Source organism: Stomoxys calcitrans, chromosome 5 (assembly GCF_963082655.1).
Source record: "Stomoxys calcitrans chromosome 5, idStoCalc2.1, whole genome shotgun sequence".
Classification (NCBI taxonomy): Eukaryota; Metazoa; Arthropoda; class Insecta; order Diptera; family Muscidae; genus Stomoxys; species Stomoxys calcitrans.
In genome coordinates, this window is record NC_081556.1 from 148,166,947 (window position 1) to 148,239,035 (window position 72,089).

At 37.0% G+C, this 72,089-nt stretch overlaps 2 protein-coding genes across 5 annotated transcripts in view; one reads left to right on the forward strand and one right to left on the reverse strand.

Annotated features, from left to right (window-relative positions):
- Positions 1-6,125: 6,125 nt before the first annotated feature.
- Positions 6,126-38,392, forward strand: LOC106086505 (nidogen). The gene is made up of 12 exons (XM_013251204.2): positions 6,126-6,766; positions 24,186-24,488; positions 27,681-27,857; positions 27,920-29,317; positions 30,886-31,159; positions 31,232-31,374; positions 31,562-31,971; positions 32,035-32,192; positions 32,585-32,839; positions 32,905-33,079; positions 33,153-33,437; positions 37,847-38,392. Exons 1-12 carry the CDS (start codon positions 6,527-6,529, stop codon positions 38,106-38,108), a joined length of 4,080 nt encoding a protein of 1,359 aa, XP_013106658.1. The 5' UTR covers positions 6,126-6,526; the 3' UTR covers positions 38,109-38,392.
- A 22,641-nt stretch (positions 38,393-61,033) lies between these two features.
- The window catches only part of LOC106086502 (potassium channel subfamily T member 1), a 692,064-nt gene continuing 681,008 nt past the window's right edge, over positions 61,034-72,089 (reverse strand). The window contains exons 25-28 of one of the 4 annotated variants that reach the window (XM_059370099.1): positions 69,632-69,865; positions 69,517-69,562; positions 61,875-62,063; positions 61,034-61,713 (exon numbers count right to left, since the gene is read on the reverse strand). In XM_059370099.1, coding sequence (XP_059226082.1) covers positions 61,453-61,713; positions 61,875-62,063; positions 69,517-69,562; positions 69,632-69,865 — 730 coding nt within the window. In that variant the 3' untranslated portion in view covers positions 61,034-61,452. Of the gene's footprint in view, positions 61,714-61,874; positions 62,064-69,516; positions 69,866-72,089 lie in introns of all 4 variants that reach the window. The other 3 variants (XM_059370101.1, XM_059370100.1, XM_059370098.1) reach the window with 3 other exon arrangements.

The following is a 72,089-nucleotide window of genomic DNA, read 5'->3' on the forward strand; positions in this document are numbered from 1 at the left end:
ACCCCTCAAAATGGATTTATTTACTGGCCATGACAATATGGGGCTCAAATAAAAGGTATTTGGGAGAAGAAAACAAATCTGATATCCAAATGTGGGGCCAAGTATTTGGGGATCGTCCATTCCCCAAAACACACCCAAAAAAGAACAAGTTTACCAACAATGGAAATATGGGGCTCAAATGAAATGTATTTGAGATAAGAAAACGAATTTGATATCCAATATCCAAGTGTGTGGGACGCCTCATCCCATATACTCCCCCCAAAAAACAAATGGCAATAAATGATATATGACAGTAGAGCACGATGCTGATACTTTTTCAGAGCTAAGTGTCTGGGGGATTACCCCACGCCCCAAAACACCACTAAATCGGGCTTACATATTTACCGACCATGGCAATATGCAGTTCAAATGAAAGGTATTTCGTAGTAGAGCAATTAAATATGATCTCAACCAAAAATTTTTTAAAAATTTTATATTCATAGAAAATTTCTCCAAAAATCGAATTTAAATTGGAAATTGGCCTTATTTTACAATACTAGGTATAATTATTTTTTATATACATATAATATATTTTCTAAATTTCTTAACTGTCATTCTATTGCAATGGCATCATGGTGAAATTGATCATGTCATAGTTTTCACACCTCTTAAATGGAAGATCTATTGGAATCTCCATAGCACGGACGTCTCAATAAATATTCGCGCATCTGTTTGATGTGGATGTGGATATGCTCCAAATTCGGTTAATCTTAAACATCTGGTTCGATGTATGGATGGAACACTACATTGGATGGGTCGCTTTGTGTAAAGAAAAAAAAAAAGGAAAGAATCAACCCGACACACTTCCATGTTCTCCATTTTCGTTTTTTCCAAAACAAAAAAATTTCACTTCAAAAAAAAAATTACATCAGATTAAACGATTTGCATGCCGACGGACGGACGGAAGGACAGACAAGTCTAGGCATTTTGATGTAAACAAATGTGTGCCGGAATAAGCCCAATGATATTTTACATCTGTATTTTTTCATTTCCATTTTCGTTTTGTTGGAGAATGGCATGGCGTTGTTGGAATTGTGAAAGTTTGAGGATGTTCTATGTACTAAAGATCAGCTACCATGTCAGAGTGTCTTTTTAGATGCATCGCCAGCAACAGCAGCGGCAGCAGCATTCCCAAGTGTCTGTCAAGTCTGCTGCCACAAAAAGTGATGCGTTTTGTTTCTAAAAACCCTCCAAGTGACAGGAGTATATTTCAAAAATCACTCGAGCAGGGCATGGTGCATGCATGCACTCTAGGCATGGATATCTCCTGGAAGTGACTTCGGTGTGCCTTATTTTGGTCATGATTCATCTGAAATGAGAATAATGGTTAATTATGCCCAGCTGCTGCAATTTTGTATTTTTAGTCTCCGTTTTCATTTTCATTTTCATTTGTGATGCACAAAATTTTGATGGATTCTATGATTTTTTGGGGGTAAGAATGTGTTTACGCTGTAATTTTTCCTCGCTTTCCCCTACCCCGCCCCAACAAAAACATATGTGGGCAACATTTCGTTTGTAGGTGGCGGTGGTGGCATAGCCATAATTATTGTGGTTGGCCATGTCTATTTTTGGACGTTTTTTTCTTGTTTTCTTTTTTGGAAGTAGACACTAATGAATCGCTTTTGGAACATTTATCATCAAAGATGGAAGGAGTGTGAGATAGGTTCATTCTACGACACTATTGCCACGTGCTTAGCAGCAGGAGGGAGAGAGGGGAGACTACAACGCACCACTTATGAATGATCATTGAGATGTCAGGGATGGTGATGTGATCTTGAAGAATTGTGTCAATCATTTTGTATTGCTTATAGACACCAAAATGGACTATAAGTAGATTTCTTTTAACCTTTTACAGATATCCTTATAGGTCAAATAAATTATAGGAATTTTTCTTATTTAAATTGGTATTATACCACAAATTCCATCATTTCAAGAGCATACCTAAGGAAAAAATCATAAAAATTGCTTTGTATGATAAAAAATTCCGCAAAGTCTAAATTCTCAACATCTCCAACCGAGTTCAAATAAAGGGTGATTTTTTAAAAGTTTTTCTGGATAATTATTGTGTCCAAACCTCATCTGCGAAAGCGCAAAGTATTCTGTATACTTTGCCATTTTATCACTGAGATACTCATAACCGAACAACTTCTGCTCTTTCTCTCTCACTCTTCGCCATATGCCCATCGTTTGTCACGAACTTTTCACTGTGTTTAGCGGTAAGGCCCATTTCTGGCTAAATAGATACGTAAAACAAGCTAAACTCGCCTTGAAGAAAAGAACAGCTACATGCCGTACAAGAGTAACCGATGCATCCCAAAACCAATAAGGAAAGGCTAACGTTGGGCGGAGCTAACAATATAATACCCTACACCTACCCTACAATTATTCCTTCGTGTGATAGATATCTATGGGAACTATATTTAAATCTGAACCGACTTTGATGAAAATTGTAGAAAATCTGAACCGACTTTGATGAAAATTGTAGATCGGTAACAGAACTACACATGTCAAACTTCGTACAGGTCGATTGAAAATTGTTGTTACTACGGTCTTATAAGTCAAAGTCGGGCGAGACGAAACATATATATGAGAGCTATATAAAAAGCTGAACCGATTTACCAAAATTAATAAAGTTCGTCCTTGCCCCAAAAAAAGTGGAATGAGCAAAAGTTCGTGATAATTGGACTACAAACACGACCTGTAACTTAATAACAATATGCATGGACTCACAGACGGGCATGGCTAAATTTAATGAGAATGTGATTCTTAGTCGATCGGTATACTTAATACCACAGTGGTGGTGTAGGGTATAATAACTTAAAGCGTGATAAGTTCGGCCGGGCCGAATCTTGGGAACCCACCAATTTTATACAAAACTAGCTGGACCGGGCCCGCCATTGGGTTTGATAGGACTTAACAGGATGAGGCGTCCCTCAACCATATGGCCCCAAAATAGGTTATCATATTCGTTTCTAATCTCAAATAGGGTTGCCCAAAAAGTAATTGCGGATTTTTCATATAGTCGGCGTTAACAAATCTTTTCACAGCTTGTGACTCTGTAATTGCATTCTTTCTTCTGTCAGTTATCAGCTGTTACTTTTAGCTTGCTTTAGAAAAAAAGTGTAAAAAAAAGTATATTTGATTAAAATTCATTCTAAATTTTATTAAAAATGCATTTACTTTCTTTTAAAAAATCGGCAATTACTTTTTGGGCAACCCAATAACTTTCATTTGAGCCACACCATAGGATGGGGGCATGCTAATCTAGTCTGTGCGTTTGTAACACCTCGAAATATTGATCTGTGATCCTAAGTACCGATATCCCGATATGACTTCTTGAGACCAAAATAATTAAAATACAAACTCAGTTAAAAAGGGTAAATTTTTTGGCCCAATCCATGGAGGTGGTTACCCAAGATTCGGCCCGGCCGAACTTAGCACGCTTTTATACCCACTACCATAGGACATGGGGTATATTTATTTAGTTAGTCCGTCCGTCCGTCCCTTTGTCCGTCTGTTGTAATCACTCTTCAGCCTTCAAAAATTGTGATATTGAGCTGAAATTTCTCACAGATACGTCTTTTTGATGCGATTTTGCTGTAATTTGAAACAATGAGTTGCTTTAACCCTTCCGCCATCCGACCTAAATATAGTTCCGATTGGACTATATTTAGATATAGCTGTCATATAGACCCATCGGTTTATATGGTTTATATCAGGTCATTGACCGATTTAAACCGTACTTAATATAGTTGCTGGAAGTCATAACAGAACAATTCATGCAAAATTTAAGGCAAATCAGACAAAAATTGCGGCTTCCAGCGGCTCACGGAGTCAAATATGGAGATCGATTTATATGGGAGCTATATCAGGTTATTGATCGATTTAGACCGTACTTGTCATAGTTGTTGGAAGTCATAACAAAACACTCCGGGCAAAATTTTGGCCAAATCGGACACAAATTACGGATTCCTGAGGCTCTAGTGAAACATACATCATTTATGACGGTAAAACAGATTATACAATATGTATCTAAATATAGTCAGATTTCCACCATATTTGTGAAGGATATATAAGGGTCTAATACAACTAAAAGTACCAATTTTAGCGAAATCCTTTAACAAATTCGGCTTTTATGCGGCCAAGAACATAAATCGGGAGATCGGTATATATGGCAGCTATATCCAACTAATGGCCGATTTGAACCATATAGTGAACGAATGTCGAAAAGCTTAACATAGCTCAGTGTGCCAAATTTCAGTAAAATCTGATAATAATTACACATTTTATCGACCTAATCTAAATATGGACCGATCTGGGCTATATTGAAGACAGTTGTCGAAGAGCCTAACACAGCTCACTTTGCCAAATAAAGGCAATATTTTGTATAATGAGCCCAAGAACTTTAGTCGGGAGATTGGTATAAATGGATGCTATATCCAAATATAGCCCCATCATGACCATACTCGGTACGAATGTCGAGGGGTCTATCATAGCTTACTGTGCCAAATTCTGGTGAAATATGATCATAATGAATTTTTTTCTGCCAAAGAACTTAAATCGGAAGATCGGTATATATAACACATATATTCCTTTATCCACATATATTTCGATCTGAACTACATTCGGAACGGATGTAGAGGGACCTAACCAAACTCACTGTGACAAATTTTAGAAAAATCGTGCAATAACTGTGGCTTTTAGGGACTTAAAACCATTTATCAGGAGATGGGGGTATATGAGCATTATATTAAGCTATAGAACGATCTGGGCAGTATTGAGCACGGATGTCGAGAGGCCTAACACAACTAACCGTCCAAATTTCAGCGAAATCGTATAGTAAATGTGGCTTTAATGGACCTAAGAACCTAACTCGGCAAAATTGGCATTATATAGAATGCTAATATTGGAATTATTTGTTTAAGTACGCAGTTTAGGCAGGCAAAAATATTACTCTAAAATTCACTGATACTCACGTGTTGTTATATGATACTTGACATCACCTACCTAATAGTAAGTATTTTGAGATAATTTGGGATCAGTTCCGAAAAAATACAACTTTGACCCTTAAATGTGTTCTAAAAAGTTTAAGGGACACCGTAGAGCAGAGGTTATCATGTCCGCCTATCATGCGGAATACCTGGGCTCGAATGCTGGCGAAAACATCAGAAAAACATTTCAGCTGCGGTTATCCTCTCCTAATGCTGGGAACATTTGTGAGATACTTTGCCATGTAAAAACTACTCACCAAAGAGGTGAAGCACTGCAGCACGCCGTTCGGACTTGGCTATAAAAATGAGGCCCCTTTTAATTGAATCGGACAGCACTCATTGATATGTGAGAAGTTTGTCCCTGTTCCTGAGTGGAATGAATGATTATGGGGAAATTTGCATTTGTTTGTTGTTTTTGTTGCTGTTTTTTTTAATAGAAAATGCCTTTATTTACAAATTACTGTCTGAGCCCAAGTGTTTCCCCCCTTTTTATGACAATCAGTGATTTTATGTTGCCTTTGTCCTTGGCGCCTCCACACACAATAAATTATTATTGACATTTTTGGAAATTTAAATGCTGCTTCGAACAGTAGACACTTTTGACATTTTTGGCGTATCGTAATGTCTTTAACAACACCCTTTGATGGAAGGGAGGAAATTTTGTATGGAGTGTTCATAGTTTAATATGTCAATAAATGTGACAACCGACCCATAAAAGAGAACATAAAAAGAGAAGACCGCACGCTCACGGCTGCATGAAAGGGCGCGAGCCATCACACCCGCACACCATTACACACACACACACACAACAATGCTTCCCATGTCAATGCTATGCTGTAATGTACCGTTAAGAACCCAGCAAAAGAGGGCTTAATGGCGGATATGTTGGGCCTTCTCATCATTTGTTGGTGAAAGTGTGGAATTATTCTCCTCTCTCAATACACATTGGCGTTGAGTTTGTTGAATTCCGTATACACCGATCCATGCAGCCAAAGTCGTTTCGTCACTGCTGCTGTCGACAATGCTGCTGCCGTTGATGTTCTTTCTTTGATTCGTTTGGTTTGTTGATGAGTTTTTGAGGATCAGAATTTTCAAAAGATCTTTCAGTTGCAAAAGTGTAGCAAGAGCGTGTACAACGCTTTTCGGACTAAACATCCGCCAATATTCGAAACTCTTGGTGTTTAAAGAAGAAAAAAAAGAGAACAAAAAATAGAATACTACCAAGAAAGTGAAGTTATTTATAAAAAAACCACTCGGTTTTCATATAAACAGATACACATAGATATACAATTGCTTTTAGCTTAAACCGAAAAAGGAAAATAAAAATACACACATACTTACAATAGCAAACAGCAACAATTTTGCAAAAAGAAAAAAGAAATTTTAAAGAATAATGCAGTGAATAAGTGAGAAGCATTTTAAAACCGAAAAAATTCTCCAAAAAGAATTTTATCCTTTGTGAAGCGAGTTAATTAAGAAAAAAAGAAGAAACTAAAATGTTGATAACAAAAATGAAAACTGCCACACAATTGTGGTGCGTTTCCGCTTTACTACTTCTAAGTATTTCCTGTACTTCCGGTCACATTTTGGATAGTCTGCACATCAATGAATTGTACACCCCCGATAGTGGCAGCCAGGATTCCGTTTTAACACTGGCCAAGGGAGATGCTGAATTTCTTGTTTGGCATTTGGACAATCCCATCAGCTTTTATAGTGAAAAATATGATCAGTTATATGTAAGTATAGAGACTTTGCCTAAAAAAATTCTTTCTTTCAATGTCCTTTTTTGCCTACCATACATCCGTTGTAACAACACACATGTTTCATCAATGAAAATCTCACTCATGACTCTTTTGTTTCATTGCAAAAGTTCTACAAACTCATTTCTTGAGTCTATTTTTATATGAACCCCTTTTTTATTAAATAAAAAAAATTAACATGAAAATGAATCCATAACTCTTTTTGACACAAACACTTAAAATGTTTTTGGCTTCTGGCCAACATGAATACAAAAGAACGCACACATGTATCTGTCTGTTTTTGTTTGTAGTACCCTACACACAGCACATTATGATGTTTTTAGAGCAAAGGTTTTGCAAAAATATTGAATGTATGCGTTGGACATTTAACAAATAAATGCTTTAATGTGCTAAGTTTTAAAAAATTTGTTGAATTTAAAAAGTTTTAAAAGTTTTTCTTAGGATTATGCGCTAAAATAAAAAAGAAAAATTAAACAAATAAAATTAAATACAAAAAAAAAGTAAAAAAAAAACAAAAAAAAAAAGTAAAAGCGCGTTGAGTTCTGGTGGGCCAAATCTTGTATACCCTCTTTGAATAACTTTTTCAAATATTGGGTTGCCCAAAAAGTAATTGCGGATTTTTTAAAAGAAAGTAAATGCATTTTTAATAAAACTTAGAATGAACTTTAATCAAATATACTTTTTTTACACTTTTTTTCTAAAGCAAGCTAAAAGTAACAGCTGATAACTGACAGAAGAAAAAATGCAATTACAGAGTCACAAGCTGTGAAAAAATTTGTCAACGCCGACTATATGAAAAATCCGCAATTACTTTTTGGGCAACCCAATTTATAGAAGTCACCTCATGCAAAATTTCAGCCTAATCGGATAAGAATTACGCCCTCTAGAGGCTAAAGAATGTGTTGTTATCAACGGTAATGGATAAAAACCCGATGGGTCAGTTCCTGCACGCAATAGCAACCACAATTTTCAAAAAAAAGGTGGGTGGCACCCCCCCAATATAAAATCCTGGCTACGCCCCCGGTCTAGGATATCATATAGTTGACAACTCCCAATTTTTGTCTTTCCTTCCTTGTTGTATGATATGTTTGACATTAATGTAACCACATTCCATTTCTATAAAATCATTGCATAGCAAAAATGTCTATTGTGCTGCCATGATCTTTGCCATAGATGGGCGACGATTATCTTCTCGGATGCCTGCTTTCGCACAGGCATCACATGCCGCCACATTTAATTCACCCCTGGTCATGAACATCGTTTTCTTCCATTCGTCTTTTAGGACAATGCGGGTCTAGTGTTTCTTCCGCTTGCAATTCATCATATTCACCCGTCCTGTGCTGGGGAATTTATTTCAACCACTTTCGCTTTACTTCGAGGTGGACCCTATATCTGGTGATTATCCATTCCATCTTCGTTGTGTCTGCGTCCGCATTCATACTCTACGCCGTTGTATGCAGGGCCATCTTCTTCCTGCGCAGTATATGTTTGGCATATCCCATCACCACCTCCCACTTCTTCTTGTTCTCCAGCAATCCTCTCTAGTACCCCAGGCGAAACGACGCCAATTGTTGTTTCCAGTTCCTGGGGTCTTTCGACCAAGGGCTCGAAGAATGTGTGTTCTACAACCTCTGCAACTTCTGCGAATCTGCCCATGAACATTCCACCAAAGAACAGCGGCAAAACTTCTCACATATCAATGAGAGCTCCCCGGTTCAAATTTAAGCTCAAAGAAAACGGACCTCCTTGGTATCGCCGAATTCGAACGGAGTGCCACATTGCACCAACTCTTTGGGAAGAAGTTTTTACAAGGCTTCTATGCATGGCATAGTACCTCCCAACTATTGCCACCATTAGGAGGGGATAACCATCGCTGAAAATGTTTTCTGATGTTCTTGGCAGGATTCGAACCCAAGCGTTCTGCGTCATAGGTGGACATGGTAACCTTTGCGCTACGGTGGCCTCCAATTGCAACTTCTTGCTCTTCATAAATGCACTTGCTGGAAGAGCATTTGCCCATTCTATGCACGTTTTTCCGGAAGCAACCTTGGCCTGTCAACTTCTGTGTAATGAAGGATTGACGTCGACGTGTTTCCTATCTCTTCACATCCGTGATTACATCCACGTGACATCGATGATAAGTCAAAGCGTCCACCTGGCGCTACTCTAATTCGTCCACCATTGTTCCTCTCGTATGTCTAGAGTCTTTTGAATGTCACCCTTCTATCATACATACGTTGTGTACAGCTTGTCACGTTTCATGGCCTCTATTGGAACCATTTCGGCTACTACAAGGGCTCCGGGCTCCAAATAATGTCCAGAAGGTTTATTTGACCTTAAGAGCCGCCGTCCTCTGTATCGAGAGCAGAGATTTCACTCGGAATCCCATTAAGAGTCTGCACCTGCTCGGAAGAGACCCACCTATGTTTGCCTTCAGTCGAATAAGTTGCGCCGTTATGCTCGCGGCCTTTATCCTAGTTCAGGTTTCTATCCAGTCGGATATTTGGCCCATCTTTTGATCATCACCAGTTGTTGTTGTAGCAGCGTGTTGTACACAGAGGTGGCAGCCCTTGCCGATAAAGGACTCCATCACCAGTATTTTGTCTATGAGCTTATCCACTGCCACAGGGAAATTTTTTCTCGTTAGGTGTAGCAACTCAGTTTTCTGCATCGCAAGTTGTAGGCCATGGGAGTCTAACCAGTTTTTTGCCGTTAGCATCACCTGCCTTCCGCGTCTCTTGCCGTGATGACTGCAGCGATGTCGTCATCATATTCTAGGAGAAAGGTTCCGTCTGACATTTCTATTCGCAATGTACCACCATAACTGGCATTCCAGAGATCCGGCCCAAGTATGGAGCCTTAAGCCGCTCCTGATGTTACCTTATAACACTTCGTTCCCTCCTCCTGAGAGTTATATATAAATACTCTGTTAATGAAGTAGCTTCTCATTATTCTCATCAGATACACCGGGATATTAAAGTCCTTTCTGAGTGCCTGGATCACGTCAGACCATCTGAGGTTATTGAACGTACATCACATCCATTGTGGCCAAGAGGACAATCGGCCTAGAGTAGTGGTTTCTTTGCCTAGCTACCTTTTACTATTTCCACCATATCTCTGAGATCTCTGATCGTGGTCAGTCATGCCCGGAAGCTATGGTGTCGCATTGAGAGTCCAAAGGTTAGTATGTCCGCCTATGACGCCGAATGCCTGGGTTCAAATCCCGGCGTAAATATCAGAAATTTTTCAGCGGTGGTTATCACTTTATCAAACTTTAATCGGACTGCACTCATTGTGATGTGAGAGAAGTATGCCCTGTTTTTTGATGGGAAGTTCATGGGAATCTTAGGTGTAGTAAAATATTATATGTAATTTAGTTCAACTTACTACACCTACTAGCAATATTTCTTCAATATATAGGATATAAACCTCTATATATATAAAAGAGACTCGTGACTGACTGATTTTCGTCCAGCACTAAAGCTAGAATCGTGAAATTTTAAACGAGTATTGATCTTGGGTCATAGGCACGGGATAAGGCTGGATTTGGTGATATTTAAACGTTTAGGTACTTAAAAGTACCAAAAAGTACGAAATGGTACATATTTGCCCAGCGCGAACGGAAAGGGCAAGAATTATGTTCTTCGGCTCATTCTCGAAAAAATATGATTTGATAGAAAAAATTTTGGAAAAGCGTAGCGGAAGTGGGATTAATAGTAAGTTTAGTACCGCAATTGGTACTTTCTTTGTAAATTGAACAAGAGCTCTGAATTTTGGAACTTAGGTAAACTATGGCAACCTTAATATTTTGGTACTAAAAAAAAGTACCAAAAAGGTACGAAATGGTGAACTTTGCACAGGGCAGATGGATAGAGCAAAAGGATGAGGGTGAAAGAAAACAAAATAAAATAGTACTGGTAGAGGGAAAGAAAGTGTACGTTTAGTACCGCAATTGGTACCATTTTGTACTTTTTTTACAGATGAAGTAGGAGGTCTCAAATTTGGCATGCAGGTGAAACTAGGAGATATGTAATGGATGACTAAATGATCTATTCAAAATTCGTAGATTTTGGTACAAAAATTTGTAACATTCGGTACTTTCTTTACATATGAAGCAAGAGGTCTGAAATTTGGCATGCAGGTACAACTACGAAAAATATAATGAGTACCTATGAGCTTTCTAAATTCGTACATTTTGGTACCAAAATTGGTACCATTTGGTACTTTTGTTCAGATAAAGTTTGAGGTCTGAAATTGGGTAGCTACAACTAAGAAACATATGATAGGTGACTAAATGATCTATTAAAAATTTGTACATAGTACCAATTTTGGTACCAAACAATTTGTACCATTTGGTACTTTCTTTACAGATAAAGCAAGAGTTCAAAAATTTGGTATGCAGGTACAACAGGTACAACCAAAATTGGTACCATTTCGTACTTTCTGCGCAAATGGAACTAAAGCTCTGAAATTTGGAATGTAGCCAAAACTTAGAAATATATGATGGGTGACTAAATGATTTTTTCACATTTCGAACATTTTGGCACCAAAATTTTTACTATTTTGTACTTTCTCCATAGATGGAGCTAGAGGTCCGAAATTTGGCATGTAGGTATAACTAAGAATAATATGATGGGTGACTTGATGGTCTATTCAAAATTCGTATATTTAGGTACCAAAATTAGTACCATTTTGTACTTTCTGTTCAGATGAAGTTTGAGGTCTGAAATTTGGTAGGTACAACTAAAAAATATATAATAGGTGACGTTTTGGTACCATTTTGTACTGTACTTTCTGTTCAGATGGAGGTAGAGGTCTGAAATTTGGCATGTAGGTACAACAAATATATGATAGGTGACTAAATAGATTGAGTATTTATGCCATCCACTGGTCTATACGCTCAAATACTCATGCTTTATCACTAGAAGAAGAGACACAAGAGAATAATTATTGGTCAAGGTACACGAATAATCGTTTGTGGCTATCAAAGCACTTTTGCAATTAAGGAGTTCTTGGTTTTACATCGAAAGGAAGGTCCTTTACCATAGACGAAGCTGCCAAAGGGTTAACGATAAACCATTAGTTACGTTCAATAATACTACGTTTATGGCTAACGTTTTATATGTTGAAGTGAAACGTTACACCGTTACAATAAAAACTAAAATTCGTGATAAAAGTATTTTGTTTGTCATAAAAATTTCCCAAACGTTTTATTTCTTTTGGTGCAGGCTTTTGGAAGTCCTACACTAAAAGGGGGGTATCAAAAACGGGGGTGGCGAATCAGACCACCGGGATGCTAGTATAGGATATAAAACATTCACTGTGGTCCAACAATAATATTTAGCACTTGGTCACTTGGTGCGTTGTTGGGCCATGCTGCTAAAAATTATAGTTGTGTTTCTCTTTTCTGTGGTGTGGTACGTGTTACTGTTCTTGATGGCATGGGGCTGCCGCCATAGAAAAGCGACACCTCGCAATTTCCGAAAAACATGTGGGGTGCGAGTAATAATCACGAAAACTATTATGATGATAATGATTATAATGATGATGATTTCTCTTATTCTTGATAGAAATAAAATTTTTGTTTATGATTTGACGCCAAAATGAATATGGCAATAAATCGTCTACGTATTAAATAGAAAAAATGGTGGCGCAAACCATTCGAAAGTAGAATAAGGTAACGAATCAGACCAAAGCGTTTTTTCTCACATGCCGATGACAACGAAATTAAATCGAAACAAAAAAATATGTTCAGTATTTTTGGCTGGTTTAAAATAATTTTTCCGTCATCATCAGCAAAATAAGTTATCAAGCAAGGCGCCCTATTTTGAAATCAAAGGGATTGTCACCATAATAAAAACATGCGTGAATTCTTTTGATTTCTTTAGCCGCTCAACCCCCTTCTGAGATGTGATCACCACCTTTGAAGTTATAAATTTTATAGGTTTCATGAAATGAAAAATCCCATTAATTGTCAAAAAAAAATGCATGGTTTGATCTAAGGGAAATAAATCTCTTTTTGAAAGAGATAAAGAAAATTCCCATAGCAAAACTTACGAAATTCCCTTGAGCTACATATTGAGAAATAAATAAAAACATAATATTGACAACTGTTAAGAGGGCATGAAATATGAGGGGTAAACTTATAAGAAAAAAGTAGAAAAAAACAAGTAAAAAGGCATTAAGTTCGGCCGCGTCGAACTTTGGATACCTACCACCTGGGGTATATATGTTAACCCCCTTTCTTCACAATCCGGTGAAAATTTTATAACTTATGGTCTAATAAATATAAGTCACTGCCGATTTTTTTATTTCAAATTTCAACAAAATCTGGTAATAAATAAAGTTTTTAAGAGCTTCAGACCCTTAATCGGCACATCGGTCTATATGGAAGCTATACATAAATATAGTCCGATATGGACTGTATTAGGGTCAGATGTCGGAAGGCCTAAAACTACTCACTGTTTCAAATTTAAGCGAAATCGGAAGGGAAATAAAGCATTTATTATTCATAAGACCCTTTATCGGCAGATTGTTCTATATATAGCAGCTATATCCAAATATGGTCTGATTTGGCCCGTTTAAGAACTTAATCAGCGTTCATTAAAAAGACGTATCTGTGCCAAATTTCAGCTCAATACCTCAATTTTTGAAGACTGAAGAGTGAGTACAACAGACGGACATCGCTAAATCGTCTTAGAATTTTACGACGATCCGAAATATATATACTTTGTAGGTTCGTGAATTGATATTTCGATTATACCTCCATAGGATGGGGGTATACTAATTTCGCCATTCTGTTTGTTACACTCCGAAATATGCGTCTAAGACCCCATAAAGTATATATATTCTTGATCGTCATGTCATTTTAAGTCGAACTAGTCATGTCCGTCCGCCCGTCCGTCTGTCTGTCGAAAGCACGCTAATTTTCGAAGGAGTTAAGCTAGGGGCTTGAAATTTTGCACAAATACTTTTTATTAGTGTAGGTCGTTTGGAATTGTAAACGGGCCAAATTGGTTCATGTTTTGATATAGCTGCCATATAAACCGATCTTGGGTCTTGACTTCTTGAGCCTTTAGAGAGCACAATTCTTATCCGATTTGGATGTAATTTTGCACCTAGTGTTTTGGCATCCTTCCCACCAACTGTTCTAAGTATGGCTCAAATCGGTCCATGTTTTGATATAGCTGCCATATAAACCGATCTTTGATCTTGACTTCTTAAGCCTCTAGAGGGCACTTCCAATAACTGTGCTAAGTATGGCGCAAATCGGTACATAACCTAATATAGCTGTCATATAAACCGATCTAGGATCTTGATTTTTTGAGCCGCTGAAGGGCTCAATTCTCATCCGATTTGTCTGAAATTTTGCATGAGGTGTTTTGTTATGACTTTCAATAACTGTGCTAGGTATGGCGCAAATCGGTACATAACCTGATATAGCTGCCATATAAACCGATTTTGTATCTTGACTTTTTGAGCCGCTGAAGAGCTCAATTCTCACCCGATTTGTCTGAAATTTTGCATGAGGTGTTGTGTTATGACTTGCAACAGCTGTGCCAAATAAGGTTCAAATCGATGCATAACCTGATATAGCTGCCATATAAACCAATCTTGGATCTTGAATTCATGAGCTGCTGAAGGGCTCAATTCTCAAACGATTTGTCTGAAATATTGCATGAGGTGTTGTGTTATGACTTTCAATAACTGTGCTAGGTATGGCGCAAATCGGTGCATAACCTGTTATAGCTGCCATATAAACCGATCTTGTATCTTGACTTCTTGAGCCGCTGAAGAGCTCAATTCTCACCCGATTTGTCTGAAATTTTGCATGAGGTGTTGTGTTTTGACTTTCAATAACTGTGCTTAGTATGGTGCAAATCGGTATATAACCTGATATATTGTAGCTGCCATATAAACCGAACTGGGATTTTGACTTCTTGAGCCTCTAGAGGGCGCAGTTATTGTCAAATTTGGCTGAAGTTTTGTACAACGGCTTCTCCCATCACCTTTATCATACTAGTGAAATATGGTCTAAATCGATGTATAGCTTAATATAGCTCCCATATAAACCGATCTCCCAATTTTGCATCTCGAGCCCCTACAAGGCGCAATTCTTATCAGAATGAACTGAAATATTACACAATGACTTCTACAATGTTCAGCATTCGATTCATTTATGGTCCGAATCAAACTATAACTTGATTTAGCTCCAATATCCTAAAGTTCTTATTCATTATTCTTTGTTTGCCTAAGAAGAGATACTGCGCAAAGAACTCGACAAATGCGATCCACGGTTTGGGGTGTATAAGATTCGGCCCAGTATATAAGATTAGCACGCTGTTAATTGTTTATGATAAAAACTTTAGAAATATGAAGAACCTACATTGATAAACAACAGAAAGCTGGGGACTTAAACACGCAGCCTTAAAATTGATAAAAATAAATATTGGGATGCCCAAAAAGTAATTGCGGATTTTTCATATAGTTGGCGTTAACAAATTTTTTCCTGTAATTGCATTCTTTCTTCTGTCAGTTATCAGCTGTTACTTTTAGCTTGCTTTAGAAAAAAGTGTAAAAAAGTATATTTGATTAAAGTTCATTCTAAGTATTATTAAAAATGCATTTACTTTCTTTTAAAAAATCCGCAATTACTTTTTGGGCAACCCAATAGTTATTATTTGCTTGGCTATTTGTGAAGGATATACAAATAAGAAGATAAATATTCGATTATTTATTAAAAAAAATCCAAAACTAACCATCTTATTCACCAAACTTAATGAAGCCTTTATATCCTACGGTGGTGGGTATAAAAAGGATTTATTTGACAGTTCTATAAAGGAAATTGGTCAAATAAATCTATTTCAAATCCACATTAAGTTTTGTGACTACCGGTGTAAACATTTAAATTAGCTATAACATTTCCTTCTAAGTGTTATTTATTTTAACCCTTGCTGAGATGTTGGCAAGTGTTTCCATAGGATTGCAATTAAGATAAATTGCATCATGATGCACATTCGAAATAAGCTACGTATAGCAGCTCTATATTTAAGTACATACAAATATACTTAATGAACAGGAATGTATTGTCTAAACAAAAATGCCCTCCAAGAGATCACGTGCCGTCTTTTGGGCATACCAAAACTTTTGACAGAGATGTCTGCAACAACTGCAGTCCATTGGAATGCACATTAAATAAACACTGTGGGAAACTAAAGTAAATCTCCCATACGAAAAAACAACATTTGCTCCACTTTGCGGCGGGTGGCGGTGGTTGGCGGTGTACTAAAATCAAAGCAAATTTTCACTTTTATTTACGAAATGCATTCGCCCAAAATGTGGCTTTTAGTTTATTTGATTTTAAAAATAATACAAACACAAGGGATTTGTTTATAATAAACAAAGCACGCACGCACATACTACACAACTTAAAGTTGTATAGCTATGGGCTGGCTATAGAACAAATCCACAAAATTGTGTTTTTTTACGGTATTTTCATTAGAAATTTAGATTAGTGGATTATTCGAAGGAAGAGAGAGAGAAAATGTAGAACAAATTTTTATGCATAAACATTAGACACCAACACCAACACCAATGATGCCTAATTATATAAACAACAAAGTTGTTCAAAATAACAACTTGTTCATCCAAACATGCCGTCTTTAGAAACTCAAAACGTTCATCTATGGATGTGTAGACATGTCAATTTCGTCTATTAGTCTTTTCTTTAATATTATAATTTACAATAAACCACTTTAATATGAATGAAAATGCGGAAGAGAATATATATGGACGAATGAATGAAGGACTGTACAGCCGGTCCCAAAATTATCATCAATAAGTTTGTTTTCAATTCATGATTACATTGCAATATTTCATGATGTCAAAATGTCATAGATTTGACATGTCTCTGATTTGACGATTTTCTCATAGCATTCTACTACTAGTCCAGACAATTGCTTACACCGATGGCTATCAATTTTATACAATGCAATCACCCTTTGTGATTATTAAAGGGTTTTCCAATAAGAAGTGTTTTTTTTTTATTTAAATCTATATATAATAAATACCCTTACAGACTAATAACAATATATTTACAAATGTATTAACCTAAGAATTTAAAAATAAAATAATTTTCCTTTTTAAACTTTCTCGATTCTCAGATGGATCTATTGGGTTGCCCAAAAAGTAATTGCGGATTTTTCATATAGTCAGCGTTGACAAATTTTTTCACAGCTTGTGACTCTGTAATTGCATTCTTTCTTCTGTCAGTTATCAGCTGTTACTTTTAGCTTGCTTTGGAAAAAAAAGTGTAAAAAAAGTATATTTGATTAAAGTTCATTCTAAGTTTTATTAAAAATGCATTTACCTTCTTTTAAAAAATCCGCAATTACTTTTTGGGCAACCCAATATAATATCTTTCAGTTGATTAAATTGATCACATAGGTGCTGAAACGGATCATTATTGGCATAGTTGGTTTTATAATAAGAAAATTTCAAAAGATCAAAATATCTAGTGGGTCTGATAGGAACGTTAAAGAAAATTCGACTCAAAAGAAAGCAGGAATCTATTTGGCCATGAATTAATTTAGTCAAAAACGTAATGTTTAGCATGGTTCTACGACTTTTTAATGTAGGAAGCTTTATAAGATTTAATCGGTACTCATACGAAGGTAATGAACTTCTGTCCCACCCATTTCGACGGAGACAAAATAGTAGAAATTGTTTTTGAACTGATTCTATCAAATTAGAATGAATATTGTAGTACGGATCCCATACCACTGAACCGTACTCGAGAATACTTCTAACTAGCGACGTATTTGAATTCTTCAACTTTGTCCACGATAAGTGTACACAGGAGTACATAATTCATACCCGAAACAATGCGAGATACCTATCAGCCCAACTGACAAAGCGCTAATGTAACATCTAAGGCTTAAAGGTGTACAATGCCCAATGAATGTTCTTGGAACGTCATGTTCATCGCCAATGCGTCCAGACCACCATCATCTAGTAAATACAAAATTTCCGTTGAACATTCCATTAAAGTTAAGTTCAATGACAAGGGCTTCTTTTTTAAGTCGAGTCCGCACGGCGCGCCGCATAGAGACACCACTTGGTAAAGAAGATTTAACATTGTAGGATACCTCACAAATGTAGCCAGCATTAGTAAGGAGATAGCCACGGCTGAAAAATTTGTCTGGTGTTCACGCCGGGATTTGCACGCAGGCGTTCGGCGTCATAGGTGGACTTGTTAACCTCTGCGCCAAGGTAGCCTCCGACCAACATCATCTACATATACCAATACCCTTCCACCTTGACCCACTAGACCACAGCCGGGAAAGTGTGTCTCCAACAAATAAACCAATGTATAGTCGGGTGACTCGGTCTAAAACCATCCATCCATCTAGCCTCTTCCAATTGCCCATATAAAGGGCGTTAGTTGCCACCAATTTTCTTAACCTCGAGGTGTCTTTGACACTCGACAACTGTTCTATAAATCTTACAAAGTCTTCCTCTATTGACCTCCTTAATTCCTTCTTATAAGACACGCAACCGAAGTTGCCGACCTCTGATCCATGTTTTGATACTAAAAAGAAATGACATAAGAGAAAGAGGGAGAAAGGGAGTGAGAGAGGGAGATAGAGAACGAAAGTAGGAAGAGAAATAAAGACATAAACGAAAAGCCAGCGTAGACACCGACAAAAAGTCTCACCGACCAGAGAGCAGCCACCGTCAACCATTCCAGGCTCTTATAGAAGTCCAGAATGACTTGGTGGTCGAAAGACTGTACAGAGCTCATTGAAGAGAAGAGGTGCTTACTTATAATTCTACGCCTTCTCCCTGCCACCGCGGGGCATTGACATAGCGGACACCGCCTCCAATTCATACTCGTCTGTATAGACCCTGCAGAAATCCTCATCGTCCCGGGCTCATCGCAATGTCGGCGACCTGAAATCGCAGTGACCGGTCACTACTCCCTCCACCAAGGTCACGCTTGCCCAGCTCAAGGACAATCGAGATTCTCGTTCCGGAGAGCTCAATTGTTCATCTTTGGTGTTAATATTGTTTTAATTGCCTTTCACTTTTGGTTCCACCAGTGTTGGGGAAAGGAGGAGAAAAAACCACCTATTACTTGCTGAGGCGTCCAGGTATCGGCAAGACTCCGGATACCCCCGTCTACCATGGAACGTCAATGGGCACGTCGTACCATTACACCCTGACGCACCGTGGGGAGAAAATCGAAAAAAAACTAGTAAAAAATATGCTGCGAGAGAACGGGTAGAGACATTTCTTTGGAATGGTTAGAGCTAAGGTGTTAGCGAGATCGTATGCAAAATTTCTGGATTCTAGAGTGCCTTTTGGCAGGCCCCTAAAGTTTGTTACCTTGGTATTTCGAAGATTTGTTGGGGCTGCCACATCTTCGTTTGTAGTCCGATTTCCAATTTTTTTTGCTTTTTTTGCTGGATAGAGCTTAAAAATCCGTATAAAAAAGCCCGCTTAAAGTCTACAATATCTCCACTGGTTTCGGGGATATAGGAATTTTATCTTTTTGCTTGCAATGTTGACCGAAACCTGCTTCTTGACCGAAACTTGCTCCTTTTTTTGCAATTTACGAAGGCATTTGTGGGATGATTTTCATTTTCTTGCTTGGTTTGGATTCGTGACAAAATTTTCAACGACTTTGCGGCAAAAAGTGTCCACATCTGCTAAATCAGTTAAAAATGTATACAGTTTGGAAGTCAAAAAGTGTGAAAAAATTATATTATTACCTTTATTTATTCTTTTTTTTTGTGAAGAGGACAAACTGTAGATGTGTTTTAAGTGAAATTTCAATATGATATGTCAGTTTAAACGGGTACTATATGTACTTCAAAATAGGCAAATTTTTATTAAAAAATGGAAAACGCATTGAGTTCTCCAATTCTAAAGTCCAGATCCCCCATTTGGGTTTAAATATGTCCCCTAACTCATGCAAAAAATGTTTTGCACCTACCAATATTTGTAGGCTCCACAACAAATTTACTAAAAAATGTCGATTTGGACACTATTTTGCACCGAAATGGGTATTTTGGGCATTTTTGTGAAAATTTGGGGCAGTATTTATTTTTTACTTTTTGAAGACACTTTTATCTGCAACACTCAAAAAGATTTTTGACTATTTCTTCATTCGTTTTTTCCATAAAATTTTTTCAATATAAATTTTTTCCAGAAAATTGCAATTCTAGAGATATCTTTACCCGTTTTCACACGGCATATTTTTTACTAGTTATTTTTTTTAATTTTCTCCCACTGTGTGACGTTTGGGGTAAACTTTTGCATTATTATCTTTAGCAGAAGTGAGCGGGGATTGTTCATACGTGAGTAAGATCCCATAAAAATCCCTACAGCTCGAGTTGAAGTTCGGTCACACTGTTTCTCAAACAGCAGGGTTCGGGGATGGTGCAATACGCGGGGGAAGATCCAATTAAGGTGAACTTTGGCCATCTGGTTTCTGCCATCAGACCATGAGTGGGTGGCCGCAAAAAGTTGAGGCTCATCAGTGCCGTCGGAGTTCCAAGCGGCTAGAAGAGGGTTTAAGCCCCTACATTGCGGCAAGATCTTTAACCTCTGCAAGGGTGGCTTTTAGACCCTCAGTTTGCTCCTATAGACTTCCTATTATATCCTTCTATTCAATACTACTGGCCGCATGGAATGCTTTTCTTGCATCCGTTCAGAGTATACTAAAATCCCTATTCCACCATCTTGGGGCAAACTGCCTTGTATGTGTATGTCATACTATTCTCCATGCTGTGGACCAAGAACTTGATGTCTTCTTTACCCAAAATTTCAACCGGAGCACAACGAATCCTTCTACCAATTGATGCTTTAAACTTCTCCCAACTCGTTCGCCTTGCGTTTTTACGTGGCTCAATTGGCTAAACTCTTCTTACTCGAAATATATGTATCTATGGTTCGAAAATTTAACCTCCATTAATACTGCAAAACCAGAAATTGGGTATCCTCGGATGATGCTTAAGATAAGGTCAATACCTGTATCCTATTGTAAATCTCGAAGGTTGCCCCCAGTCCTCTTTTTTGTATATTCCACACATTCCTCACATTCCTCACATTTTGCACATTCCATATGAAATGTATTTGGATTGTTTAGGAATTTGTCGTAGTGTGAATATGCGATCAATGGTGGATTTAAGTCGCATTAGTAGGACCCAATTATATCGTTGACCTTATGTTTTGATCTCTCACAAGGTACGCTCGAAAGTTTCATTCCTCTGTACTCAACACATTCTTTTTGTCTTCTTTCTTGTGTATATGACAGAGTACGCTCAATAATCGGGGTTGCGTTTTGCAACCCATCAACTCGAAAACCTGCTGTCAGATGGCAAGTCCATCTCCGAGTTAACCCTTTGTTCTCATAATGGGTATATATTACCCGATTTCCTTAAAATCCTATATTAAAATCAATTTGTGTTTGTTTGTTTGTGTATAGGCTCAGAAACGGCTGAACCAATTTTCTTGAAATTTTCACTGATGGTGCATAATGATCCCATAGTGAAAATAGGGTACTACATTTTTTGATATCTGAAGGGGGAACGGACCCTCCCCCTTACCCTAATTTGCAGTAACGTCTGATATCTAATTGAGGGCCCAAGTGTTTGGGGGACCACCCCAACCCCAAAACACCCCTAAATCGGACATATTTACCGACCATGTCAATGTGGAGCTTAAATGAAAAGTATTGGGGGGTAGAGCAAGAATTGATACTCACTTTCGGGACCATTTTTTTGGGGGTCTATCCCTTTCCCAAAATATCCCACAAACAGCAATTTTTTTCTGACCATCACAAAATGGGGCTCAAATAAAGGGAGTAGAATACGAATTTGATATCCAAATGTAGGACCATGTATTTAAGGCATCACCCCTTCCCCAAAACACCCCCCAAAGGGTACAAAATTTTCGACCATCCCAGTATGTGCCTCAAATGAATTTGATAACCTATTTTGGGGCCATGTGCTTGGGGGACGCCTCATCGTGTAAACTGCCCTAAACCAATGGCAATATGGGGTTTAAATAAATGGTATTTTAAAGAAGAGCACGATGCTGATATTTTTTCAGCGCCAAATGTCTGGGGGACCACCTCACCCCGAAAACACTCCTAAATCAGATAACAAGAGAATATCGGGCTGAAATATGGTATTTTATGAATGGAGTACACTTTACATCCAAACTTATTTAAATTCGTAGACCAATAAAGATCATATGGTATTCAGATACAAGCACTTATATTGTTTAACTGTTAGTCAAGCGATATACCATTTTCGTAGCATGGTATTTCACTAAAAGCTCTTTAATTGTCGAAAATAAATATTCCAAGGAAAATTTTGTTCCATATAAAGTAGAAGAAGGAGCAGCGGAGCGGGCCGGGGTCAGATAGTTTCATATAAATTAAACAAACATTGGTTCTCGGTTAAACTCATTTGTGGTTCGATTTCAAAAACTTGTTTTTGCTGGGTGGTGCTCCCTACGCAAAAATTCAGCTTGAGGGCAACAGTGTCTCGAATTGTTTCGGGGATATTGGACTTTTAATTTTTTTAATTTTTGGCCGAGACTGGCTTCGTATTATGCGATTTACAAAAGCATTTATGATTCGATTTTGATGCAAGATTTGTTTTGGTAACAAAATGTACAACAACTTTGCAGAAAGTGTCCACATCTGATTATTAAATGCCAAATAAGGTCTGAATCGGTTTATAACCTTATTTAGCTTCCATATAAACCGATCTCCCGATTTTATTTCTTGAGCTTTTAGAGGGCGTATTTCTCATCCGATTTGTTTGAAATTTTACACAATAGCACCTACTATCAGCCCCAACATCCTAGCCAAGTATGACCCGATCCGGCTCATAACCTGATATAGCTCCCATAGCAATTCTTATCCATTGATCTTTGTTTGCCTATAAAGAGACACCGGGAAAATAACTTGTTATTTTCCATCTTGTCATTGAATACATTTGCCGGAAAAATAATATTATTCAGAGCTTCACAACAATGTCTGCAATGTAATGGAAAATATCTTTCCCCCACACTAAATATAGATTTTAAATTAATATGAGAGAAACAAAACGAATTCGTATCACAAGATACTAGAAAGACACCAACAAAACAAAAAAAAAAAAAAAAAAACAATTTGTGCAATGAAGCGATCAGTCGAGAATCTCCCAAGAGTGCAGCATAATTGCCGCAGCAATGAAAGATGCACAAATATTTGTGTTGCACTCATTGCCGCTATTGTTGGGGTACGAAACAATTAATTGAGACACAAGAGGAGACCATAAGGCGTAGATGAAGATTGCAATCGGCAGCAGCAATTAGCGGCAATGGCGGCAACTAAAACTCAAGACAAACATTAGAAAGGAATGAAGATGCCACAGATCGTGTTGAAAGCAAACTCACACCCAAACAGTTAGTGGAGGAAGGACTGAGAGACAGACAGACAGATGGATGGTGGAATGGCTGGAAGACCACAACCAGACGGACATTGATCAAAGTATTTTGAAATTGCTTGAGCCCATTCCATCTATGAATGAACACCCATGACCCATGCAAGACCAGGGCGCGCTGCTGCTTCCCTTGGGCCGCTCCTCATGTTGATATGTGAACGACGAGTTTGGTTTGTGAGACTGCAAAGCAATTAACGCCGTCATTATGCGGCATGTTTTCTTCCACTTCCATGGTCCATATATTACCAAGTGTGTGTCCTCCCACCCGTCTCCCCTTCCACAAGACTTATGACTTATGTTATGTTTTGTTATTATAATTCCGTCACTTTGTTCCAGTTTCTTTTGGTTTTTTCCTGCCTCAAGATTTTTAATGAGGGGCGATGCTCTTTTGTGGCTTTTTGTGTGTTGTTTTCGCTACTTCTAGTGGGTGAAGAGAGAGAGAGTAAAAGTGTGTGTGTGTGAGGGAGTATGAGTATTTACAGCATACTTAGCAGGATTACAAATTTCTTCTAAGCCTAAGAATTTCCCTTTCTTGCGATGATGTGTGTAGCATGTCATGTAAATCACTTAAAATGCACTTGAAACTCAAGTAGCTGTACTCTCCTTGGCCTCTGCTTACACTTACAAGTCCTTAATGTTTGCTGTTAGTTTCTGCCCTCTCAATCTCTTACTCCCCCCCTTAAGTTAAGTAGTTTAGATGAGAATTTATTACCCCGCTAATTGATGCGAGACCGCCCGAGTCAATTGTCTAGTTTAATATGGTGTGGAAATTCCCACCCTAATTTGTCTTTTGCAGTCTCTTGTCTTGAGACAAGACCATCTTAATGTTGTTGTTTTTGTTTTGTAAATTTTCTTGTTCTTATCTCATTGTCTCTCTTTTTTAACCATTACAGATCAATACGAATGGCATTTTGACATTTAATATTGAATTTCCGGAATACATCAATCAACCATTTCCCTTTGAGTACCCTTCAATAGCTGGTTTCTATTCGAATGTGGATACGTCGGGTGGTAATGAGTCAACATCGATTACCATTTTCAGTACTCAGGATCCTGAGCAACTGCAAAAGGTCAGTGAACTGGTGCGTTATGCCTACGATGAGAAAGCAGATTTTGAGGCTACGGAAGTAATTGTGGCCACTTGGAAAAATGTGGGCTACTATGAATCGAAAACCGATCAACTGAATACTTTCCAGGTGAGTAGAGGTTTGAAATTAAAACAATTAAAAATGCCATGCTTTCAAACGCAGGGTGGAAACGTCAAGGCATTAGGTTCGGCTGGCCCAAAATTTGAATATGCATATATGTACACTCAACGAAATTTTTTGTTTGAAATAGCAAAAACGTTTGTAAAAACAATAGTTTTTATACCCACCACCATAGGATGGGGATATACTAATTTAGTTATTCCGTTTGTTACAACTCGAAATATTGATCTGGGACCCCATAAAGTATATATATTCTGGATCGTTTCGACATTCTGAGTCGATCCAGCCATGTCCGTCTGTCAAAATCGTGATAGCGGTCGAAAGCGTGAAACTAGCAGCTTGAAATTTTGCACAGATACTTCTTATTGATGTAGGTCATTGGGGATTGCAAATGGGCCATATCGGTTAAGATTTTGATATAGCCCCCATATAAACCGATCCCCCGATTTGACTGCTAGAACTCCTAGAAGCTTCAATTTTCATCGGATTTGAAACAAAAACCTGAGTTATGACTTTCAACATCCATGCCAAGTATGATCGGACTATAAACAGATATAGCCTCCATATAAACCGATCCTCGAATTTGGCTTCTTTAGCCCTTAGAAGCCTCAATTTTCATCCGATTGGGTTGAAATTTGGAACAATGATTTGAGTTATGACTTCCAACATCCATACCAAGAATGATCTGAATCGATTTATAAACAGAAATAGCCCCCAATCCGATCTCCGGATTTGACTTCTTGAGCCCTTAGAAGCCTAAATTTTCACCCGAATTGGCAGAAATTTGGAACAAAGACTTGAGTTATGATTTCCAACATGCATGCCAAGAATGATCCGAATCGGTTTATAAACAAATATAGCCCCCATATAAACCGATCCCCAGATTTGATTTCTTTTGCCCTTAGAAGCCTACATTTTCACCTGATTTGGCTGAAATTCGACCCTAAAACCTATCTTTTGACTTACAATATCTGTGCCATGTTTTATGCAAATCGGTCAATATGGTGATATAGGCCCTCCTAAGTACCGATATCCCGATGATGGCCCGGCCGAACATTAGAACACTTTTACTTGTTATACCCACCACCGTAGGATAGGGGGTATATTCATTTAGTCATTCCGTTTGCAACACATCGAAATATTAATTTCCGACCCTACAAAGTATACATATTTCGGATCGTCGTAAATTCTAAGACGATTTAACGATGTCCGTGTGTCTGTCCGTCCGTCTATTGTAATCACCCTACAGCCTTCAAAAATTGAGATATTGATCTGAAATTTGGCACAGATAGGTCTCTTTGATACACGCCGGTTAAGTTCTTGAACGGGCCAAATCGGAGCATATTTGGATCGGAGCATAGCTGCTATATTGACCGATTTTCCGATAATGGGTTTAATGCCCATAAAAACTTAATTGTTCATCCGATTTCGCTGAAATTGTAAACAGTGAGTGGCTCAGATCGGACTATATTTAGATATAGCTTCCATATAGACCGATCTCCCGATAAAGGGTCTGAGGCCCATAAAAGCTTTATTTTTTAACCGATTTCGCTGAAATTTGAAACAGTGAGTAGTTTTAGGCCTCCCGATATCTGACCCAAATATAGTTCAGATCGGCTTATATTTAGATATAGCTGCCATATAGACCGATCTGCCGATAAAGGGGCTGAAGCCCATAAAAGCTTTATTTATTGCCCAATTTCGCTGGGATCTGAAGCAATGGGTTATTTTAAGCTTCCCGACATCTGACCTAAGTTTGGTTTAGGTTGGACTATATTTAGGTATAGCTGCCATATAGACCGATCTCCCGATAAAGGGTCTGAAGCCCATAAAAGCCCTGTTTATTATCCGATTTTGCTGAAATTTGAAACAGTTGGTAGTTTTAGGTCTCCAGACATCCACCCTTGATATGGTTTGGATCGGACTATATTTAGATATACAATAGCTGCCATATAGACCGATCTGCCGATAAAGGGTCTGAAGCCCATAAAAGCATTATTTTTTATCCAATTTCATTGAAATATGAAACAATGAGTAATTTTAGACCACCGCCATCCGACACAAATATGGTAAAAATAGGACTGTATTTAGATATAGGTGTCATATAGAACGATATGCCGGTAAGGGTCTGAAACTCATAAAAGCTCTATTTATTACCCGATTTTGTTGAAATTTGAAATACAAAATTCAACAGTGACTTGAGTGCATTAGTTATCCAATTTTCATCAGATTGTGATGAAATTGGGTTTACATATATACCCGAGGTGATGGGTATCCAAAGTTCGGCCCGGCCGAACTTAATGCCTTTTTACTTTCAAGCTAGGCGCATGAAATTTTGCACAAGTACTTCCTATCAGGGAAGGTCGGTTGGGGTTGTTAATGGGCAATATTGGTCCATGACTTGATATAGCTGGCATATAAACCGATCTCGGGTCTTGACTTTTTGAGCCTCTAGAGAGCTCAATTATTATCTAAATTGGCTTATCCGATTTTGTATGAAGTGTATTGTTATGACTTCCAACAACTATGTCAAGTGGTTTTCCCCTCCTTATGCTGGCGACATTTGTGAGGTACTATGCCATGTAAACTTCTCTCCAAAGAGGTGTCGCATTGCGGCACGCCGTTCGGACTCGGCTATAAAAAGGATGCCCCATATCATTAATCGGACTGCACTCATGGATAAGTGAGAAGTTCATGGGCAAACTTCTTAGTTATCAATGAGTGCCGTGGAATGTTCATGGGCAAAATTTGCAGAGAGCTCAATTATTATCCGATTTGGCAAAAATTTGTCATGAAATCTCTTGTTTTCGCTTCCAAAAACTGTATGGTAGAAATCGGTTCATAAACTGATATAACTGCCATATGTAATGTTCTCCCGATTGTACTTCTTGAGCCTATAGAGTGCGCATTTTTTTCGATGCTTATTTGATTTGGCATATTGCGCAATGACTTTTACTAAGGTCTCCAACATCCAAACCAAGTATGGTCCGAAACGGTCCATAACATGATATGGCTCCTATAGCATGGCAATTCTTATCCATTGTCCTTTGTTTGCCTATAAAGAGATGCGGGCTAAGAAACTTAAAAATGCAATCCATGTTGGAGGATATATTGGATTCGGCCTGGCCGAAATTGGAACACTTTTACTTGTTTTTCTCTTATAATATTTTCCCTTTTCAGATTGCCTTGATTGTGGACGATGAAGACACCTTTGTGCAATTCATTTATCCTTCGGGCGGCCTTAACTGGTTGCAGGGAGAAAATGGTCCTTTGGGCTTGCCCGATATTCGGGCTCAAGCTGGTTTTGTAGCAGAAGATGGCCGATCCTTTGATCTCGAAGGTTCGGGTACTGAGAATGTGAGTTGCCCACCAGTCAAAGACATGCTTTCTAAAATCTAATCAAAAAAATTTCCATACAGGCTCGTTTTCTTGCCGACAAGTCCAATGTTGGCATTGCTGGTGTTTGGCTTTATCGTGTTGGTCCCCTTGATTATGAAGAAAATGTGAAAGGACCCACCAATGAGGAGACTTTTACTGAATCCCCCACCGTCTCGCAAACCTGCTCGGAGGCTGGACATAGGGTTTGCAATAAAAATGCCGTTTGTGTTGATAAGTTCGAAGGCTATTGCTGCGTGTGCAATTCAGGATTCTATGGCAACGGTGCTGTCTGCATTAAGGATGATTTGCCTGTTCGTGTTACAGGTTCGCTCATGGGTGAAATCAATGGAGAGACCATCAACGATGGCTCTAAATTACAGTCTTATGTGGTGACTGCCGAAGGTCGCAGTTATACCGCAGTCACTCCCATAACCACCGAATTGGGCTCGAACTTACGCTTGGCCTTGCCCTTGGTTACCTCTATTGGTTGGTTGTTTGCCAAGCCTTTGAATAACACACAAAACGGTTATCAACTGACCGGAGGTGAATTTGTCCATACCTCCAAAATGAGTTTTGAAACTGGCGAGGTTTTGCTCATCAATCAAACGTATGAGGGCCTCAACTACTGGGATCAGTTGTCCTTGAAAATCGAATTACATGGTCAAGTGCCTGCCATTAAACCCTCGCTTAAGTTACACATGGCCGAGTATACCGAGGAGTATGAATTTGTCTCTGAAAATGAATTGCATTCCCTACAAGCCCACACCGTGGAGATACCCGAAGAAAATCGAGTGTTAAACTTCCAATTGGAGCAGAACATCAATTTCGAGCGTTGTTGGGTGAATGAGCATAGCAAATATGAGATTGTTGGCACCACCTATTTGCAAAAGATCTCCAAGATTATGTTGGACTTCTTTGAGAGGGATCAGGCCTTGCGTACCAGTATTTTGACAGTGGCTGGTGTAAGTGCTGCCTCGAATGCCTGCACCGATGGCACTGCTGTGTGTGGTGAAAACATGGTCTGCATACCCTATGATGACACCTACCGTTGTGATTGCATTCATGGCTATGGACCTCAGGTAACCGAGACAGGCGCTGAGATCTGTGTGGATATTGATGAGTGTGCCTTGGGCACTCATGTCTGTGATGATAATGCCCTGTGCACCAATAATGAGGGTGGTTTCAACTGTGTCTGCTTTGATGGCTATCAGGGTAATGGTTATCGTTGCTTGATCAATGGCACAGTGGCAGATAATATTGAAGCTCCTATGGGTGGTGGTGGTCATAATATTGGAACACCTGTATATGTAATGCCAGGCGAAGAACATACCGACGAAAGGGAGCAGACCACCGGCCAGGAGCACTATATGCCACCCATGCAATATCCCTCTACCACACCGATGAGTTCGTATAATCCTTATAATGCGGATGATTGTTTCGTAAGTATTCTTGATGGCGAATGCGTACACTAGGAACAGTGGGATGTTGTTAACAAAAACCTGGGTTATTGAGGTAGAAAAAAAAAATAAAAAAAAAAATAAAAATAAAATGGAATAAAATAAAATAAAATAAAATGAAATAAAATAAAATAAAATAAAATAAAATAAAATAAAATAAAATAAAATAAAATAAAATAAAATAAAATAAAATAAAATAAAATAAAATAAAATAAAATAAATTAAAATAAAATAAAATAAAATAAAATAAAATAAAATAAAATAAAATAAAATAAAATAAAATAAAATAAAATAAAATAAAATAAAATAAAATAAAATAAAATAAAATAAAATTAAATAAAATAAAATAAAATAAAATAAAATAAAATAAAATAAAATAAAATAAAATAAAATAAAATAAAATAAAATAAAATAAAATAAAATAAAATAAAATAAAATAAAATAAAATAAAATAAAATAAAATAAAATAAAATAAAATAAAATAAAATAAAATAAAATAAAATAAAATAAAATAAAATAAAATAAAATAAAATAAAATAACATAAAATAAAATAAAATAAAATAAAATAAAATAAAATAAAATAAAATAAAATAAAATAAAATAAAATAAAATTAAATTAAATATAATAAAATATAATAAAATAAAATAAAATAAATTAAATTAAAATAAAATAAAATAAAATAAAATAAAATAAAATAAAATAAAACAAAATAAAATAAAATAAAATAAAATAAAATAAAATAAAATAAAATAAAATAAAATAAAATAAAATAAAATAAAATAAAATAAAATAAAATAAAATAAAATAAAATAAAATAAAATAAAATAAAATAAAATAAAATAAAATAAAATAAAATAAAATAAAATAAAATAAAATAAAATAAAATAAAATAAAATAAAATAAAATAAAATAAAATAAAATAAAATAAAATAAAATAAAATAAAATAAAATAAAATAAAATAAAATAAAATAAAATAAAATAAAATAAAATAAAATAAAATAAAATAAAATAAAATAAAATAAAATAAAATAAAATGAAATGACACGAAATGACATGAAATGGCATGAAATGACATGAAATGAAGTGAAATGAAATGAAATGAAGTGAAATGAAATGAAGTGAAATAGAATGAAATGAAATGGAATGAAATGAAATGAAATGGAATGAAATGAAATGAAATGAAATGAAATGAAGTGAAGTGAAGTGAAGTGAAATGAAATGAAATGAAATGAAATGAAATGAAATGAAATGAAATGAAATGGAATGAAATGGAATGAAATGACATGAAATGAAGTGAAATTAAATGAAATGGAATGAAATGAAATGGAATGGAATGAAATGGAATGGAATGTAATGAAATTAAATGAAATGAAATTAGAAAACAATAACAAAATTAAGTTAATTAAAAATGTAAATAAAATTAAAAAAAATATTAATAAAATCATTAGAAAACGGCACCGCAAGAATATCAGGTGGCTTTGCCTTTTCCTATTGTTTAGGATTCCTTCAATCCATTTCTAACAGTGATCGTTTTTCCCCCTTTTTAGCACTGTTCCCCCTACGCCGATTGTTGGGAAGGCAAATGTGTGTGTCGTGAAGGATTTAATGGTGATGGTTTCTATTGTGCCAGCAATTGTGCCTTGGATGAGGTTTGGGAAGATGGCAAATGTGTAAAACTGTCCTATGAGGAGCCTGACATTGAGCCACGTTGCAATTTCTTTGGCGACTGTGTATGTGATGATGGTTATGAGTTGATGAGTGATGTCCAAATGTGTCGTTGGGTGGGTCATTTCAATGGTGAATCAAAGACTGATGATTTTGGTGAGTTTGAGAAGACAAATGACAGTGAAGAATTATGAAATCATTATCCTTATCTTTGTAATTCTATGGTAGTTCCTTGCGATGTTGAATTCAATTGCCATGTCAACGCCACCTGTGAATGGTTCCCCATGGAGTTGAGACATGTTTGCACCTGTAAGTCAGGCTACTATGGTGATGGTTATAATTGTGCTGTTATTGATGAATCCTGTGCTGTGGTAAGAAGAGAGGGTTAAGATTAGTAATAAAAAAATTTTATTAAAAAAAAAATTTAAAAAATTAAAAAAGTGATAAAATTAAAAACTTAAATTTTGAGTTTATAATTTTTTATTATGTTTTTTTTTTTGGAATTTTTTTATATATTTTTGTCTTTAATAATTTTTTCAATTTTTTCGTTTATTTTAGAAACCCGAAATCTGTGATCCCCAAGCCGAATGCAATTACAATGATGCCCTGGGTCGTTCTCAGTGCCAGTGTAAACGCGGCTATGAGGGTGATGGTTTCCGTTGTGCCTTGGCCCCCGAATGTGTGGAGGATTTGGATTGTGGCCAAAATGCTTTCTGTGATCATGATGTTTGCCAATGCTTGCAGGGCTATGAACGTGATATGTCCGATATGTGCGTATTGGCTGGCAGCTGCGGGGCCGTTTTCTGCGGAGCCAATGCCATTTGTAAATTTGACCATGATCAGGGAGTTAAATACTGTGATTGCATGGATGGCTATGAGGGTGACGCTTCCATTGGTTGCAAGAGCAAACCAATGCCTTGCAATGTTCAGTATAATTGTGGCGTCCATGCCAGCTGTGAGCCCACTGAGTGAGTAGCAAGATGAAATGGGATGGAGAGAAGAATTTGAAGTTTTTTTTTATGATTTTCCAGAGATCCTGCCTATTATGAGTGCCAGTGCCATGCTGGCTTTAATGGTGATGGCTATGTTTGTATTGAGGATCAGAATTGTTTGAATACCCCACAACTGTGTGACATGAATGCCCAGTGTTTGTCCACCAACAATGGCTTGGTGTGTGTGTGCAATAAGGGTAAGCTTTAAAAAAGTTGTATAGGGCTGCGCTGACTTCTTCGAAGGTCTAATTATAGTCCCCCGGGCTTCTATGGTTAAATATTTGGAGAAGATATCTTTATCAAGAAGACTTTTTTTGCAAATTTTTCCCATTCCTTCATGAGATGTTAGGTTAGGTTAGGTAAGAGTGGCAGTCCTTTACAGACTCACTTAGACAATTTTAAGTCCATTGTGATACCACAGTAGCGACAGACCAAGGCTTCTGGCGGGAATTGAACCCACGACCCCTGCACTGGTAATCCAAACACTCTACCAACTCGGCTAACATGATGGAATGTTAGCCTTTTCTTATTTTTTTAACCAATTTTTGATTGGTAAAAACATTTTTTAATACTTTTTCTTTACCTTTAGGCTTCTATGGCAATGGCTCGTTGTGCATGGAACGTAAGCAACATGATTCCGGTTTCTTGTTGGTCTCCCAGGGTGTTGTCATTGTGCGCGTTCCTTTGAATGGTAAAAATGTGCGACCCATATCAGTAGCCTCCATGGCCATTGGTTTGGATAAAGACTGTGTGGAAGGTCGCATCTATTGGGGTGATATCTCAACCAAGAAGATAATCAGTGCCAAATACGATGGCAGCGATGTAAAGACCTTCATTTCCGAAGGTAGGTGTGATTATAGTTGCTGTGTGAAGCTTTTAGAAGATTCCATGTTGTTTCATTTCTTTCAGATGTGGAATCACCTGAAGGCATTGCCATTGATGCCATATCGAGACGCATCTACTGGACTGACTCGGTAAAGGATACCATAGAGGTGGCCAGCTTGGATGATCCTAGCCTAAGGTCGATTTTGGTTAGCAAGAATTTGGTAAATCCTAGAGGCATTGCTGTGGATCCCTACAGAGAGTAAGTGGATTAAGGGATTTCTTGTTCAAAGCAAAGCAACTTGAGATATGTTTTTTTTTTTTTGTAATTTCAGAAAATTATACTGGTCCGATTGGAATCGCGAATCTCCCAAAATTGAAATGTCCGATTTGGATGGTACCGGTCGTGAAATGTTGATGGACAAACAAGGCGTTACTTTGCCCAACTCTTTGGTGGTCTTGGAACGCTCTGGTGAACTTTGCTTTGCTGATGCCGGCACCAAGAAAGTCGAGTGCATTGATCCCTATTCCAAAAAGTTGCGCACCATTTCCAACGAACTGAGCTATCCATTTGGTTTGGTGTTTACCCAGGATCAATTCTATTGGACCGATTGGACCACGTAAGAATTTGTTTAAGTTCATGTAAAATGAATGCTAAGAATAATAGGGTGGATCACAGAAATGTTTCGAATTCGTTTGATGGGTCATATCTAGAGTCCGGAATTTTATGCAAAATCGCAATAATTCCATCGAATATTTTGCAAATATGGTAATATTTTGTAATAAAATTTACCTTTTCGAAGTTTATGTTTACAAAATTAAATTATATTGCCCTATACCTAAGCAAAATTTCTTATAATACATAGCAAAATTTCGATTTTGCATAAAAATTCGGACTCTAATCATATCTAAACTCATTTCGTATGCATTATGAACTTCCTAGACTACAAATTATACAGGGTATAATTGCTATCCCGCATTCGGCACGGTATAGCTGTATGCACCACATAAGCTGGAACTTTGAGGTCCGATCTGTGTGGTGTTCTTTGTTGTCACGAGAAGCTTAGCTGCGAGCTACCGGGCGCATCCACAGGTTGCGGATAGTGGAATGCTGCATACGGAGTAGCATTAACGGCAGTCGCGGACAATCAGGGGTATCGAACCGAGGGTCTCAATGAAAGGTCGGGTGACACCGTCTCTTGCTCAAATACTGAGTGCCTATGATGCTCGATATGACAAGCCGAGTTATTGTCGCCTTTAAATAACCAATGGCGATTTGGACCGGAACGAGCTTTCTCACCTATAGGAGCTTGGCGAGGATCGCCACCTCCACATGAAAATATGGTTACCATAACAACAACAGGGTAGCTGTCACTTAGTATTACTAACCAAAAGACCACCTTTTTTATGTGAAAATATTTTTTTTAATGATTCAAGTGACAAAAATGTGTAGAAGTTATCTAAAATTTAGAATACATTCACTTTTGCTCGATATGACCACAAGTTTGGCTGAGTATTCCTCTGAGTTGGTCAAAAAAGGGGTTGCAGCTGCATGAACGTAATCTGCCGGAATCTTAGCCCAATCCCGTAAAACTTGTTATGCCCACCATCATAAGATAGAAATTTTGAACTCGTGTCAAGTAGGGGCCAAATCTGTCTATAACCTGATGTAGATCCATACAAACCTATCTCTCGATTTGAGCTCTCAAGCCCATGAAACCACGATACGATGCAATTTGGCTGGCATTGCAGTGATCTGTTATGACTTCCAGTATCCATGATAAATTTTGACCAAATCGGTTATAGTCTGATATAGCTTCCATATAAACCAATCTCTGAACTAGCCTTCTACAGCAACGTGAAGCTTCAATTTTTGCCTGGATTGGCTGAATTTTGTAACGTAGCGTAAAATTATGGCCTTCAACTAAGTTCATTCTGTATACATTTTTGGCGGAATCCATGGTGGTGGCTCCACCGGATTTCCATCTGGTGAATTGTACAGCCCTGCGTGGGCGAAGTGTAATGGGGAACAAGGTTTTTTAGGCATTCGTGGTTTAAATGTTTTATGTGACGGTGCCGAGTCTTGTTGTTGTTGTTGTTGTACCAGTGTGTTATACACTGAGGCGGCAGCCCTTGCCAATTAGGAACTCCATCGGGTTAATCCGGTACGTACAACCGGCTGCCATGGGATTGCCGAGTCTTGTTGATGCGTCATGGTCCAAATCCGAAATGCTTGCCACCCACGGCTCCAAAGTAGCTTCCAAATTGTTTTCCTGATAATGAGCCGCATTATCATTGATGCCAGACTCGATAAAAACTATCGGATAGCGGTCATCGGCGGTCACAGCGGCACATACGATCACTTGAGATGGAAAATTACTTCGGGTGGCCTTTATAGGCTGAAATTCTCTTTTGTGCGAGCGGTTAATTTTGGTAGATTACGATTTGCTCAATTTGGAATTTTTTATTGTCAGAGAGCTCGATCTTCAGAAATTCACCACACTTGTGCAAGCGCTCCGTTGGTCTTTCGAGTCTAACTTTTTATACCCACCACCGAAGGATGGGGGTATATTCATTTTGTCATTACGTTTGCAATACATCGAAATATCCATTTCCGACCCTAGAAGATATATGTATTCTTGATCAGCGTAAAAATCTAAGACGATCTAGACATGTCCGTCCATCTGTCCGTCTGTCTGTTGAAATCACGATTCGGTCTTCAAAAATAGAGATATTGAGCTGAAACTTTGCACAAATTTTTTTTTTGTCCCTAAGCAGGGTAAGTTCGAAGATGGGCTATATCGGACTATATCTTGATATAGCCCCCATATAGACCGATCCGCCGATTTAGGGTCGTAGGGCAATAAAAGCCATATTTATTATCCGATTTTGCTGAAATTTGGAACAGTGAGTTGTGTTAGGCCCTTCGACATCCTTCATCAATTTGGATCGAATCGGTCCAGATTTGGATAGAGCTGCCATATAGACCGATCCTCCGATTTAGGGTCTTAGGCCCATAAAAGCCACATTTATTATCCGATTTTACTGAAATTTGGGACAGTGAGTTGTGTAAGGCCCTTCGACACCCTTCTTCAATTTTTCGCAGATCGGTCCAGATTTGCATATAGCTGCAATATAGACCGATCCGCCGATTTAAGGTTTTGGGCCCATAAAAGGCGTTTTGATTATCCGATTTTGCCAAAATTTGGGACAGGGAGTTGTGTTAGCCCATCCGACATACTTCTTTAATTTGGTCCAGATCGGTTCAGATTTGAATATAGCTGCCGTATAGACCGATCTCTCGATTTAAGGTTTTGGGCACATAAAAGGCGCATTTATTGTCCGATGTCGCCGTAATTTGGGACAGTGAGTTGTGCTAGGACCTTCGGCATCCTTCTTCAATTTGGCTCAGATCGGTCCAGATTTGGATATAGCTGCCATATAGACCAATCTCTCGATTTAAGATCTTGCGCCCACAAAAGGCGCATTTATTGTCCGATTTCGCTGAAATTTGACACAGTGAGTTGTGTTAGGCTCTTCGAAATTTTTCTCCAACTTGGACCAAATCGGTTCAGATTTGGATGTAGCTGACGTATAGGCCGATATCTCGGTTTAAAGTCTTCGTCCCATAAAGGCGCATTTATAATCCGATTTCATTGAAATTTGACACAGTGACTGATGTTAGGCTTTTCTACATCCGTGTCGAATATGGTTTAGATCGGTTTTTTTTAGATATAGCTACTAGAAAGACCAATATTTTGTTTTACACAATTGTACAATGACAAATAATTTTTAGTATTTGGTCCAAATCGGAACATATTGGGTTGCCCAAAAAGTAATTGCGGATTTTTTAAAAGAAAGTAAATGCATTTTTAATAAAACTTAGAATGAACTTTAATCAAATATACTTTTTTACACTTTTTTTCTAAAGCAAGCTAAAAGTAACAGCTGATAACTGACAGAAGAAAGAATGCAATTAGAGAGTCACAAGCTGTGAATAAATTTGTCAACGCCGACTATATGAAAAATCCGCAATTACTTTTTGGGCAACCCAATATTTCAATATAGCTGCCATGGGGCGCAAGGTATGCATTTTTCACCGGATTTTGACGAAGGGAGGGGTGATGGGTATCAAAAGCTCGACCCGGCCCAACTTAACGCGCTTTTTACATGTTTTTGCTTAGGTAGTATAAGATCATGTACCTTTTGGAACCGGTAAGCCTTTATCTTGAGCAAGTTTTTCATTTTTTGTTGCCACTACGATATGGATCCTTCAATTGGAGCCTTCACTTATCAAACCATTGCAGGTGTGATTGCAGTTTTCTTACCACCACCATGGCGTTTGGCAACATTACCAGTATTATAAACATTTGTGGTACGATTAACATACATTTCGTTCACTTTGGGCTGTTTGAGTTCACCTACAATAGTCATTTGTAGTTTTCCAGCCAAAAAAGTGTAACACTACGTGTCAGCTACACCGTACTAAAGCCGTTACCTTTACTCTATTTCATGGATGTACTATTGTTCTTATCTTTCGTTTTGCTTCTACTATTGGGTTGCCCAAAAAGTAATTGCGGATTTTTTAAAAGAAAGTAAATGCATTTTTAAAAAAACTTAGAATGAACTTTAATCAAATATACTTTTTTACACTTTTTTTCTAAAGCAAGCTAAAAGTAACAGCTGATAACTGACAGAAGAAAGAATGCAATTACAGAGTCACAAGCTGTGAAAAAATTTGTCAACGCCGACTATATGAAAAATCCGCAATTACTTTTTGGGCAACCCAATATTTTTTTACCCTCCACCAAAGGATGGGGGTATACTAATCTAGACATTCCGATTGTAACACCTTGAAATATTCGTCTTAGACCACATAAAGTATTTATATATTCTTGATCTTCATGACATTCTATGTCGATCTAGCCATATCCGTCCATCTGTCTGTCGAAAGCACGCCAACTTTCGAAGGAATACAGCTAGGTTCTTGAAATTTTGCTCAAATACTTCCTTCCTTCTTTCTTTACAGCAAAAAACTCGAAAGCGTTGACAACATGGGCCTACGTCAACAGAGCATGCAAATTCCCTTCTTTGGCAGCCATAAAATGTATGCCATGACTTCGGTGGAGGACACCTGCTCACAAATGGACAGTCCCTGTCAAATCAATAATGGCGGCTGTTCGGATTCTCGCCTCTGCCTGGTCAATCGCAAGGCCCCATCGGGTAAGAGCTGTAAGTGCACAGCTCTCTCAAAGTTGTGCAATGTTCCCAATCCCTTCAACAACATGTAAAAGTACTTAAGTGAGAATTCATTGAAGAGTGAAGGAAGCATATACAGGACCGAAGTCAAGTCAAGTTTAATTCATTCGTAATTTATGTGTAAAACATAATTTGTTAAAAGAAATTCATTTGTAATTGTATTTTATTATTTTAATTCTATGGATTTTATTCCGCACTTACCAAAGAGAGAAACTACGATCATTAAAAAAAAAACATATTGGTGACAAAATTTGATAAATTGTGCCATATCATCAACTTTTTTACTGCAATAATAAATTAAATAATTTAAATAAAACTAGAGAAGAATTGATTTATTTGGAAGGTGATTGGATACGAAAGGGAGTTTTCGTAAGGGATTGGATACGAAAGGGAGTTTGTTGTATACTGAGGCAGTAACTCATGCCGCTGAAGGACTTCATCGGGTCGAAGAAGCCTTTCGGCTTGATGCAGTTCGAGTTAAAGGCGTGGGTGACGAACGCGCATTTAACACTGTAGAACGGCGAGATGAACAGTAGGACGACGAAAACCTATGGGGAGGTCCATATCGTGAGAAGATAAGAGTATTACTGAAAGGGAGGGGAAGGAGATCTGTATAGCATTGGGTAACATAATGGGACACATAGGACTAAGAGCTCACTTATATTGGGTTGCCCAAAAAGTAATTGCGGATTTTTCATATAGTCGGCGTTGACAAATTTTTTCACAGCTTGTGACTTTGTAATTGCATTCTTTCTTCTCTCAGTTATCAGCTGTTACTTTTAGCTTGCTTTAGAAAAAAATGTAAAAAAAGTATATTTGATTAAAGTTCATTCTAAGTTTTATTAAAAATTCATTTACTTTTTTTTTTAAAATCCGCAATTACTTTTTGGGCAACCCATTATTAAATAGGTGGGCAAATGAAAGCATGTGGGGAAGATGATGATACGTTGGAGCATTTCGTATGTCGTTGCCCGACTTTCAAAGCTTACAAACCTTGGCACTTATGTGGAGACACAATACCAGATATGAACCCACTTAAGGGCATGGTATGGAAAGCAATTAGGGATTTTGTAAGAAGCTTGGAGTTCCTAACTTAGATTTTTTTAAGCTGCTTTTAATATTTAGAGCGCACAACAAGGCGATTGCTGCCCAAATTGTATGTCCATAATGGCAAAATTCGCACCCTCTTCCCATCCTAACCTAATAGTTGCAGGATGGCAATTTTGCGGGATTCTACGAAATGTTACGAAAATTTACCTCTGGTTGCTGGGGTGGAGCTCACTTTTGGCAAGGTTCGCCATAGATATTTTTTAATCGCACCACCATAGGATAGGGGGTATATACATATAATCATTCTGTTTGCAACACATCGAAATATCAATTTCCGACCCTATAAAGTATATATATTTCGGATCGTCGTGAAATTCCAAGACAATTGAATAATGTCCGTCTGTCTGTCCGTCCTTCCGTCTATTGTTATCACTCTACAGCCTTCAAAAAATGAGATATTGAGCTGAATTTTGCCGCAGATACGACTTTTTGATGCCCGCAGGTTAAGTTAATGAACGGGCGAAATCGGGCTATATTTAGATATAGCTGTTATATAGACCGATCTGTCGATTAAGGGTATGAAGGCCATAAAAGCTTTATTGATTACCTGATTTCGCCGAAATTTGAAACAATGAATATTTTCAAGCCTCCTGACATATGACCCAAATATGATTTAGATCGGGTTATATTAAGATATAGCTGTTATATAGACCGATCTGCCGATAAAAGGTATAAAGCCCATATAAGCATTACTTATTACCCGATTTCGCTGAAGATTGAAACAGTAAGTTATTTTAAACCTCTCGACATCCGACCTGAATACGGTTCGGATCGGACTATATTTAGATATAGTTGCCATATACGCCGATCTGCCGATTAAGGGTCTGGAACCCATAAAAGCTGCACTTATTACCCGATTTCGCTGAAGTTTAAAAAGCAGAGAGTTGCCTTAAACCTCCCGACATCTGACCCAAACATGGTTTAGATCGGGCTATATTTAGATATAGCTGCTATATAGACTGATCTGCCGATAAATGGTCTGAAGCCCATAAAAGCTTTATTTTTTATCCGATTTTGCTGAAATTTGAAACAGCGAGTTATTTAAGGCTTTCCGACATCCGACCTATATATGGTTCAGAACGGGCTATATTTGGATATAGCTGCCTTATAGACCGATCTGCCGATAAAGGGTCTAAAGTCCATAAAGGTTTTATTTATTACCCGATTTCGCTGAAATTTGAAACTGTGAGTTGTTTTAAGCCTCCCGATATCCAACCTATTGGGTTGCCCAAAAAGTAATTGCGGATTTTTCATATAGTTGGCGTTGACAAATTTTTTCACAGCTTGTGACTCTGTAATTGCATTCTTTCTTCTGTCGGTTATCAGCTGTTACTTTTAGCTTGCTTTAGAAAAAAAGTGTAAAAAAGTATATTTGATTAAAGTTCATTCTAAGTTTTATTAAAAATGCATTTACTTTCTTTTAAAAAATCCGCAATTACTTTTTGGGCAACCCAATACTAATTTCGTTAATCCGTTTGTAACTCCTCGAAATATGCGTCTGAGATCTCATAAAGTATATATATATTCTCGATCGTCATGTCATTTTAAGTCGATCCAGCCTTGTCCGTCCATTGGTCCGTCCGTCTGTCTGTCGAAAGCACGCTAACTTTCGAAAGAGTAAAGCTAGCCGTTTAAAATTTTGCACAAATAAGTTTTTTATTTGTGTAGGTCGATTGGGATTGTGAATGGGCCAAATCGGTACATGTTTTGATATAGCTGCCATACAAACCGATCTAGGGTCTTGACTTCTTGAGCCTCTAAAGGACGCAATTCTCATCCGATGTGACTGAAATTTTGCACGTGGTGTTTTGGTATCACTTCCAACAACTGCGCTAAGTATGGTTCAAATCGGTCCATAACCTTATATAGCTGCCTTATAAACCGATCTTGGGTCTTGACTTCTTGCGTCTCTACAGGGCGCAGTTCTCGTCCGATTTGACTGAAATTTAGCATAAGGTGTTTTGTAATGACTTCCAATAACTGTGTTAAGTATGGTGCAAATCGGTTCATAATCTGTCAGGGTCTAGACTTCTTGAGCCAATAGAGCGCGCAAGTCTCATCCGATTTGACTGAAATTTTGCATAAAGTTGTTTGCTATGGCTTTCAACAACTGTGCTCAGTATGGCTCAAATCGGTCCATAAGCTGCTATAGCTGCCATATAAACCGATCTTGGATCTTAACTTCTTAAGCCTCTAGAGGGCGCAATTCTCATCGCGCTAAGTATGGTTCAAATCGGTCCATGTTTTGATATACCTGCCATATAAACCGATCTTGGATCACCTTGGGTTTTGACTTATTGAGCCTCTAAAGGACGCAACTCTCATCCGATGTGACTGATATTTTGCAGTTAGAGTTTTGGTATCATTTCCAACAACTGCGTTAAGTATGATTCAAATCGGTTCATAACCTGATATAGCTGGCATATAAACCGATCTCGGATCATCTTGGGTTTTGACTTCTTGAGTCTCTAGAGGGCGCAATTCTTGTCCGAATTGACTGAAATTTTGCATAAAGTTGTTTGCTATGGCTTTCAACAACTGTGCTCAGTATGGCTCAAATCGGTCCATAAGCTGCTATAGCTGCCATATAAACCGATCTTGGATCTTGACTTCTTAAGCCTCTAGAGGGCGCAATTCTCATCGCGCTAAGTATGGTTCAAATCGGTCCATGTTTTGATATAGCTTCCATATAAACCGATCTTGGATCATCTTGGGTTTTGACTTATTGAGCCTCTAAAGGACGCAACTCTCATCCGATGTGACTGATATTTTGCAGTTAGAGTTTTGGTATCATTTCCAACAACTGCGTTAAGTGTGATTTAAATTGATTCATAATCTGGTATAGCTGTCATACAATCCGATCTTGGATCTTGACTTCTTGAGCCACTAGAGGGCGCAATTCTTATCCGATTTGGCTGAAATTTTGCATTAGGTGTTTTATTATGACTTCCAACAACTGTGCTGAGTATGGTCAAAATCGATTCATAACCTGATACGGCTGCCACATAAACCGATCTTGGGTCTTGACTTCTTGAGCCTCTAGAGGGCGCAATTCTCATCCGATTTGGCAGAAATTTTATACAACGGCTTCTCTCATGACATTCGACATACGTGTGTTATACAGGGTGGCTGATGAATATTGCTACAATGATGAATATTGCTACATTTTTTTTTCGGTGTATGGAATACATTTTTCTTTTATTCATGTTAAATTAAATTATTAAATTAATTATTAAATTATTATTAATTAAATTAATTAATTAATTAATTAAATTAATTATTAAATTATTATTATTAAATAGAAAAAAAGTTATTACATTTTTTTTTGGTAGCGGCTTTCATCAGCCACCCTGTATGGTCTGAATCGATCAATAGCTTGATACAGCTCCCATATCAACCTATCTCCCGATTTTGCTTTTTGTTTTACTAAAATTAAACCTAAACCTCCTTACCTTCAATTGACTGTAATTGAAACTTTGATTACTATAATTTTTTTTATTGAACAAATTCATTTTATTTATTTTCTTTTTTACATTCTTACAATTGAAGAATTCTATTTATATATTATTTTTGTATTTCAATCTTCTTCGGCGTCGTTTTGTATAACTACTTTTTTTTTGGTTTTTTTCTTAGTTTTTTTTTTTAGATAATTTCGTTTTTGTAGTGTTATATCTTAGTGATGATTCTTTGTTTTATTAGTACATGAGTTATTTGGTTTTTTTTATGGAATATAAATGAGGTTGAGTTGATGTGAAAAAATTTTGATTTTTAAAAGTAGTGGTAATGAAAAAAACCTTTTAATTATTATAATAATTAAAATTTTCCATTTTTTTATGAAATGCCAGCAAAATAGCAAATTTGAAAAAATATGGTAGTTTTAACCGAGAGGAGTGATAACACTGCTTATGTAAAAGTTATTTTTTGAAAATTGAAATGCCAAAAATTCAAAAATTTAAATGGTAACAAACTGGAATTTTAAATCGCCGATTAAAAAGTAATTCCCCTAGATCTACCACATTTCACTTCTGGGAATATCTATCACTAAGTTTGCTGGGAAATTTCAAAGGTTATAACATTCAGGAATAACTTGGGGTAAGAAAATATTGGAATAGAACATTCATCAACAACATTTTTACAAAATGGATGATGAAGAAAAGAACATCAAAAGAATTTTTGTAGAAATTTTGCAGATCAGAAGCTTGATTCAGTTCTATGTAGCTTCCCCTGAAACTAGGGGAAGCCTCTCTCATAGCAAGGTCAATGTGAAGCCAAGTTTGTATGGAGCTCTTGCAACATCTATTTTAGAGAAAGCATACCTTGATGAAGTATACTGAAATGACGCCGAAGGCAATTAAGGAGTTGCAAAGTTTTATTGTCACTGGTATTATTCCTTATACGAAAATGAACCTAGACTGTGACTATTTCCAGCATATTTAGTCAATATTTCAATATTTTAAAAACTTAATATGACTGAAAAGCAACCCTTAGGGGCATAGTCCAAATAAATGGTTACACCCACAGAGTTCCTTATTTCTTTATCGAAATGATTTGAAATGTTTGTATTTTTAATGTTTTGTTTCGATTTAATGTTTCCATATGATTCTAATATTATATCCTATTTTTTAATTTTTTCTTTTTTTTTTTAATATGTATGTCCTTGAACTTTTATTTTGTTTGTGTATGTGTGTGTGTGTGATAAGTTATAAAATAAAATTGTATCTATGCTAACTTTTAAAAAGAGGGATTCTTTGCATTATGAAAGGAAAATATATCGCTTAAATTTGATACATTGTTTTCGTTTTCGTCTAATTCTCTTTCTATGGAGCTTTCTCTCACATTACTCTACAAAAGGTGCAAAAATAATTTTCTACATAGTTTAGTTAAAGGACCTTTAATTTTGTTTTTTGTTTCTTTAGGAGTTCTCTATATACAAATGTGTTTTAATGATTCCTTGTATTTTGTGTTGATTATTTGGTTTTTTGTGTGTCTAAAATATTCATATCTTTTTGAAGGTGTTTGCAGTAAAACAAGGCATTGGCATTGTATTGTTAAGCAAAAAACCGGAAAAATAAAAAGATATGGGATTAGTAAAAGCAAAACTTTATATTTAAAATATACTTCTTTTTAAGTCAAAAAAAAAATAAGAAAATTAGGATATATACATAATATGTAATTTGTATAAAATTAATAATATAAATAAAAAATTTAAAAAATAGTAATAAAATCTTTAAATTTTAGTATAAATTTTATTTAACCTAATTTTTTAGTTTATGTCCTTTCTAAAGTATTATGTATTTATTTAAAAATATTATTTTTTACCTGCTATGGGCTATATAATTTATTAATGACTAGCTGGACAGGGCCCGCTACGCTGCGCCTTTTTTAACTCTCTAATATCTACTTAGGGTGGGAACACTTCGCCCTGGATGTGGATATCGTGCTACCGTAGCCTATGTCCTCCCTTGACGCTGAACGCCTGCGTTCGAATCCGAACTTTGGACAAAATTTAAGGCGGTGGTTATCCCCTTTTAATGCTGGCGACATTCGAGGTACCATACCATGCATGGTCATGTAAAAAATTCTCCCCAAACAGGTGTAACACTGCGGCACATCGTACGGACTCGGCTATAAAAAAGGTTCCTTATCGTTGATAAACTCAACTAGAATCGGAAAGCACTCATTGATGAATGAAAAGTTTGCCCCTGCTCAGTTCCTGGTCGGCTGATATGCCCATTTGGGGGTATTTGGGGGTGAAGCGACCTCCCATTACTTGGACCTAATTTTTTATGCCATATTTGTAATCTACTGCCAGATACTTTTCATTTGAGTCCCATATTGATACGAACGTCGAATATTTCTGTTTAGAGCAGTTTTTGGGTTGGGGCGGCCCGCTTGTTACTTGGACCCAAAATTTAATATTATATTAATTTTCTAGTCTCCAATACCTTTCATTTGATACCCATATTGTGCCCATCAGTCCTCTTTTGGTTTTGTGGCGTGGCGTTTTTGGTGTATGAGGGAGGGTCAGCCACCATCCGATATCTAAACAAATTATATAACCTACGTTTCCTATTTTTGATTCTACGGAACGGAAACAAACAAAACGAGTCTCATATAGTCATGATGGGCCATATGCCCATTTGGGAGGTGGGGTGACCCCCTACACTTCGATCTGATTTTGTATGCCAGATTCGTAATCTACTCCCGAATTCATTTCATTTAAGCCCCATATTGATAGGGACGACCAATTTGTCTGTTTTTAGACATTTTGGGGTTAGGGCGACTTCCTGGGTACTTGGACCCAATTTCTAATACCATATTCGTATTCTACTCTTCAATACTTTTCATTTGATATCCATATTGTCTTGATCGGTTCACTTGTGATTTTGGGTGCTATTTTTAGGGTAACGGGGAGGGGTCTGCCCCCTTCCGATATCAACAAAGTATAAAGCATATTTCTTCTTCCTGACCATATTCGTAATCTACTCCCGAATACCTTTCATTTGAGTTCCATTTTGTCATCTATTTTAAGGGGTTTTGGTGCTGGGGCGGTCCCCCAGGTACTTGGACCCTACTTTTATTATGAAATGCGTACTCTACTCTAGAATACCTTTCATTTAAATCCCATATTGTCCTGATCGGTCCACTTTTATTTTGGGGTGGTACTTTTGGGTTAAGGGGGAGGGTCCGCTCCCTTCCTTATATAAAAAAATTATATAGCCTTTGTTTTCTTCCAGACCAACCTACACAATCTGTGAAAATTTCAAGGTAATCGGTTCCGCCGTTTTATATCAGCCCAGTCTATACGGAACAAAAAAACAAACCGACAAACAAATTGAATTTTATATATAAGAATTATTCAAAATCGGACGAAAACATATATGGGAGCTATATCTAAACCTGAACCTATAACCTATGTATTCAAAAGCAATACCGGGTGTCATAAGGGAATACTTTGTGCCAACTTTCATGCAAATCGATTAACAAATGACCAAATTATTGCAATACTAGTCCAAATCGGGCGAATGTATAGGTGGCAGCTATATCTACAATAAGTCTGAACCGCTTTCCATGATATTCACCAATAGATCCGTGGAGCGAATTTAGATTCGGATCATTATCTTGTTGTAGCAAAGGTTCGCACCTGTTTGAACATAGCGAGGATAGTGTCAGATCACTGCACGGAAGCTCGACATTAAAACGCTGCAAACACAACGACATACTCTACTCGACTGACCCAACTGCTTAAAGAAAGCACTCCTTGTTCCGATGAATAATTGGCGCAGTGGCAAACCATTGACCACTCCATGGAAAATGCTGCGAAATCCGTACTTGGGTACCGGAAGCATCCCCCAAGAAACCCATGGTACGACCAAGAGTGTCGAGATGCTACTGAAGCCCAGAATACAGAATACGGTATACAGAGTAACCCTGCAATCAGTAGCAACGCGGCAGATGAAGGAGAGGTATCGGGAGAAAAGGAGAGAGAAGAAACGTCTGTTCCATAGAAAGAAAAAGGAAATGGAATGACGTGAGTATTAATGAATTGAGATGTACAACATCAAACCGATGGTGCACCAAAGCCATCGGCACATCCTCCTGCAGAGACAAAGAAGGCAATATGGTAACTGACATAGATAGCATGCTGAGGATATGGAAAGAACATTTTACCCAACTGCTAGTGTCCGAAGTTTGGCGGCGAAGAGGATACCGCAGAAGTTATCAATTATGATGGTGTAGAATGTTTATCTTCTAATCAGAATGAGGCCCAAGTAGTGATGACCCGACTAAGAAATAACAAGGAAGCAGGAGCCGACGGGTTACCGGCTAAACTATTTAAGACCGGAGGCGACACACTGATAAGGCGTTTGCATCAGCTTATCTGCGCAATCTGGCTAGAAGAACGCATACCCGATGATTGGAACCTCAGCCTACTATGTCCCGTATACAAGAAAGGAGACAAGACTGAATGTGCTAAGTACAGAGCAATAAGTCTCCTCCCTATCGTATGCAAGATACTCTCGAGCGTACTGTGTGAAAGATTAAAACCTAAAGTCAATAAGATAATTGGGCCCTCCCAATGCGGCTTTAGACCTGGTAAATCCAACCTAGACAAGATATTCACACTGCGCCAAATTCTGGAAAAGTCCCGGGAAGCACAAATCAACACCTAACATCTCTTTGTTGACTACAAATCCGCTTGCGATACACCATTTCGTTCAAAGGTATTTCAAGCCATGTTTGAGTTTGGTATCCCTGCAAAATTAATAAGACTCTGCAGGATGACACTTGCTGATACGCGTTCCTCAGTAAGAATAGAAAAGAATCTCTCCGAACCATTTAATACCAAACGAGGTTTTAGACAAGGAGACAGCCTATCGTGTGATCTCTTTATTATCCTGCTGGAGAAGATTATACGAGATGCAGATGTGAATAGATATGGCACACTAATCACAAGAGAACACATGCTACACGCCTATGGCAACGACATCGACATCATAGGTAGTTCACCGGAAGTAGTAACTGCAACCTTTGAAAGAAACGAATGACTGTCATTGAAAATGGGTCTGGCAGTTAATGGAGATAAGACGAAATGGATGGTTTCAACTCCCAAAATGCCTTGTACAACCGAGCAGATAAAGAAAATGAAGAAAGTTGGGAACCAAAACTTTGAGATAGTCAGTAACTTTATAGCAACCGAAACGAATGACACCAGTTTTGAGATAACGTGAAAAATAATACTGGCAAATAGATGCTACTCTGGATTAGGTAAGCAGTTTAGAAACCATCTCTTGACAGACGAAGATTACGCTATACAAGACACTGATTCTACCCGTGTTGTTATATGGTTCTGAGGCATGGGTACTTGTGAAAGTAAATGAGGCAGTGCTTGGAGTATTTGAGAGAAAGATACTTCGTAAAAAATATGGACCAGTTTGCGTTAATGGAGAATATAGGCGACGTATGAACCACGAGGTGTAAGACGACGATAGCATAGTTACACGCATCAAAATATAACGGCTGCGTTGGTCATGTTGTCAGAATGGATGAGGAAGCTCCAGCAATGAAGTCTTTTGTAGGCAAACACGTTGGTACACGCAAACCGGGAAGACCAAAAGCCCGATGGAAATATGAAGTGATGGGACACACCTCGAAACTTGGTGTCAGAGATATTAGAATGAGCACAGAAGATCGAGGCGCTTGGAACCCCATTCTGCCTTCGGCTAGTGGAACAAATGTTCTGTCATAGTCAATAAAGTATATAATTCTCACATATATATATCACCAAATATTTACTTCTATGGGTAGCACGGAATTTTTAATTAAAAATTTTCTTTATAGAGGTTACTTTATAGTCTTTAGAGCGCACAACAAGCCAATTACTGGCTAAGGTGTATGTCCATAGTGACATGGGGCGGACCTTACCTAGCAAATTTTTGTACAACTCTTTCCTCGAAGCCTACCACAATATCAAAGATGTTTGGTTGAAATCGGTTCAGTTTTAGATATAGGTCCCATATATATGTTCGTCCGATTTTTAGAAATATTGCAATAAAGTGGGCATTTGTTAATCGATTCTCTTGAAATTTGGCAGGAAGGATTTTCTAATGACTTTCTATATAACTGGTGAATATCAGATTTATATATAGTTGCCATATATGTACATCGCCCGATTTTCATATCTAGAGCCACTGCAAGCGCATGGCTAATATTACCAAAATTGTGCACAACACTTTTCTCGATGTCTGCCACAATATCTAAGAAGTTTGATCAAAATCGGTTCAAATTTGGATGTAGCTCCCATATATATGTTCGTCAGATTTTGGTTAATTCACATTTGAAAACATCCGCCGAGGTCCATTAAAGTTGCTTCATAATTAGATATAGCTCTCACTTTGGTGTAGGGTATTATAAAGTCGGCACCACCTGAATTTTGCCTTTCCTTACTGGTTTTGCATCATTTTATATAATAATATTTATTATTTTTATTTTTTTTTATTTTATTTTATTTTATTTTTTTTTTATTTCATTTTATTTTATTTTATTTATTTTAATTTTATTTTATTTCATTTTATTTTATTTTATTTTATTTTATTTTATTTTATTTTATTTTATTTTATTTTATTTTATTTTATTTTATTTTATTTTATTTTATTTTATTTTATTTTATTTTATTTTATTTTATTTTATTTTATTTTATTTTATTTTATTTTATTTTATTTTATTTTATTTTATTTTATTTTATTTTATTTTATTTTATTTTATTTTATTTTATTTTATTTTATTTTATTTTATTTTATTTTATTTTATTTTATTTTATTTTATTTTATTTTATTTTATTTTATTTTATTTTATTTTATTTTATTTTATTTTATTTTATTTTATTTAGTTTTATTTTATTTTATTTTATTTTATTTTATTTTATTTATTTTATTATTGAAACAAATTAATTTCGAATAAAAAATATTCATATAAAAAATTGACTACTTAAGTTTCGTATATTATTGTTTTTGTTATTTTGTTCACAAAAAGGAGGGAAGAAAAGGCAGGTTTGGTCAACAACAGAAATGAGGAGGTAATTTTTCTTGGTTTACAATTTCTTTTGTTTTCATTTAGTTTGTATTTTGTAAAGCATTTATTGTTTACCAAAGCGTTTGTTCATTTTATTTCTTTTAAAATATAATTTTTTTAAATAGAACTTCTTTAGTGTGTGTTTTAAACTTATCACTAGTCATTTGTTATCGATATTATTTTTTGTTTTTCTATATTTAAATAAGACAAACTAAAAGTTAAATGGGTAAAAGTGAAAACAAGTATGACAATGAACGGGTTTGAAAACTTTAAGCTGTTTGAATAAAGTAAGAAAAGTTGGGAGGTGAATTCTTATAAAAAGTTCATATTAAAACTCCCATCTCCATTTACCCTATACCGTAATAAGGTTTGAATGTTCGGAAAAAAACCATTGTCTTCAAGAAAACTTATGTCAATAGCTGGAGGCTGCACAATATTTTTATACCCTACACCACTAGTGTGGTACAGGGTATTAAAACTTAATGAATTTGTTTGTAGCACCCAAAAGGAAGAGAGATAGACCCATTGATAGGCATACCGATCGACTCAGAATCACTTTCTGATTCGATTTAGCTATGTCCGTCTGTCTGTCCGCCTGTCTGTCCCATCTGTCTGTCTGTCTGCCCGTCTGTCTGTCCACCTGTCTGTCTGTCCGTCTGTCTGTCCGCCTGTCTGTCCGTCTGTCGGATTCTCGACATTACTGGTGAATTTCATGGAAAGGGGTTCGGATTTAGATATATCTATCATATATATATATATATGGCCCGATTTTAACTTCTGGAATCACAGCAATCGCATTTATTGACCCATCGTGCCAAAATTTTGCAAAACGCTTTCTTCAACAACTGCCACAGTAGAAGTTTGCCCGAAATCGGTTCAGATTTGGATATAGCTCCCATATATATGTTCGTCCGATTTTGAGAAATATTGCAAGAAAATAAGTTGCAAATTTTGCCCATGAACATTCCATTAAGGAACAGGGGCAAATTTCTCACATTTCAATGAGTGCAGTCCGATTCAAGTTTAAGCTCAATGATAAGGGGCCTCCTTTTTGTAGCCGAGTCCGAACGGCATGCCGCAGTGCTACACCTCTTTGGAGAGAAGTTTTGCATGGCATAGTACCTCACAAATGTTGCCAGCATTAGGAGGAGGAAACCACAGCTGAAAATTTTTTCTGATGGTCTTGCCAGGATTCGAACCCGTGCTTTCAGTCTCATAGACGGACATATTAACCTCTGCGCTACGGTGGCCTCCAAGAAAGTGCTTAGTTTTAAATAGATTCTTTCGAAATTTTGTAGAAAGGATTTTCTTATGACTATCGTTAGATTTGGAATTAGTGCTTAATTTCCAACAAACATATTTTCAAAGTTTTATAAAATTTTGATAAAAGTTTTGCAAGGTGTTTGAATAATCCATTTCTAAAAGCTTCGCTTCATTAGTGAAGCATTTTAAGTCACTTCTTTTCAAAAGGCCCAACATTTTAGAATGAGTTTTTGTTTGTTGCTCTTTCGGGATGAGCTCAATGGTCGTAGATTTTCTTTGCAAATGGAAAAGGAAAGCCAGAGATGGCAACACACACCTACCACTATGAGACTCGTTTCGTCTTTGGTTTGAAGACTTTTCAATCATATTAGATGTGATGATTTCAGGGGCCGTACGTTGATATGTTGCACTTGAATCGTATTTTTTGCGAAAACGCCTTTATAATAGAAATACCACATTAACCACGCTCGACAACCTTGTCCATTAGCTGTACTTTTCCCAATGCATGTGTTTTCGTGTAATGACAGATTTTTTGTCTGCAACAGTTACACTACTTCCACGGTGCACATGATTCTGTGCATATGTTGGAAGTTGTATTGATGGCTTCGAACGCTAGATGGCGGCAACGGCTCTCGCTGTTGCTCCGTGTGCCTAGGTTCGAATCCCGACTGGGCTCTGCCGTTTTTTTTTTAATTTTTTGAAGTTTTTTGCCTGTTAGGGCAAAGATCATTAAATTTCACAATTTTTGTCTGTCTCCCATTCGAGAGGAGTTCATTGATCGGAGATTTTCTTTGCAAATGGAAAAGGAAAGCCAGGGAATTTAGATTAGTGAAAAAATCGTATTGTTTTTTTCTTATAATTTTCATTAGGTGATTTATTAAATGTTGGTTTTCTTCCATAGATAGAGGAAAATTAAAAACAAGTAAAAGCGTGCTAAGTTCGACCGAACCGAATCTTATTTACCCTCCACTATGGATAGCATTTGTCGAGTTCTTTTCCCGGTGTCTCTTTTTAGGCAAACAAGGTAAAGGAAGGGGTAAAAGAAAATAATTGCTATGCTATTGGAGCTATATCAAGTTATGGTCAGATTCGGACCATAATGAAATGAATGTTGAAGACCATAGTAGTCATTGTGTAAAATTTCTGCCAAATCGAATAAGAGTTGCGCCCTTTAGGAGCTCAAAAACTAAAATAGGGAGATCGTTTTATAGGAGAGCTGTAGTAGGCTATATAACGATTCAGAACATATTTGACACGTGTGTTGAAGATCATGTTGTACAAGTTTCAACCAAATCAGATAATAATTGCGCCCTATTGAGGCTCAAGAAGTCAAGATGCCAGATCGGTTTATATGGCAGCTATATAAGGTTATGAACCGATTTGAACCATAAATTGCACAGTTGTTAAAAGTCATAACGAAACACGTCATGCAAATTTTCAACGAAATCGGATAGGATTTGCGCCCTCTATAGGCTTAAGAAGTAAAGACCCCAGATCGGATTATATGACAGGTATATCTGGTTATGCACCGATTCAAACCAAACTTGGCACATTTGTTGAAAATCATAACAAAACATATCGTGCAAAATGTCAGCCAAATCGGGTAGGATTTGCGACCTCTATTGGCTAAAGTAGTTAAGACCCTAGATGGGTTTATATGGCAGCTATGTCAGGTTATGTACCGATTTGTGACGAAACACGTCATGCTAAATTTCATCCAAATCGGATAAGAATTGCGTTCTCTAGTGGCTCAAGAAATCAAGATTCAAGATCGGTTTATATGGCAGCTATATCAGGTTAAGGACCGATTTGAACCACACTTGGCACAGTTGTTGGAAGTGATACCAAAAGATCACGTGCAAAGTTTCAGTGAAATCGAACTAAAATTACGCCCTCTATTGGCTCAAGAAGTCAAGGCCCAAGATCGGTTTATATGACAGCTATATCAGGTTATGAACCGATTTGAACCATACCTGGCACAGTTGTTGGATATCATAGCAAAATACTTCGTGCAAAAATTCATTCAATTCGGATAAGAATTGCGTCCTCTATTGGCTCAAGAAGTCAAGACCCCAGATCGGATTATATGGCAGCTATATCAGGTTATGCGCCGATTTCACCCATACTTGGCACAATTGTTGAAAATTATAACAAAACATCTTCTGCAAAAATTCATTCAAATCGGATAATAATTGCGCCCTCTAGATGCTCAAGAAGTCACGATTCAAGATCGGTTTATATGGCAGCTATATCAGGTTATGAACCGATTTGAACCATACTTAGCACAGTTATTGGAAGTGATACCAAAACACCACGTGCAAAATTTGAGTCAAATCGGACTAAAATTGCGCCCTTTATTGGCTCAAGAAGTCAAGACCCAAGATCGGTTTATATTACAGCTATATCAGGTTAAGGACCGATTTGAACCACACTTGGCACAGTTGTTGGAAGTGATACCAAAAGATCACGTGCAAAGTTTCAGTGAAATCGAACTAAAATTGCGCCCTCTATTGGCTCAAGAAGTCTAGAACCCAAGATTGGTTTATATGACAGCTATATTAAAACATGGACCGATATGGTCCATTTACAATCCCAACCGACCTACACCTATAAGAAGTAATTGTGCAAAATTTCAAGCAGCTAGCTTTACACATTCGAAAGTTAGCGTGCTTTCGGACTAAAATTGCGCCCTCTATTGGCTCAAGGAGTCAAGATCCAAGATCGGTTTATATGGCAGCTATATCAAAACATGGATCGATATGACCCATTTACAATACCAACCGACCTACACTAATAAGAAGTATTTGTGCAAAATTTCAAGCGGCTAGCTTTATTCCTTCGAAAGTTAGCGTGTTTTCAGCCGACAGACGGACGGACGGACAGGGCTAGATCGACTTGAAACGTCATGACGATCGAGAATATATATACCTAATGGGGTCTGAGACGAATATTTCCAGGAGTTACAAACATAATGACGAAATTAGTATGCCCCCATCCTATGGTGGAGGGTATAAAAATAGTAAACAGTGTTAACGACGACTTGGACTTTGAAAATTGGAGTTTGTGTCTTAAGTCTTTTGTTTTCTTTGGTTTTATATGCATTTTTCAAAGAGTTGTATCTTATCTACATAAAATAGTCGAAGAAGAGCTAAAAGTCAAATGGTAGAATGTAATGGTCCTTGTTTTTAACTTGTAGAAATATTTTCTGTGGTGCTATAAAAGAAAGTTTGTTGTAAACAGTGTTAACGACTTGTTTGGGCATCCTTGCAAGCGTTAATTGTTTAGGAAATTGAAGTTTGTTTCTTAAGTCTTTTTGTTTTGCCTGGGTTTATATGAATTTTTTAAAGAATTGTATTTTATCATAACATAAAATAGTCGAAGAAGAGCTAAAAGTCAAATGGTAGAAAGTAATGGTCCTTGTTTATAACTTGGAGAAATATTTTCTGTTGTGCTATAAAAGAAAGTTTGTTGTAAACAGTGTTAACGACTTGTTTGGGCATCCTTGCAAGCGTTAATTGTTTAGGAAATTGAAGTTTGTTTCTTAAGTCTTTTGTTTTCCCTGGTTTTATATGAATTTTTTTTGAAGTGTTGTATCTTATCTACATAAAATAGTCGAAGAAGAGCTAAAAGTCAAATGGTAGAAAGTAATGGTCCTTGTTTATAACTGGGAGAAATATTTTCTGTTGTGCTATTAAAGAAAGTTTGTTGTAAACAGTGTTAACGACTTGTTTGGGCATCCTTGGAAGCGTTAATTGTTTAGGAAATTGAAGTTTGTTTCTTAAGTCTTTTGTTTTGCCTGGTTTTATATGAATTTTTTTGAAGTGTTATATCTTATCTACATAAGATAGTCGAAGAAGAGTTAAAAGTAAAATGGCAGAAAATAATGGTCCTTGTTTACGACTTTTAGAAATATTTTCTGTTATGCTATAAAAGAAAGTTTGTTGCTTAAGTCTTTTGATTTTTACTTATTGTGGCTTTAGATTGCTTTTATAATTCAAAATTAGAGAAAAATAAAACAAAAATGCTCAGCTGTTACAATAAACACACTTGGTGGACAAAATTTTGGAATAATTCAATCGTTTCTTTCGTTTCTTACAACTTTTGAATTTTATTTGAATAGGTAATACTTCAAAATTTCAATGATTTGGCAAGCTTATTTCCCAAACCATTTTCGAATTATAAAAAAAATTTGTCTAAGTCCAAAACAGAAATGTTTGTGCATACCAACAGCACTATGGGCAATGGTTCAGAAGGCAAAAAATAGAAATTAATCCTGAACTTGTGATCTATTGATCTGAGCAGTACAAAATCTTTTAAATTTTATAGAGAAGGACAAAAGTTTTAAGTTACAAGTGGTTGTTAACTCATTTTTTTTTAAGTAGGGTGACATAAAGGTGGTCGAACTCTTGACCTCACTGTAGAAGTCTCTTACTTACTGGATGCCATTTATATCTTTCAATGATTTTTAATTATTTTTTTTTTTGCAAACAATATTTGAAAGCTTTCATGACTTTTCGAAATTATAGAAATCTCTTCAGTATATAAAGAAGTTCACCTTTCAAACTACAATATTTTTAAAAAATAAATGTAATACTTGTTTTCACATTTTTCCCAATTTATTCATTAAATTCTATTTACAAAATTAAACAAAAAAATAACAAAAATAATTTTGATTTTGAAAAACGATTTTATTACTTTTTTTGTTCCATGAATTCGTATGAAAAAATAAATAGATAGCTTTAATGATTTTTAGTTTATCTACATTAGGGTGTTTAGTTAGTCCTAGTGCTAATTTTTTAATGTCCCTTATGATTTCTTAGTGTATTAATTTTGTTTGTTTTTGTTCTAGGCTTAATTTTTTAGGTTTTTTTTTCTTTGGTTTTTTTCTATATTGGTTTTATTATTTCCTTTGAAGGTTTTGTTGTGGTTGTTGCTGTTGTTTTTTCTTTCACTACTGATTTGTTGTTCCCAAAACACTCTTGGTTTATTTGTATCTATTACACCAGTTTTAAAACTGAAAAAATATGTATATGGTTATGGTTGTTATTTATGGATTTGCATGTGGTCTGTAGTGTGTCCGGTTTGGTTGTGTGTGTGTGTGTGTGTGTGTGTCAGTATGTTTGCTTTAAAATTGACCATTACATTTTTCATATAAAGTTTTACAAACTAATTTATTATTCTTCAAATTTTCCTTGTTGATAAATGGATGATTTATGTTTCTGTTTTTTTTTACTTTGGTTTTTGAAAGTAAAACAATGATTGAAAGGTATGTACAAAACATTTGTGAAGCTTTTGATGGAGAACAAAAATGTTAAAACTCATCAGTTTCACTCTTAATGTGACTAGTTTTTTGTTTTGTCTTAACTGGCTAGAAGTAATTGGTTAAAAAAAAATTTGACAAAAATTAAAAGTTTTGGTAAATTATTGAAATTTTTGAAAAAAAAATTTAAAATTTGTGTAAAAATTTAAATAGAATCTAAAAATTTTGTAAAAATCTCAAATTTTTGTTAACATTGATTTTTTTTTTTGATTTTTGTAAAAATTTTAAATCTTAAATTCTTGTAACACTTTTAATCATACCTTCCCCCAAGGAATGGGGTTATACTAAGCTCGTCCTTCCATTTGTAGCACCTCAAAATATTTCTCTAAGACCCTACGGTGTATGTATATATCTTGATCGTCATAGGCTATGTCCTTCTGTCCCTCCATGCGTTGGTTGAAAGCGCGCTATCTTTCGAAGGAGCAAAGGTAGGCGCCTGAAATTTTGCACAGATGGTCCTTTCTAATATACACTCATAGAAATTTGTTGGTAAAAACAGCAAAAATGTTTGTAACAGCTGCAGCAGAAAGTCTGCTGAAAATGGGACAACAGTAAAAATTTGAAATTTCAAATTCTTGTAACACTTTTAATCATACTCTCCCACATAGGATTAGGGTAGACTAATCTCGTCGTTCCATTTGTAGCACCTCAAAATATTTCTCTAAGACCCTACGGTGTATGTATATATTCTTGATCGTCATAGGCTATGTCCTTCGGTCCGTCCGTCCGTCCATGCGTTAGTCGAAAGTACGCTATCTTTCGAAGGAGCAAAGGTAGGCGCCTGAAATTTTGCACAGATGCTCCTTTCTAATATACACTCATAGAAATTTGTTGGTAAAAACAGCAAAAATGTTTGCTGTAACAGCAGAAAGTCTGCTGAAAATGGGACACCAGTGCTTTGCTTAAACAGCAAACATTTTCTGTTGTTTTCAAATGATAAAAAATTATAAAAAGCACAAAAATATCATAAATATATCAACAATTTGGTATTCTATTTTATCTTTCAATGTTATAAAAGTATGTTAAAATTTTGCTATGATTTGCTAATGTCTGCTAACTAACTGCTGCAGTTATATTTATGCTTTTAAACAAAAAATTAATTGGCAACTTTTTTTTTTTAAATGCCCCAATTGTTGATTAGAAATTCAAAAATTTTGTATGGATTCAGTCATAAGTTTCAAATTTTTAATTTAATATCAGCAGACAGTGTTTGCTAATATCAGCAGACTAATTTCTTTGGGTGTAGATCGCTTGGGATTGCAAAATGGCCGAAAGCGGACCACGTTTAGGTATAGCTCCCATATAAGTCGATCTCCCTTACATACTTCTTGAGCCTCTAGAGGGCGCATTTCTTATCCAAACATATCAAAACCAGATAGGAAAGCTAAAAGTCGAGCGGAGCCGACTATATAATACACTACCGAGTCAACATACATACTACTTTGAAACCTATTGAAAAACTGAATAGAAAATTGTAAGATTTTTTTTCGATAGGGCTTAAATGTTCGCTACCACAGACTTTAAGGGCCATATCGGATGAAAAATATATCAGATATATATCTAAATCTAGACCAACTTTAATGAAATATAACACACGTGCTAGGTCGTTAAATCTCTCACGCTAAATGTTATAAAGTTTGAACCAAAATTGTGGCGACTACAGCCTTGACAGGTCATATCGGATGAAAGATATATATGACAGCTATATCTATAACTGATCCGATTTTGATTTGAAATTTTGCACACACTTAAGACGTCACACGAAACATCTTGTGCTGAATTTTGTAAGGATCGGACCAATATTGTGGATACTAAAGTCTTAAATGCCATATCGGATGAAAGATATATATGGCAGCTATATCTAAAACAGATCCGATTTTGATGAAATTTTGCACATATAATGGGACGACAGAAAAACCACTTCATGTCAAATTTGGTAAAGATCGGACCAAAATAGGTCAAATCGGATGTAAGATATAGATGGCAGCTATATCTAAATCTGATCCGAATCTAATGAAATTTTGCACACACATTAAGACGTCACACGAAACATCTTGTGCTGAATTTTGTAAGGATCGGACCAATATTGTGGATACTAAAGTCTTAAAAGCCATATCGGATGAAAGATATATATGGCAGCTATATCTAAATCTGATCCGATTTCGATGAAGTTTTGTACATATATTTTGTCATCACAAAAACCACTTTGTGTCAAATTTGGTAAAGCTTGAATCAAAATTGAGGTTTCTACAGCCTTAATAGGTCAAATCGGATGAAAGGTATATATGGCAGCTATATCTAAATCTGATCCGAATCTGATGAAATTTTGCACACATTTTTGGACGTAAAAAAAACACTTTGTGCCAAACTTTGTAAGGATCGAACCAAATTGTGTGAAAGGGCACATCGGATGAAAGATATATATGGGAGCTATATCTAAATCTGAACCGATTTTTTTTTTCAAAATCAATAGCGTTCGTCCTGGGACAAAAAAAGAGACTTATGCAACATTTTGTGAAAGTCGGAGAACAAATGCAACCTGTATCTTGATTACAAGACAGACAGACTGATAGACGGTCAGACAGACAGACGGATAGACAGACAGACAGGCGGACATACCTAAATCGAACCAGGAAGTGATTCTAATCGGTATACTTATCGATGGGTCTAGCTCTTCTCCTTCTTAGCGCTGCAAACAAATGGGCAAAGTTATAATACCCTGTACCACAGTGGTGGTGTAGGGTATAAATATGCGAATTTTTTGTCATGACCTCCCATTACTATTTTTTTAAGTTTCTGCCTATAAAGAGAAACCGTCCAAAGAATTTTTTGCCCATGCCAACCATGGTGGAGAGTATATAAGATTCGGCCAGGGCGAACTAATTTTTAACAGCTTTTTTTTAATTTTTTTAAAAATTTAAAATTTTTTAAAAAATATTAGTTTTTGATTTTTTTTTTACAAATATTGTATATTTAAAATGTTAACTAAGGTTATTATTTAAAAAATGGCTAGATTTAAAATTTTCTAAGAACAATCTTTAATTTGTAAAAAAGTTTTAAATTTTTGTTAAAATTTTTTCTTTACATGTTTCAAGTTTTTGCCTGTTAGGGCGAAGATCATTAAATTTTACAATTTTTGTTTTGTTTCTCTTTCGAGACGAGCTCAATGGTCGCAGATGCAAATGGAAAAGGAAAGCCAAAGATAGCAACACTCACCAACCACTATGGGAAGCGTTTCGTCTTTGGTTAGAAGACTTTTCAAACATATTAAGTGTGATGGCTTCAAGGGCCTTGCGTTGGTATGTTGTATTTGAATCGTATTAATAGCGAAAACTCATCTATGATACAATTACCACAGTAACCACGCTCGACAACCCTGTCTATTAGCTGTAATTTTTCCAATGCATGTGTTTTTGTGTAATGACAGACATTCTTGCTGTGACAAATTACACTTCTTCCGTACTACACATGATTTTGTGCATCTATTGGAAGTTGTATTGTTGGCTCCGAACGCTAAGACAACGGCAATGGCTCTCGCTGTTGCTCCATGTGCTCAGGTTCGAATCCCGGCCGGGCTCCACCGAACCCTTCATTTTTGCCTGTTATGGCGAAGATTATTAAATTTTACAATTTTTGTTTGTTTCTCTTTCGAGACGAGCTCAATGAACGGAGATGCAAATGGAAAAAAAGCTAGATAGAAACATATATTAAAAATTTTTGCATAAATTAAAAATTTTTTTACAAAAATTAAAAATTTTTACGAAAACTAAAAATTTTTACAAAAATTAAAAATTTTGACAAAAATTAAAAATTTTGACAAAAATTAAAAATTTTGACAAAAATTAAAAATTTTGACAAAAATTAAAAATTTTTAAAAATTTAAAATTTTTTACAAAAATTAGAAATTTTTGCTGATTAATATTTGTTTTGTGTTCAAATGGAAATTTTGCCCATGAACAGTCCACTTAGGAACAGGCGCAAACTTCTCACCTCTCAACGAGTGCAGTCCGATTCAAGTTTAAGCTCAATGATAAGGGGGCTCCTTTTTATAGCAGAGTCCGAACGACGTGCCACAGTGCGACACCTCTTTGGAGAGGGGATTAATATTTTGGATATATAAAATTTTTTAAAAATGAAATTTGAGTCTCATATTGTCGTGATTGGTCTAAATGTATGTTTGGTAGGTTTAAGGGTGGGGTGGCCCCCCTAGATACCCCATCCAAAATTTGGATACAAAATTTTTATTTTTAGGGTAATATATGAGAGCACACAAAATTTCACTTAAATCGCACCACCCATCTCCGAGACCTAGCGTTTCTGAGAATTAGCGGACCCTCCCCCTTCAGTTATCAAAAAATGTAGCACCCTATTTTCACCACGGGATTAATTTTTGTATATATAAAATTTTTTAAAAATGAAATTTTTAAAATATGTCGTTATTTTTCGAAAATTTGAATTTTTTTACAGAAAAAAATTTTACGGAAACTAAAAATTGTTCACTTTTTGAAATTTTTTTTTAATTATATAACATTTATATTTTTATTTAATTTTGTTTTTTTGTGAAAATAATAAATAAGCTAACTTTTTTTTTTTAAATTAATTTTCTCGAAATTCTCAAAGGTCTTGAAAATTATTTTTCGTGAAGTCAGCCTACACCTCAAAGCAACAACTTTCTAACCAGTTTTATATAAAAAAAAATAAAAAACCAAAATATGTGAAAAAAATGAATTTGTATCTATTTATTAGCAGTACAATATGATATGAGAAATGAAAAGTGATTTCATTCTTATCGGTTGCATATATAAATAACTCTACTAACTATTCAAAAAACAAAAACATAAAACTTTATCATAACTTCTAATACAAAACGAACTGAAGAATTTTCTTTTGTGTTTTTTTTGTTGTTGTTGTTGTTGTTTTTTATGCATTTTCTTTGCATATAAACATATCGTTATCGTCATCGTCATCGAAGTCATCGTTGATTTTGAATTTCGCTATAATACAAACGCCATTGGAAACGGATCGCAGGCAGCCTATTTGGTTCGATATTAAATCCATTTGTTTTTCTTCGATATGGAAGAGCGGAGTCTGCGACCCCACATAAGGTTGTATCATACAATTGTGCCCTGCAGGTGTTGCGGCGATTGCATAGCGCCAGATCCTGGCGACTGATCCTGGGGCACTTGCAGCGGGCTATTGGAATTCGAACTGGCAGCCAAGTCAGCTGTGTTGATGTTGAGCGTGGACCCACCACCGCCACCGCCCAATGTTGAGGGATTAATGCCACCGCCCTGGCCGCTGGGCACCACACAGGGCACTCCCAAAATCGGTGTGGGCTCCTCCGGTGGGGTGACCTGCAATGATATGCGATTCTTTTGTGGAATAAAATAAAATGAGAGATAGAGAGAGAGAGAGAGAGGAGTGTGAGTGTTGTTGTTGTGAATGTTAATGGGTTATCAATCAATGAATGCTGGATGCCCTGAAAATTTATGAAAGTAGCCGGGGGTACGCCCCACATGCCTGATAAACTTACCTCCAAGCCAATGCTGCCATTCAGGGCTATTTTTATGGGATTGGTGTGATTGGTGGCCTGCATCAAGGTGGTAAAGTGACTGATGCCAATTTCCTCCAACGATGATTTTCTGCGGCCTGTATTGATGCCCACATTGGGCAGACCCTGACGCAGCGAGGATGAACGACGAAGTAAAATATCATTATCAATCTAGAAGAGGGAAGAAGGGGAGACATGGTCCAAACCCAAAAATAAAGACACTGAAGGTTCATTCATTTAGCTTGTGGCAAAAACATTGACTGACTGAACATAACCAAAACTCAAAATGAATAAAACACAAAAAAAAAAAAACTCCCAAAAACACTTTTTTACACAAATTTACAAAACTTGAAAAACAAAAATCGAATTTAAAAATTTCCATTATCAAAAAGGCAAAACATCAATATTTTTAAGTGGTGGTTGGTGGTGGTGGTGGTCTTGGTGGTGGCAGTGGTTGTAGTGGTGATTTGGTGAGCAGATCCATCAACTTTTGATGATCTACAGGCACTCTTATGTCCTCTCTATCTCTCTCCCCTTAACTATGGTGTGAAGTTCTCCAATTTGCCAACGCCTGGTTACAGGTGATGCCCAATTTACACATACACCCACACACGCACACCTATGCCAAGGTGTGGAGGTTTGTTGGTGGTGCTGGTGCTGTTGGTGGTGGTTGTGATGGTGATCGTGATGCTAGTGATGATGCTATTACGAGTGGCTTTTCAAGTTTGTCAACAAAGCAAATGCTGTTCGGCACTAGCGTTTGCAGAAAACTCTCAAAAGGATCATAACTTAAGTCAAAGATACAGCAATGGTAGGTAAATACATAGGTGTGGTAGGTCTAGGAAGTTTTGTTTTTTTTTTTTTTTCACAGGACACAGTCACATAGAATGGTGCAGCCAATTATTGCGTATGTCTGTGTGTTCATTGTGGAGAGCTTGGTGTAGACAATACACAAAACACAAAAAATAACGGGGGCTAATGATTGGGCATTATTTTACAGAGTGAAATAAGGAGATAATAATTCTTGGAAATGAAATAAATTAAAAAAAAAAGAAAATTTCAAAACCGATTTTCTCCAATGTGACATTTAAACTTAAAACCATCATCTTTTAATTATCTGTAAGTTTCCTGCTACTTAAAATTTAATAAAATTTTATGAATTTTTATACCCCCCACCATAGGATGGGGGTATACTAATCTAGCCATTCTGTTTGTAACACCTCGAAATATTCGTCTAAGACCCCTTAAAGTATAAATATTCTTGATCGTCTCGAGGTTCTGAATCGATCTAGCCATGCCCTTCCGTCCGTCTGTCGAAATCACGATAGTGGTCGAAGGCGAAAAGCCAGCCGCTTGAAATTTTGCACAAAGACTTCTCATTGATGTAGGCCGTTGAGGATTGCAAATGGGCCATATCGGTTCAGATGTAGACATAGCTTCCATATAAACGAATCTTCCGATTTGACTTTTTGAGCCCCTGGAAGCCACATCTTTTGCAACAATTGTGCCAAGTACGGCCCAGATCGGTCTAAACCTGATATAGCTCCCATATAAACCGATCTCCCAATTTGACTTCTTAAGCCCTTACTATCCGCCTGAAACTTTGTATATGGTGTTCCGTTATGACTTCCAACAACTGTGCCAAGTGCGGTATTAATCGGTTTATAACCTGATACAGCTCCCATATAAACCGATCTCCCGATTTGACTTCTTGAGCTTTTACAAGCCGCAATTTTTGTGCGATTTGGCTGAAATTTTGCATGTAGTGTTCTGTTGAAACTTTCAACATCTGTGCTGAGTGCGGTCCGAATCGGTGTATAACCTGATATAGTTCTCATATAAACCGATCGCTCCATTTAACTTCTTGAGTCCCTGGAAGCCGTAGTTTTTGTCCTATTTGGCTGAAACTTTGCCTGTGTTCTTCCGTTATGATTTTCAACAACTGTGCCAAGTACGGTCCAAATCGGTCTATAACCTGATATAGCCCCCATATAAATCGATCTCCCGATTTGACTTCTTGAGCTTTTACAAGTCGCAATTTTTGTGCGATTTGGCTGAAATTTTGAATGTAGTATTCTGTTAAAACTTTCAACAACTGTGCATGGTGCCGTTCGAATCGGTCTATAACCTGATATAGCTCCCATATAAACCGATCGCTCCGTTTGACTTCTTGAGCCCCTGGAAGCAGTAATTTTTGTTCGATTTGGCTGAAACTTTGCGTGTGGTGTTCTGTTAAAACTTTCAACAACTGTGGTGGGTTGCGGTCCGAATCGGTCTATAACCTGATATAGCTCCCATATAAACCGATTACCCGATTTGCCTTCATGAGCCCTTGGAAGCAGTATTTTTTGTTCGATTTGGCTGAAACTTTGCATGTGGTGTTCCGTTATGACCTTCAACAACTGTGCCAAGTACAGTCTGAATCGGTCTATAACCTGATGTAGCTCCCATAGAAGCCGATCTCCCGATATTACTTCTTGAGTCCTTACAAGCCGCAATTTTCATCTGATTTGGCTGAAATTTTGCAAATGGTGTTCCGTTATGATTTCCAACAACTGTACCAAATACGATTCAATTCAGTCTGTAACCGGATATGGCTCCCATGTAAACCGGGCTCTAGATCATCTTTGATCGGTTCCTAGAAGTTTTAATTTTTGCTGGCTTGACAGAAGTTTGGAATGCAGAATGCCCTTCAACTAAATTTATTTTGTATACATTTTTAGCAGAATCCATGGTGGTGGGTTCCCAAGATTCGGCCCGGCCGAACTTAGGACGCTTTAACCTGTTCATATTCTGCATCAGTTTGTTCTACACGTTCCGATCTTTAGGGTCTACACTTTTTGTTTAACAGAAGTGTATGCGAAAAATGTTTGGGAAGGACAAGGGTTTATTATAAATGTAGGCTTCCTAGCGTTTCGAAAATCAACGTCGTTGAAGGCATTGCGAAATTGGTTTCGTAGGAAATAATAATCATCTCTCTTCGATTGTGTATGGTTAGTTTGAGTGGTTAGCTCACATTTATGGTGAGTTCACACGGAGCCCAGTTTTGGGCCCTTGCGATACACCAGTAAGAGCAAATGTAGGATAAGGAAGAAAGAACATGCTAGTATCTAAATAACACTTAGAGACTATAGATGGGAAGTAAAGAAGAGGTTAGGGAGCCTATGGATATGCTGGTCTGTAATAGCCTTAATGTCCTCTCCGTATGGATGCCATGCGGAGTGTGTGTAACCCTGCGTTCACACACACAGAAGTCTACTTGGAGGATCTTATTATGACCCCTATCGAAATCACCCCGTCATATCGATGTATTCGTGGGGACTACTTAGATATATGTTTGCAAGATCGCCAAGATGGAAAGCTTTTGCCTTCTGACCCGAACAATCATCTCATCTTCATAAGGAAAATGAACTGCCGTAAGGAATATCGCGTAGCTTATATGAAAAGCATTGTTGGTTGGTCCTTTTTGTTTGATGGAGTTCAGCGAGAGTTCAGACATTCCGTTCCTAAGCTAATTCTTATTGGAAATGCTGTTGGCAAGTAATTTGAGCTCCATATTCATGCAAATTTACTCACGATTGTTCCTTTGAGGAATAGAGGCCAAACATCTCACATAACGATGAGTGTTGTCCGATTAAAGATTCGGCACGGCCGAACATAACAATTTTTTACTTGTTTTATCTAACTTCAACTTGCATGCTGAGTATGACTCCAACTCGGTCCATGACCTGCTATATCTCTCATATAAATCGGTCTTCTGATTTGACTTCTTGAGCATCTAGAGGGAGCTATTAATCCGATTTGGAATTTTGCAAGTGGTATTTTGTTATGACTCCCAACAACAGTGCTTAGTATAGTCCCATTCGGTCTATAATCCGATATAGCTCTCATATCAACCGATCGCACGATTTGAATTCTTCAACCGCTAGATGGCGCAAAATCCATAACCAGACGCGTGGTATTTTGGTACGACTTGCAACAACATTGTTAAGTATGGTCCCTATACCGATAGTGCTAACATATAAAGCGATTTCCTGATTTTACTTCACCGTGGAGCAGAGGTTTGCATGTCCACCTATGCCACTGAACGCGTGGATTCAAATCCCGGCGTGAACATCAGAAAAATTTTTAGCGATGGTTATCCGCAAGAGGGCGGAGGTCACCGTGGAGCAGAGGTTTGCATGTCCACCTATGCCACTGAACGCGTGGATTCAAATCCCGCCGTGAACATCAGAAAATTTTTCAGCGGTGGTTATCCCCTTACAAATGCTGGCTACATTTGTGAGGTATCCTGCCATGTTAAAACTTCTCTACCAAGTGGTGTCGCTATGCGGCACTCCGTTCGGAATCGGCATAAAAAAGGAGGGTCCTCATCATTGAACTTAAACTTTAATCGGACTGCACTCTTTTATATGAGAGAAGTATCTCCTGCCACTTAGTGGAATGTTCAAGGGAAATTTAGTAGTTTAGTATCCGCTAGAGGGCGCATTTTTTTCCGATTTGTTACGACTTCGAATAAAAAAAGGAGGCCCCTTATCATCGAGCTTAAACTTTAATCGGACTGCACTCTTTTATATGAGAGAAGTATCTCCTGCCACTTAGTGGAATGTTCAAGAGAAATTTAGTAGTTTAGTATCCGCTAGAGGGCGCAGATTTTTTTTCCGATTTGGCTTAAATTTTGCACTTGGTGTTTTGTTAGGACTTCGAATTATGCTGAAATTTGGCACGTAGTGTTTTGTTTCGACTTTCAGAATACAAGCCAAGTATGATCCAAATCATTCTATAGTCTGATATAGCTCCCATATAAACCAATTTGACTTCCTGGGCATCTAGAAGAGTTTTGTTACGACTTGCAAGATCCATGCAAGGTATGATCCAAGTCTGTCAATGACTTGATGTAGCTCTCATATAGACCGCTTTCACGTTTTGACTTTTTTAGCCCATAAAGGGTACAATTTTTTTCGATTTGGCTGAAAATTTGCGGTCTTTTGGTGATTTGTTATGTCTTTGGAAAAAACGGTGTTAAATATGATCGAAGTCGGTCTATGGCCTGATGTAGCTGCCATACAGATCGTTCCTCTGATTTGATTTCTTCAGCCTCTAGAGGGCGCAACTATAATCCGATTTGCATATGGTGTTCGTTATTACTGCAAACAATAGTGCATGGCCTATGAATGGTCCAATTCGATCTGATATATCTCTCGTGTAAACCGAGCTACCGATTTGATTTCTTTATCCTCTAGAGGGCGCAACAATTATGAACTAAATTGCAATTGAACTTTTGCATGCGGTGTTTCGTTAAGACTGCCAATAATAGTGTCAAGTATGGAGGCCACCGTAGCGCAGGGGTTAGCATGTGCGCTTATGATACTGAACACTTGGGTTCGAGTCCTGGCGAGAATATCAAACTGTTCAGCGGTGGTTTTTCCCTTCTAATGTTGGCGACATTTGTGAGGTACTATGCCATGAAAAAAAATTCTCCCCAAAGAAGTGTTGCACTACGGCACGCACCGTTCGGACTCGGCTATAGAAAGCGGGTCCCTTACCATTGAGCTTAAACATGAATCGGACAGCACTCATTGATATGTGAGAAGTTTGTGTCTGTGTCTTAATGGAATATTTATGGGTAAATTTGTATGTGTAGCCGCTAGAGGCTAATTTTTTTATCCGAATGGCTAAAAATATGAACGTGGTGTTTTGTTACGATTTCGTACTAGCTGAAATTTTGCACGTAGTGTTTTGTTTTGAATATGATCCAAATCGGTCTACAGTATGTTATAGCTCTCATATAAACCGATTTGACTTTCTGAGCCTCAAGAGGGCGTAATTGTCATCTGATTTGGCTGAAAATTTGTGCGTGGTGTTTTGTTACGACTTCCAACAACCATGGTAGCAAGATCCAAAACGGTCTATATTCTGATATAACTTTCACTTAAGGCAATTTCCCGACTAACGTCTAACGCCTCTAGAGGGAGCAATGATTATCTAATTTCGTTGGAATTTTGAACGTGGTGTTTCATTATGTCCAAATCGGTCTACAGTGTGTTATAGCTCCCATATAAACCGATTTGACTTCCGGAGCCACAAGAGGGCTGGATTATCATCCGATTTGGCAGAAAATTGCGCGTAATGCTTTGTTACAACCATGGTAGCAAGATTCAAAATTGTCCATAATATGATATAACTTCCACATAAGACCATTTCCCGAATTGGCGTCTTAAACCTCTAGAGGGCGCAATGATTATTTAATTTCGTTGGAATTTTGACCGTGGTGTTTCGTTATGACTTGCAACAACATCATTCCGATATAGACCAAAATCCAGACAGGACTTCTTCAGCCGCTAGAGGGCGCAATCATGATCCGATGTCCATTTGATCCAAATTAGTCCATATATCGATATAACTCCCATATTAGCCCATCTCCCGATTTGATTTCTTCAGACTTTAGAGGGTGCAATTACTATCCGATTTAACTTTTATTGAGATTCCATTGCAAGATATTGTCCGGCTTTAGACCATTGTTCAATGCTTTCTATTCAAAGAATAGTATAGCAAAAAAACATTTAAAAAGTCAGCAAAAATTGTGTTGTTGTTAGAAGCATTTGATTGATTTCCTTTAAGGATTCAACCAAGAAAAATCATCAGATTTAACTTAAATTTTGCACATAGTGTGTTTTCACCACTTTTAACAATCATGGTAAATAAGATCCAAACAGTTTTTTAATTTGATATAACATCTATATAAGCAGATCTACCGATTTGAGTTTAAACCTCTAGAGGGCGCAATTGACTGATCTTCCGACCTCTCGATTTGACTATTTCAGACGCTAGAGGTCGCAATTATTATCCGACTTGGCTGAAATTTTGCAATTGGTGTTCTGCTAAGACTTCCAACAATAGTGCCAAGTATGGCCCAAAATGGGCTATAACCTGAAAGAGTCTCCCATAGACTGATCTCCCGATTTGACTTTTTGAGCCACTAGAGGGCGCACTTATTATTCTGTTTGACTAAAATTTAGCAAGCGGCATTTGATTATAACTTCTAGCCCTGAAAGTTCTAATCATATACGATGTTCTTGGAGAATCCAAGGGAAAAATCTATACTGACTTTAGGATGTTGTGGCCTCTACCCAGCTTCCCCCATGCTAGAATATTATTTAATGGTTCTTGTATTCTCCTGCTAATCCCAGTTAATCAAATCAAAACACAAAATAAAAATGCAAAAAATAGAGTTAATTTTTTTAAATAGCGCAACATAAATTTCGATCTAAAATTTTTTAACAATAAATAAATTAATGTTACAACGAATTTTGGTGGTTAATACACTTAGGCATAGGAAAAGAAAAAACACAACAGAACAAAAACAACAACACTTATTACTTGTCTTATGCATGGTTTGTAGTGAAATTTGAACACGTTTTGGTAATTGTCTTTTCTCAAGAGTGACAAGAGGTGAAGGAGAGAACACAGGAAGTGAGAAAAACAAAATTCCAAATCAAATAATCGGTAGACACAGATTGTTGGAAAGGAGAAAAAACTAAGAAGAAAAAGTAGGTAACACAAAAGCCAACAAAAAAACGAAACGGAAATAATAAAGTGTTGAGGAATTTTAACTATAGCCAACCCGTAATGAGTTACTCCGTCCGCGCTGTGAGCCAACAACCGTAGGACTGTCGGGTAGAGAAAGAGAATTGGATTTAATTTGTTGTATGGGCGGCGTGCAGCGTGGCGAAGCATACCCGGCCAATGTCTGGACACTTTGCATTTGCATGGGATTGAGGCCAGCCATGCCCATGCCCGAACCGCGTCTCGAACCGGCGCCAGTGTTGCCGCCCACACCCACCGGACCGACATTGGAGCCGCAGGCAGCGCCCATATTGATGTTCGAACAAAATGATATGTTTGATTTGCGTCGTGAGTTATGACGTTCAAAGGTTTTCTGTGCTGAGAAGGGTGAAGGACGTACTAAATATCTGTAAGAAAAAAGAGAAGAGAAAAATATGACATTTAATCAAGGTAACTTGTAGGAAAGAGAAGAGGCTGGATAAAAGACAAATTAAGGTATAGCCTCATCAGAAATGAGAAACACATAGGATAGAAAAATTGAGTTAAAACCCAGCAGGCCATGTCGTTAAAACTTCTTAAACGAAGGGTGTTTGACCATGTTAAGTCGTTGAAGACATATAGCCCATACAAATCGTTGATGACATTTTCATGTCATCATTACATCATGAATGACATTTTAAGCGACATTGTAAACGAACATGTCACCACTTTTCATGGCAATTCTAATGAAAGATCTGTTAAGATGTCCTCTAGACAGCGACCGATTTTCGAAGAAAAAAATTTTTTCAATTTCCCAATAAAAAACAAAAAAAAAAATTGTGCTGACTTGTTCATGGACACGGTTAGGGAGTTCGTCGACAATCAAATTGTACAACGGCCAACCTGTAAGACACATCAGCAGATATGCCATATTGCTGACAAGATTCAAATTGTCTTAAAGAAATCTTCGAAAAGCGGACTCTCTCTGGTCATGATGGCATGTTTGTTCATAATGTCACTTAAAATGTCATGCATGATTTGCGCGACAACTAAAGGGTGATTTTTTTGAGGTTAGGATTTTCATGCATTAGTATTTGACAAATCACGTGGGATTTCAGACATGGTGTCAAAGAGAAAGATGCTCAGTATGCTTTGACATTTCATCATGAATAGACTTACTAACGAGCAACGCTTGCAAATCATTGAATTTTATTACCAAAATCAGTGATCGGTTCGAAATGTGTTAAAATTTTGACAAATTTTGTTCAGCGATGAGGCTCATTTCTGGTTGAATGGCTACGTAAATAAGCAAAATTGCCGCATTTGGAGTGAAGAGCAACCAGAAGCCGTTCAAGAACTGCCCATGCATCCCGAAAAATGCACTGTTTGGTGTGGTTTGTACGCTGGTGGAATCATTGGACCGTATTTTTTCAAAGATGCTGTTGGACGCAACGTTACGGTGAATGAACACATTTCGAACCGAACACTGATTTTGGTAATAAAATTCAATGATTTGCAAGCGTTGCTCGTTAGTAAGTCTATTCATGATGAAATGTCAAAGCATACTGAGCATCTTTCTCTTTGACACCATGTCTGAAATCCCACGTGATCTGTCAAATACTAATGCATGAAAATCCTAACCTCAAAAAATCACCCTTTATATGAAAATTTCATCAACGATTTGTGGTCATGCATCCTTATATTAAGAAGTCTTAACGCCGCGGCCTGTGGTGAGCTCACAAACACATTTGCACAGTATTTCCAAGCTCATGGGTTTGCTGTTAGTACCCAGCAGTCCAAACGTCTATCATGACATTGTCTTCATGGACTTCTTTAAGAAAAGACAGGTCTGTTAAGATGTCCTCTAGGTAGCGACCGATTTTCGAAGAAAAAAAAATTTTTAATTTTCCAATAAAAAAAAAAATTGTGCTGACTTGTTCATGGACACGGTTAGGGAATTTGTCGACAATCAAATTGTAAAACGGACAACCTGTAAGACACCTCAGCAGATATGCCTTATCGGTGACAAGATTCAAATTGTCTTAAAGAAATCTTCGAAAAACGGACCCTTTCTCGAGAACATCGTGACACACCTGTCACTTGAATTGTCATGATAACTTGTTCGTTCAAAATGTCACTTAAAATGTCATGCATGATTTTCGCTACAACTATATCAAAATTTTATCAACGATTTGTATGGGCTGTCAGTTATATGTCTTCAACAATTTAACATGGTCATGCATCCTTCTTTTAAGTCGTCGTGATGACGCTGCCTGCTGGGTCTATACCAATGGTGAGCTCACTCGCATGTGCACAGTATTTCTAAGCAAACGAGCTTACAGTACCCAGCAGTCCAAACGTCTATAATGACATTGTCTTCAAAGACTTCTTTTAGACAATTTAAATTTTGTCACTGATATGGCATATCTACTAACGTGTCTTAAAGACCACCGTGACCACGAACAAGCCAGCACAATTTTTTTTATTGACAAATTTAAAATATTTGTTTTTTTTTTCTTCAAAAAACGGACGCTCTCTAAAGGTCATCGTAACAGACCTATCACTTGTATTCTCATGAATCATGATGACATGTTCGTTCACAATGTCACTTAAAATGTCATGCATGATTTTGGCGACAACTACAATGTATGA

Coding starts and splice junctions, on each gene's coding strand:
- LOC106086505 (XM_013251204.2), top strand. CDS start 6,527: ATGTTGATAACAAAAATGAAAACTGCCACACAATTGTGGTGCGTTTCC. Junction 24,489..27,680: donor ATCAACTGAATACTTTCCAG/GTGAGTAGAGGT, acceptor TTCCCTTTTCAG/ATTGCCTTGATTGTGGACGA. Junction 32,840..32,904: donor AAAGACCTTCATTTCCGAAG/GTAGGTGTGATT, acceptor CATTTCTTTCAG/ATGTGGAATCACCTGAAGGC.